Raw genomic sequence first — 72,089 nt, forward strand, 5'->3', positions numbered from 1 at the left:
GGTTGACGGGAGCTCGAGCTGGTACGCAAGGTCGCCTCTCTGGCCAACCACTCTGAACGGACCAACAAAACGAGGCACAAGCTTGCCTTTGATGCCAAAGCGCTGCATACCCTTCATAGGCGATACCTTGAGATAGACAAAGTCGTCAAGCTCATAAGACATGTCACGGTGCTTGCTACCATAATAGCTCTTCTGACAGGACTGAGCTGCTCTGAGGTTGTCGCGAATGATCCGACACATCTCCTCAGCTTCTTCTATCATATCATTCCCAAGGACCTGACGCTCTCCGGTCTCGGACCAGTTGAGCGGGGTACGACACTTCCTACCATAGAGAATTTCAAACGGAGCCTTGCCAGAACTAGCTTGATAACTGTTGTTATACGAGAACTCCGCGAAAGGCAGACAATCTTCCCATTTCATGCCGAAAGAGATAACACAGGCTCTCAGCATATCCTCAAGAACTTGATTCACTCTCTCCACTTGACCACTAGTCTGAGGATGGAACGCTGTGCTTAAGCGGATCTTCGTACCCATAGCAGAGTGAAAGGAGTCCCAGAACTTGGAAGTGATCTCAAGATATCATCATAGGCACGCCGTGCAAAGAGACAATCCTGGAGGTGTACAACTCTGCGAGCTGAGCTGCTGAAATTGACTCCTTGACTGGAAGAAAATGAGCCACTTTACTCAACTTGTCGATGACGACGAAGATAGCATCATTGCCCTTCTTGGACTTCGGAAACCCGGTGACGAAATCCATCTCAATGTGATCAAACTTCCACTCGGGAATCGGCAAAGGCTGCAAGAGGCCTGTTGGGCGTTGATGTTCTGCTTTCACTCTTCGACATACATCACACTCATTTACGAACTGAGCAATCTCACGTTTCATACGAGTCCACCAGAATGTCTGCCTCAAGTCATTGTACATTTTGGAGCTTCCAGGATGAATAGAGAGCAGAGAGTTATGAGCTTCTTCCATGATCACCTTCGTGAGATCACCTTTCGAGACGACAAGGCGATCCTCAAAAAACAACGTGTCCCTGGCATCAACAGTGAACCACTTATACTTGGGGAGACTCTTCCCCACACCAATCTTGACCTTCTTCACCATAGCGTCAAGAAGCTGAGCTGCTCTGACCTGATCTTCCAAGGTAGGAGAGATCTGAAGGTTCGCAAGAAATCCCTGAGGTACTAGCTGAAGGTTGAGCTTCCTGAAAGACTCACAAAGACCCGGCTGGAGAGGTTGCAGAATCAGACTGTTGCAATATGCCTTCCTGCTCAATGCATCCGCCACAACATTTGCCTTGCCTGGCGTGTACTCAACACTCGGATTAAAATCCTGGAGCATTTCCACCCAACGTGTTTGCCGAAGATTCAAGTTAGGCTGAGTGAAGATGTACTTGAGACTCTTGTGATCGGTGAAAACTTCAACCTTATGTTCCAACAAGAGATGTCTCCAAGTCATCAAGGCGTGTACAACAGCTGCTAGCTCGAGATCGTGCACAGGATAGTTCTTCTCCGTTGGCTTCAACTGCCTGGAGGTATAAGCAACCACCGTCTAATCTTGCATCAAGACTGGACCAAGACCCTGGAGAGAAGCGTCGCAAAAGACCTGGTACGGCTTGGAATCATCCGGAGGGGCCAAAACCGGAGTGGAGATAAGTTTCTCTTTGAGTGTATCGAAGGCCAGTTGACACTCTAGAGACCAAACATACTTAACACCCTTCTGAAGAAGACTAGAGAGCGGCTTGGCGATCTTAGAGAAGTTCTCAACGAACCTTCTGCAATATCCAGCAAGCCCGAGAAAGCTTCGAAGCTGCTTCACATTCTGCGGAGGCTCCCATTCAACAATGGCTTGAATCTTGGACGGATCAACCTTAATACCCTCGGCAGAGATAATATGCCCAAGATAAACCACTTCTTTCAGCCAGAACTCGCACTTGGAAAAGTTAGCATACAACTTGTACTCTCTCAGCTTATCAAGCACCAATCTGACATGTTTTTCACGTTCTTCCTCAGTCTCAGAAAAGACCAGGATGTCATCGAGATAAAGCAAGACAAATTCATTCTTGTATGGGGAGAAAATATAGTTCATCCATCGACAAAATGTCGGAGGAGCATTTGCCAGACCAAAAGACATGACCGTATACTCATACGAGCCAAAACTAGTCCTGAATGCCGTTTTTGGAATGTCTTCCTCTCGAATGCGAATTTGATGATAGCCCCTTCTGAGATCAAGCTTGGAGAATACCTTAGCACCTTTCAACTGTTCGAACAACTCAGATATGTTCAGAAGTGGATATTTGTTCTTGATTGTCTTCTTGTTCAATGGACGGTAATCGACACACAGCCGGTCCGAGCCATCCTTCTTCTTGACAAACAGAACACCACAGCCCCACGGAGACGAGCTCGGTCTGATCAAACCCAAACGCTCCTGCTCATCGAGTTGCCTCTTAAGTTCCTTCAATTCTTCTGGACCCAGCTTGTACGGCCGTTCGCACACTAGCTCTGTGCCTGGCTCAAGATCAATGACAAACTCAACTTCACGGTGCGGAGGAATGCCTGGCAGCTCTTCAGGAAACACATCTTGATATTCGCAGACCACTGGGACTTGCTCAATAGGATTGATCTCACCCTTTTCATTCAAGGAGAATAGACGGATTGTATCATTGCGTGCCGTGAATTTAATCACATCCTCCGAAGAGTGGGTAAGCTTCACTTCTTTAGCTTCACAATCAATTGATGCCTTGTTCATGGCCAACCAGTCCATACCAAGAATCAAGTCGATGTCGAAATTGCCCAAGACAATAGGAGATGCCAGAAAAGCATAAGCACCCATCTTGACAGAAACATCCGGAATGACCACATTAGAGCTCAACAACGCTCCCAGTGAAACCACACGAAAAGGTTTGTCCAAGGTCTTAGAAATGAAATCATGATTCCATGCAAATGGTCTAGACATGAATGAATGAGAAGCACCAGAATCAAATAACACTTTAGCAGGAATATCATTGGCGAGGAGGTTACCCATGATCACATCAGACGAGTTCTCTGCTTCAGCTGCTTTCACCATGTTGACTCGAGCTGATCTGGGGTTGAATTTGACAAGAGCGTTGCTTGGAGGTTTGCCTGGAGGAGGAGGCGGCAGACGGAGCTGAGAAGTACATTTGTTGGCATAGTGACTCTTGTGGCCACATTTGTGACAAGTGACATCTGCTGGCTGCCGGAACTAAATCTGAGGAGGCCCTTGCTTCTGATGCTGGTATCTCTGCTGAAAGCCAGGGTTGGGTGGGTGGGAAGAACCACGACCACCTGAGTTCTTCATCTACTGTGAGTGCCGAGGAGGAGGAGGAGAAACCCAAAACCTCTGTAGCTTCTGAACCCCCCTGAGTCGAGGAAGAGCTGGAATCTCTGAAGCGCTTTTTGGAATTGTCCACCCTGAGCAAGGCTGCCTCTGCTCTGAGAGCTAGGTTGTAGAACTTGTCAAACTCCTCAGGATCATGCAAGGCAAGAGCCAACTGGAAGTCTTCCTTCAAGCCACCCCTGAACTAGTAGATCTTGCTCTTCTGATCCGGGATATCCTGCAGCGCGTAACGGGCCAGCTCGTGGAACTCGACATTGTACATGTACACTGAATTGTCGCCCTGCTTCAAACGCCTGAACTTCTCACTCATCTCCTCTACAAAACTGGAAGGAATGTAGTGGGACCTGAAGTCACGACAAAACTCGTTCCAAGACATCACCCTGGCGCCTCTGGAGTCCTTGAGCTGCTGCCACCATATAGAAGCATGTCCCTTCAACTGAAACGTTGCAAACTTGACATAGTCCTCCGGACGCACATTGTTACACTCGAAATGTTTGTTCATATCACGGATCCAATCTTCTGCATCAAATGGCTGGTCGCAAGAAGTGAACGTCTTTGGTTGATTCGATAGGAACTGACTCTGATTGGCGAAGTGATTGCTACCCTGCTGGAAATTTCCCTGCTGTTGATTGGCTCTCTCCTGGATCAATTGCAACAGCATCTGAGTGTTTGCATTAGTAGCAGCCATGACCGCTTGCCAGGCCTCAGCAAGAGGAGGTGGCGGCGGCGGGTTCTCCGGAGGAGGAGGTGGCGGCGGCACATCCTCACGCCCTGGGTTCTGACGAGTTGGTGGAGCCATCCTGAAGACGGACAGCATATTAGTCCACAGAATAAATTGAAGATATTGCTGAATCAAAAGACAAGAATATCTGAACAGAATTTAGCATTCGGAGATACCTTCAGAGCACCTTTAGAGATACCTTTAGATCCATGCCAACCCAACAAACACCTTCGGAGATACCTTTAGAGCACCTTTATAGTCACCCAGTTATGTTGTGATGTTTGATACACAGAAGGTATTCCACTGGTGTCCGGGAGTTTCATGATCTCATGTTCATAGGAACAAATACATTGACATGTAGAAAAAAGTAGCAATAAACGGACACGATCATATCCTACGTTCATAGTTTGGGTCTTGTCCATCACATCATTCTCCTAATGATGTGATCGCATTATCAAGTGACAACACTTATCTATGGCCAAGAAACCTCGACCATGTTTGATCAACGAGCCAGTCAACTAGAGGCTCACTAGGGACAGTGTGTTGTCTAGGTATCCACACATGTATCTAAGTTTCCAATCAATACAATTCTAGCATGAATAATAAATGATTATCATGAACAAGGAAATATAATAAGAACGAATATATTATTGTCTCTAGGGTATATTTCCAACAGTCTCCCATTTGCACTAGAGTAAATAATCTAGTTCACATCACTATGTGATTGTAATGAATCTAACACCCATACAACTCTGGGGTTCGATCATGTCTTGCTTGTGAGAGAGGTTTTTACTCAACGGGTCCGAAACATTCAGATCCGTGTGTACTTCACAAATCTCTATGTCATAATATAGATCCTTCTACCATGCTTCACTTGGAACAATTCCAAATGACTGCTCCATTATACGAATCCGGTTTACTACTTAGAATTATCCTGATTAGTGCCAAAGCTTGCATCGACATAACCCTTTACACCGAACTCTTTTATCACCTCCATAGTCGAGAAAAAAATTCCTTAGTCCACTAGTTACTAAGGATAACTTTGACCGCTGTCTAGTGATCCATTCCTGGATCACTCTTGTACCCCTTGACAAACTCATGGCTAGGCACTCATCAGGTGTGGTACACAGCATGACATACTTTAGAGCCTATGACTAAGGATAGGGGATGACCTTCGTCCTTTCTCTTTCTTCTGTCGTGGTCGGGCTTTGACTCTTACTCAATATTCACACCTTACAACACAGCCAAGAACTCCTTTTTTAACTGATCTATTTTGAACTCCTTCAAAATCTTGTCACGGTATGTATTCATTTGAAAGTTCAATTAAACATTTTGATCTATCTCTATAGATCTTAATGCTCAATGTTCAAGTAGCTCAATCCAGGGTTTCCTTTGAAAAACACTTTTCAAACAACCCTATATGCTTTCCAAAAATTCTAGATAATTTCTGATCAAGAATATGTCAACCACATATACTCATGAGAAATTCTATAGTGCTCCCACTCACTTCCTTGGAAATACAATTTTCTCATAAACCTTGTATAAACCTAAAAGCTTTGATCATCTCATCAAAGCGTATATTCCAACTCCGAGATGCTTGCTCTAGTCCATAGAAGGATCGCTGTAGCTTCATACTTGTTAGCATCCTTAGGGTCGACAAAACCTTCTGGTTGTATCACATACAACCTTTCCTCAAGGAAACCGTCGAGGAAACAATGTTTTGACATCCATCTGCAAGATTTCATAATTGAAAAATGCAACAACTTCAAACATAATTCCAACAGACTTTTAGCATCGCTATGAGTGAGAAAGTCTCATCATAGTCAACTCTTGAACTTGTCGGAAACATCTTTGCGACAAGTCGAGCTTTCTTAATGATGACATTAACCATCATCATTTGTCTACCTTTTAAAGACACACTTCTACTCAATAGCCTTATGCTACCTCTTGAGCTTGTGTTGGTTTTTCCCTTGAAGAGGAAAGGGTGATGCAGCACAATAGCGATAAGTATTTCCCTCAGTTTGAGAACCAAGGTATCGATCCAGTAGGAGTATCAAGATGAGGCACCACTGTACCTGCGCAAAAACAAACGAACTTGCACCCAACGCTATAAAGGGGTTGTCAATCCCTTCACGATTATTTGCAAGGTGAGAACTGAAGGTGGAAAGTGCAACAAAGTAAAAGTGTAGATATGAAAATATGATGTGAAGTAGACCAGGGGGCCATAGTGTTCACTAGAGGATTCTCTCATGATAGCAAGTATTACTGTGGGTGAACGAATTACTGTCGAGCAATTGATAGAATCACGCAAGGTAATGATGATATCTAAGGCAATGATCATACATATAGGCATCACGTCTGAGACAAGTAGACCGATACTGTCTGCATCTACTACTATTACTCCACACATCAACCACTATCTAGCATGCATCTAGTGTATTGAGTTCATAACAAACAGAGTAACACTTTAAGCAAGATGACATGATGTAGAGGGATAAATTCATCCAATATGATATAAACCCCATCTTTTTACCCTTGATGGCAACAACACGATACGTGCCTCGCTACCCCTTCTGTCACTAGGTGAGGACACCGCACGGTATGAACCCAAAACCAAGCACTTCTTCCATTGCAAGAATTATAGATCAAGTTGGCCAAACAAAACACACAACTCAAAGAGAATTACAAGGATACGAAATCATGCATACAAGAGATTAGAGGAGACTCAAATAATACTCATAGATAATCTGATCATAAATCCACAATTCATCGGATCTCGACAAACACACCGCAAAAGAAAGTTACATCGGATAGATCTTCATGAAGATCATGGAGAACTTTGTATTGAAGATCCAAGAGATAGAAGAAGCCATCTAGCTACTAGCTATGGACCCGAAGGTCTGTGGTGAAGTACTCACGCATCATCGGAGAGGCAATGGTGTTGATGAAGAAGCCCTTCGTGTCCGAATCCCCCCTCCGGCAGGGCACCAGAACGGTCCCTAGATGGGATCTTGCAGAGACAGAAGCTTGCGGTGGCGGACAAGTATTTTCGTGGCTCTCTCTGGTGGTTTTGGATTTTTAGAGAATTTATAGGCGGAAGAGGTAGGGCAGAGGAGCCACGGGGGGGCCACAAGCCTGCTAGGCCTGCCCCCTCCCAGGCCGGGGCTAGGGGGCTTGTGACCTCCCCCGAGGTCCCCTGCCTTGGTTCTCAAGTCTCCTGCATATCTTCTGTTATGGAAAAAATCATTCCGCAGGTTTTATTCCATTTGGACTTCGTTTAATATTCTCCTCTGAAAAAGGTCAAAAACACGGAAAAACAGAAACTGGCACTTGGCACTGAGTTAATAGGTTAGTCCCAAAAAGATATAAAATAGTATATTCATGCATACAAAACATTCAAAGTTGACAAGATAATAGCATGGAACCATCAAAAATTATAGATACGTTGGAGACGTATCAAGCTTCCCCAAGCTTAATTCCTGCTCGTCCTCGAGTAGGGAAGTGATAAAGACTGAATTTTTGATGTGGAATGCTACCTAACATATTTTTCCTTTGTAACTTCTTTCTTGTAGCATGAATGTTCAGATCCGTAAGATTCAAAACAATAGTTTACTGTTGACATGAAAACAATAATACCTCAAGAAAACTAGCAAAGTAATCATGAACATTTGAAATAACAAGACCAAAGAAAGTTATCCCTAAAAATCATATAGTCTGGCTATGCTCCATCATCCCCACACAACGAATTTAAATCATGCACAACCCCGGTATTGACCAAGTAATTGTTTTCGCACTCTTACTTTCTCAAACTTTTTCAACTCTCATGCAATACATGAGCGTGAGCCATGGATATAGCACTATAGGTGAAATAGAGTGTGGTGGAGGTTGTGAGGCAAAAAGGAGGAGATGGTCACATTGGCTTGGCGTATTAATGGGCTATGGAGATGCCCATCAATAGATATCAATGTGAATGAGTAGGGATTGCCATACAATGGATGCACGAGAGCTATAAGTGTGTGAAAGCTCAAAAGGAAAACTAGTGGGTGTGCACCCAACTTGCTTGCTCACGAAGACCTAGGGCAATTTTGAGGAAGCCCGTCATTGGAATATACAAGCCAAGGTATATAATGAAAATTCCCGCTAGTATGTGGAAGTGTCAAAACAAGAGACTCTCTAACATGAAGAACATGGTGCTATTTTGAAGCACAAGTGTGGAAAAAAATAGTAGCATTGTCCCTTCTCTTTTTTTTTTCTCTCTCTTTTTTGTTTGGGCTCTTTGGCCTCGTTTCAAAATTTTTTGGTGGGCATCTTTGGCCTTTTTTTATTTCCTCACATGGGACAATGCTCTAATAATGATGATCATCACACTTGTAGCGACCCGACTCAAGACGAGTCAAGCCTCTGTGTTTCTGTGCCATCCCTGGATCAGTATGTTGGCACACACAGTACATCAATGTATATATCAAAGTGCAATCACATGTAAATAGCGTAAAACTGATATATACCTTAATTATTTCAGCGGAAGCAGTCAAGGGAGTGGAGTCCCAATAAACACCAACGGCAAGTTGAGTGTAGACCGTAACCTTGAACCGTACTCTTACTCGTCGAAGAAATATCTGCAACATAAGACGTTGCAGCCGTGTGGGTCAACATATTGAATATGCCGGCAAGTCACATAAGAGAGGGGTGAAAAGTAATCATCTATACTATATGCATATATGGCAGGTGGGGCTATAAGTTTTTAGCAAAAAGCAAGTTTTCTCCTACATCAAGAGTGGGCTAGAAGCAAAATGTTACTACATTGTTGGTTGTTAATGAGATGGTTCCGCCAACCATTTCTCGTACCCGAGTTGTCAATAATTACCCTCATCAAATATATTTAATGGTGTTGAGAAATCCAGATAACTTCAGTTCCTTTGGCTCAAGTTGTCCATGACCGTGGACACGGCTAATCGATTAGGTTTGAGTACTCTGCAGAGTTTTGCACACGTTCCCCACAAGATTTGATCGCCTCCGAGTAGGTCCTCGCACTTCAGGGTGTTTGAAGACCGGATGATCAAAAGATGGTCTTTCAACAGGTCCCTTTGAATCCCCGTCGGTGCCCATCCAATCCTACCGTTTTTCTTCATCTGCTAGCACCGCCTGTCCAGACTCGTCGCGTTGTCCAACCAAGCCAGAGCCCATAATGACTTGTGGCTGTGCAGGTAAGCCTTGGGTCTTGAAAATATCCATCCGTCTCTTCGAGCCTGGGTGAAGCTTTCCGTAGGATGACATGGCCTCTCCAGCATCCCGGGCATCCACTGGGTTCTCCAGGGAGCCGATCAACCGTCCTTCACCCAGAGTTGCATTTCGTCCGAGGTCTTGAAAATCTTGTCTTAGTCCGGTCTTGATTATTTAATCAACCTTGCATCACTCGTGATATACACTCAACCGATAACCCGTCTACTCAAGCATAGCATTAAGAAATTGTCGTCCCGGGGCCAAGTATCGGGGTTGTTGTGTTCCTACCACATGATACTACAGCTTACACTAAAGTTTCCAAGTACCTAGGCAGCATGCAAATTGGGCAAAGAAGGTGATCTACCATGCATCGAAAACATAGATAAAATAACATGATCAAAATGACTTGCCTGTGATGTTGACGAAGAAGAATTTCTCGAGAAAATAACTTGATAGACTACTCGTCACTCTCCAATGAAATCTATATAGCAAACATATCATTCACATAAGCACTCATACTAGCAATCATTGTAGCAATCAAAGTGATTGGACGTCGGGATCAAAAGTTGTGGCCAAAACAAAATAGAAACTTTCTATTTTTGCAATTTAGACAGAAAAAACTGAAGCTAACTATCTACATATAGTGGGTACACGTGGCATGTTGCTATAGGCTGTGGGGTACGTTTGTTGCAACGTTTTGACAAAATGGCCGGAGCTAACTAAAGCTTGCTGGCTAAACGTTAAGTGAAATAAAAACCGCTGGTTTTCTACTCTAAACCGAAGGGGTATTTCTAAGATGTAATCTAAGCCATCTACTAGAGATCTAAGGGCTACAAAACAATAAAAGAGAAATACAGAGAGATGAGAGGTTACCTTCGGCTGGGGCTGCTCCCGTGGCTGCCAATGGTGGCCGAGGGAGGCTGGGTCACCGGTGGGGAAGGGGGAGGGACCGGCGAGGGTGGGGAAGGGGGGGGGCTGTAGGGGGCGAGGTGGAGGGGTGGAAAACTGCTGGTTTTCTGCTGCTCGTGGTGATGGGGATGGGGTGCAGCAGTGGCGGGGTGGAGGAGGGTGGAGGAGGGGGCCGAGGTGGGGAGGTGGTGGCCGAAGTGGTGGAGGTGGTGGCCGAAGTGGTGGAGGTGGAGGAGGTGCAGGGATGGCCGAAGGGTGAAGTTCCTGGCAAGTTTTCCGGTGACAACTCCGGCGAGGGGTGCACGAGCTAGGGGCGAGGAGAGGCGGCGGTTTCAACGGGACTGGAACGAGGAGGACGTGGGGCTTCTTATAGAGGTGATGGGAGGCGCTGGCAAGGTATGTGCGTCGCGAATCCCGGAGGTGGGGATTCTCCTCTCCATGGAAGGAAAGGTTCTCTCACGTGGAGAAGAGATACAGGAAGAAGATGGTCTTCTTGGGCCAAATTTTGAATGTGCTTAATGGGCCACCTCCTATTTCCTAATAAAAGTGATTCTATTCCTATTTTCAAAACTAGGAAACTAAAACGTGAAAAAGGAAATCAAATCAATTCGGAATAAAGAGTTTTTATATACTAAAATTATCAGAAAAATAAAATATAGATGATGGGCATTTTTCCACGGCAAAAATAAAAACTTCAAAAAAAAATATTTTCACAAAATTGCCAAAAAGGTTTATTTTCTTTTGCAAATAACCTTCAAATGACCCTCTAAGTTGTAGGGTGCAAATAACATTCAAAATGCCCGGGTATTTGAGGGTCATGTTCCTCCGCTCTTTTTTTTCTGTTTGACGGAAAGTATTTCCCGGCATTTCTAGCATGAAGAAAACAAATAAAAATGCAAGAGAATTCAAATGCAAATATCTCCGTTCAAATTATTTATAGTTGAGGAAGTCATGTCATCTTCTCTCTTTGCTTTTAAAAGCTTGAATTTGAATTCATCGGAGAAGGGGAAAGTCATTTTATTCCCTCCCTTTCAAAAGTTTCGAAAAGTTTCAAATTTCACACAAGTTTCAATCACTCAGGCAAACTAACAAACAATCAATCTAATAATTATATTAACATTCCAAAATTTATAATTTTGGGATGTTACAAACTACCACACTTAAAATGAATCTCGTCCTTGAGATTCGAAGAGGCTAGAAAGAAAAGGTTATGGTTTGGGGGGGTCTTCCAACAAATATAGTCTCCTGCAAAGTGGGGTGCTACCACACTTAAAACGAGAGTTACTGGTCGCTCAAATTTTTAACAATCCTCTAGGGTCTTGGCATCTCGCTCGTCACATTCTTCATGGTAACTTCTTTGGTGAAGTTCTTCCATTATATTCATAACGTTTCCATCAAAATCGAGGGTTCCTCTGTTGATATAAGCTTCTTCCGTTACTGGGTCTTCTTAACTGACAGTCTCGTGGTCAATTCTAAATAACCTATCAACGATTCTCATGGTGGTCTACCATTTGTGGTTATCCTGCAGAGAGAGGGGTCTTGGTTTCATCCTCACCGTAAAATTTCTTACGCGTGACAACAGGTGCCATGTACATCGGGCTTTCAGTATACCATTCTAAGGCTTAAACAAAAGCTTCAAAGAACGTTGTCTCTCACTATGGGTAAGTCTCTCATATTTACCATTCCGAATAGCAAGAGAATGATAATAGTAAGTCGTCATGGTGGCCAAGCCATGTCGCACTGAAATCATTACCTTGTATAAGGCTTAGTGAATCTCGTATTCTAACACTTGGGCATCCTCACAAGCATTGCAGAATATCTCTTGTCCACGAACGAAGTTCGGATAATCCATTGGTTCTGCAGGCTCAACAAAACATCTATCGTATCTTCACAACTCTCGGGTTTTCGTATGCTCCTAAGAAAACGTTTGCTGATACAAGTTTCCTTCTCCAAAAGATAGTACTTGATCGTTGTTAGTCCCGGGGTCTGTAGGTTTCAGGCATACTTGGGGTAAATGTGACACGCCGCTGGGTAGTGGGTGGTTCCTTCACACAAGAAACAAGTCACCTGACTAGTTGGGCATTCCTCCGCTGGGTGATTTTCTTCACAATGAGTGCATCCATCCTTGTGTTCCTCCTGGGTGTGTCCTATTTCTCCATAGATCTTGCATGCCCAAGTATTCTCCTTCGGATTATCATAGCACTTCCGAATGAGACGGGATCTTAACAGAGTCTTCTTGAATTCGTCCCAAGTTTCTGCTCCACTAAATCCTTGTATGGCATGGTGCATTTTCCACCAGATAGCAGCACTTTGGGTAAAGTACTGAAGAGCGTTTGCAACTTCATACTTCCTAGAAATCAAATTGCTCTCGAAGTGGTTCTCCATGTTCTGAATCCATATTTCAGCCTCTAGCTGGGTCATTGGTCCAGAGACTACAAGTCCAGCTTCATAATCCATCTGGTAGGGTTGACGTTTTGGGGACGAGACGGGTAAGAGAGGGAGGAAGATACACACAATACAAACAATATTTTTGAGAATAGGTTTTATTTGTGGCCGTCGGAAAACACACACCAATGACGACTCACAAATCATCGTATCTAACGTGAGTATATAAAAGGGGTTTGGACTTCTAATGGCCATATAAATATTCGAACACTTCAGGTTCTTCGAATTCTTCGGGTCTTGAGAGTCTTCGATTGGTGCAGCTTCAACTCTTCAAATGCATGTTGAAATCCTCTTTACTTTGAAGTGGGACTCAGTTGATCCTTCATGTTATCAAAGGGGTAAGGGCATTGTCTAATTATGTTAGGTGAGAGAGAACGTTTGATGAAATCAGAAGAGATGAGAAGTAAAAGGTGTTCTTGAAAAATAGAAATTTTGAGAGATCCTTTCCTAAGTAATTTCCAGTTTCTAGGGTCACTTCCTACAGTCAACATGTGCTCTGATACCATTTCTGTAGCGACCCGATTCAAGACGAGTCAAGCCTCTATGTTTCTGTGCCATCCCTGGATCAGTATGCTGGCACACACAGTACATCAATGTATATATCAAAGTGCAATCACATGTAAATAGCGTAAAACTGATATATACCTTAATTATTTCAGCGGAAGCAGTCAAGGGAGTGGAGTCCCAATAAACACCAACGGCAAGTTGAGTGTAGACCGTAACCCTGAATCGTACTCTTACTCGTCGAAGAAATATCTGCAACATAATACGTTGCAGCCGTGTAGGTCAGCATATTGAATATGCCGGCAAGTCACATAAGAGAGGGGTGAAAAGTAATCATCTATACTATATGCATATATGGCAGGTGGGGCTATAAGTTTTTAGCAAAAAGAAAGTTTTCTCCTACATCAAGAGGGGGCTAAAAGCAAAATGTTACTACATTGTTGGTTGTTAACGAGATGGTTCTGCCAACCATTTCTCGTACCCGAGTTGTCAATAGTTACCCTCATCAAATATATTTAATGGTGTTGAGAAATCCAGATAACTCCAGTTCCTTTGGCTCAAGTTGTCCATGACCGTGGACACGGCTAATTGATTAGGTTTGAGTACTCTCCAGAGTTTTGCACACGTTCCCCACAAGATTTGATCGCCTCCGAGTATGTCCTCACACTTCGGGGTGTTTGAAGACCGGATGATCAAAACATGGTCTTTCAACGGGTCCCTCTGAATCCCTGTCGGTGCCCATCCAATCCTACCGTTCTTCTACATCTGCTAGCACCGCCTGTCCAGAGTCGCCACGTTGTCCAACCAAGCCAGAGCCCATAATGACTTGTGGCTGTGCAGGTAAGCCTTGGGTCTTGAAAATATCCGTCCGTCTCTTCGAGCCTGGGTGAAGCTTTCCGCAGGATGACATGGCCTTTCCAGCATCTCGGGCATCCACTAGTTCTCCAGGGAGCCGATCAACCGTCCTTCACCCAGAGTTGCATTTCGTCCGAGGTCTTGAAAATCTTGTCTTAGTCCGGTCTTGATTATTTAATCAACCTCGCATCACTCGTGATATACACTCAACCGATAACCCGTCTACTCAAGCATAGCATTAAGAAATTGTCGTCCCGGGGCCAAGTATCGGGGTTGTTGTGTTCCTACCACATGATACTACAACTTACACTATAGTTTCCAAGTACCTAGGCAGCATGCAAATTGGGCAAAGAAGGTGATCTACCATGCATCGAAAACATAGGTAAAATAACATGATCAAAATGACTTGCCTGTGATGTTGACGAAGAAGAATTTCTCGAGAAAATAACTTGATAGACTACTCGTCACTCTCCGATGAAATCTATATAGAAAACATATCATTCACATAAGCACTCATACTAGCAATCTTTCTAGCAATCAAAACAAAAGAGAGAGCGGATAGGAATCCGAAGGAAACTTCAAATATGACTAGAGAGTCTTCTACTACGTCAAACACTAAATAGTTTTTGTCTAACAGAAAATAATAACAAGGAACTAAGATATAAGTTTAACTAAGATAAAATAAAGTATTTTTCACAAAACTACTTGAAAGTATTCCCAAACGGGATTTGAAACACGGGGAAACCAATTGCAAGTTACCAATGAACTAGAATTGATTTCATGAAAACAAATTAATATAAAATAAAAACTTGTTGCAAAACTACTGTTTAACTAACAGAAACAAAACATAATATTTCTGAAATAATAAAGAAAATATTTTAAAACAAAGCTAGAAAAGGAATTAGCCGAAATCCTAAAAGAGGTGAAACAGAAATTGTTTCACATGAAACAATGAGCTAAAACACTCAAACAAATCTGAAATTTTTACCACTGATATATAAGATCACTAGTTATGAGCAACAAAAGGAATCAAATTAAAAGCTATTTTTAAACTCCTGGAATAGGCAAAACAAAGTTTAAACTAAATCTGATCTAACTTATATGTACAAATTTCAAACATAGACAAATTATATGTTTTTAAAAACTACAGGAAATTTGTGAGCTACTGGAAAAAGAATAAAAGTCATTGGTCTTCGGGATCAAAAGTTGTGGCCAAAACAAAACAGAAATTTTCTGTTTTTGCAATTTAGACAGAAAAAACTGAAGCTAACTATCTACATATAGGGGGTACACGTGGCATGTTGCTATAGGTTGCGGGGTACGTTTGTTGCAAAGTTTTGAGCAAACGGCCGGAGCTAACTAAAACCTGCTGGCTAAACGTTAAGTGAAATAAAAACTGCTTGTTTTCTACTCTAAACTGAAGGGGTATTTCTAAGATCTAATGTAAGCCATCTACTAGAGATCTAAGGGCTACAAAACAATAAAAGAGAAATACAGAGAGATGAGAGGTTACCTTTGGCTGGGGCTGCTCCCGTGGCTGCCAATGGTGGCCGAGGGAGGCTGGGTCGCCGGTGGGGAAGGGGGAGGGGCCGGCGAGGGCGGGGAAGGGGGGGCTGTAGGGGCGAGGTGGAGGGGTGCAAAACTGCTGGTTTTCTGCTGCTCGTGGTGATGGGGATGGGGTGCAGCAGTGGCGGGGTGGAGGGTGGTGGAGGAGGGGGCCGAGGTGGGGAGGTGGTGGCCTAAGTGGTGGAGGTGGTGGCCGAAGTGGTGGAGGTGGAGGAGGTGCGGGGATGGCCGAAGGGTGAAGTTCCTGGCAAGTTTTCCGGTGACAACTCCGGCGAGGGGTGCACGAGCTAGGGGGGAGGAGAGGCGGCGGTTTCAACGGGAATGGAACGAGCAGGACGTGGGGCTTCTTATAGAGGTGACGGGAGGCGCTGGGAAGGTATGTGCGTCGCGAATCCCGGAGGTGGGGATTCTCCTCTCCATGGAAGGAAAGGTTCTGTCACGTGGAGAAGAGATAGAGGAAGAAGATGATCTTCTTGGGCCAAATTTGGAAAGTGCTTAATGGGCCACCTCCTATTTCCTAATAAAAGTGATTCTATTCCTATTTTAAAAACTAGGAAACTAAAATGTTAAAAAGGAAATCAAATCAATTCGGAATAAGGAGTTTTTATATACTAAAATTATCAGAAAAATGAAATATAGATGATGGGCATTTTTCCATGGCAAAAATAAAAACTTCAAAAAAAAAATATTTTCACAAAATTGCCAAAAAGGTTTATTTTCTTTTGCAAATAACCTTCAAATGACCCTCTAAGTTTTAGGGTGCAAATAACATTCAAAATGCCCGGGTATTTGAGGGTCATGTTCCTCCGCTCTTTTTTTGTTTGACGGAAAGTATTTGCCGGCATTTCTAGCACGAAGAAAACAAATAAAAATGCAAGAGAATTCAAATGCAAATATCTCCGTTCAAATTATTTATAGTTGAAGAAGTCATGTCATCCTCTATCTTTGCTTTTAAAAGCTTGAATTTGAATTCACCGGAGAAGGGGAAAGTCATTTTATTCCCTCTCTTTCAAAAGTTTCGAAAAGTTTCAAATTTCACACAAGTTTCAATCACTCAGGCAAACAAACAAACAATCGATCTAATAATTATATTAACAGTCCAAAATTTATAATTTTGGGATGTTACAACACTTCTATTTACTCACAACTCAATACTTAGAACAACGATGACTCTATAGGAAATGCCTCTGGCAGTGTACCGAGATGTGCAAAGATCTAGCTTAGCGTATGATGTTCAAACATCTCGCTAGCTATCTTACGATCATGCAAAGGGAATATGAAAGTGACATCACAAGTCATGAGACGAAACGGTGGGAGTTGCATGGCAATATATCTCGGAATGGCTATGAAAATGACATAATAGGTAGGTATGGTGGCTGTTTTGAGGAAGGTATATGGTGGGTTTGTGCACCAGCGAAAGTTGCACGACACTAGAGAGGCTAGCAATGGTGGAAGGTGAAAGTGCATCTATACCATGGACTCACATTAGTCATGAAGAACTCATATACATATTGCGAAAGTTTTATCAGTAATCGAAACAAAGTGCTAAACGCATACTCCTAGGGGAAGGGTTGGTAGGTGTTAACCATCCCGCGACCCCGACCACCACACAAAGGATGACAATCAATAAATCAATTATGCTCCGACTTCCTAACATAGCGGTTCACCATATGTGCATGCTACGGGAATCACTAACTTCAACACAAGTATTTATAGATTCACAACACCCTACTAACGTAACTCTAATATTACCAAATCCATATCTCAAAACTTAATTGTTAGGACTACTTTCATAGCACACGCCAATTACCAAGGTACTGAGAGAGATCACTCTCAAAAACATATAAGTGAAGATCGAGAGTTCTTATTTCTACAAAATATGACACCGCCGTCCTCTACAAAGATTTAAGTGAAGCACTAGACAAAAATTATCTAGCTCAAAAGATATAAGTGAAGCACATGCAAGCTAAATTGCCTAACTCAAAAGATATAAGTGAAGCTCAATGAGTATTCCAGCAAATTCACGATGAGTGCATGTCCCTCTCAAAAAGGTGTGCAGCAAGAATGATTGTGACAAAACAAAAAGAAAATACTCCTATAATACATGATGCTCCAAGCAAAACACAAAACATGTGGTGAATAAAAATATAGCTCCAAGTAACGTTACCGATGGATTGAAGACGAAATAGGGGATGCCTTCCCGGGGCATCCTCAAGCTTAGGCTTTTTGGTGTCCTTGAATTTGGCTTGGTATGCCTTGGGCATCCCCAATCTTAAGATCTTTCCACTCTTTATCCCATTGTCCATGAGAACATCACCCAAAACTTGAAAACTTCTCAACACAAAACCTAAACAGAAACTCGTGATATCATTAGCATAAGAAAATAAACTACCAACTCTTTAGGTACTGTAGTAAACTTAATTTCAATTTAGATTGATGTTATATTACTGTATTCTCACTTCTCAATGGCTAGTATCCCCCGATACTAACCATAGCTTCATCAAAATAAGCAATCAACACAACAAAAAACAGAATCTGTCAAAAATAGTCCAGTCTGTAGCAATCTGAATACTTCGTATACCTCTAGTATCAAAAAAATTCTGAAACTTATGACAATTAGGGAAATTTGCATATCAACGAGTAGCAAAAAGAATCAACTCAAAAGCTCTTTCTCGATAGTAATTAAAAATAATTACGTGAGCAGAAAGTTTCTGTCCTTTCCAGCAAGATCAAACAACCATCTCCAAAACTGATCATAAAGGTTTTACTTGGCACAAACGCAAAAAGAAACATAAAAAACACAATCATAACAGAATTATGATGGTGTGGACACAGCAAAACAGAAAGTTAAAAGAAAAAATAAATTTATTCATTGGGTTGCCTCCCAACAAGCGCTTCTCTTTAAAGCCTTTTAGCTAGGCATTGATAATTCAATGATGCTCACATAAAAGATAGCAATCGGACACGAAGAGAGCATCATGAAACATGTGACAAACATATCTAAGTCTAACATACTTCCTATGCATAGGCATTTTATAGGAAAACAAATTGTCAAGACAACCAATAGATACCATATGAAAGGAAGAAGAAAGAGACAATAGCAATCTCAACATAAGGAGAGGTGATTTAGTGATATGAAAATTTCTACAACCATATTTTCCTCTCTCATAATAATTACGTGTGGGATCATATTCAAATTCAATAATATTGCTATCACATAGGATATTATTTTCATGATCCACATGCATGCCAAGTTGACGCTCTTCAAAAATAGTGGGATTATCATCAACTAAAGTCACGACTTCTCCAAACCCACTTTCAATACTATTGCAAATATCATATTCATCATGAGGCTTAAACAAATTTTCAAGATCATAAGAAAAATCATTATCCCAATCATGATCATTGCAACAAGTAGTGGACATAGAAAAACTAGCATCTCCAAGCTTAGGGTTTTGCATATTTTTAGCATGATTGACATTAATAGAACTCATAGTGAAACCATTGCAATCATGCTTTTCATTCAAGGAGCCCTCGTGAATCACTTCATAAATTTCTTCATCACAATTTCCAGATTCGCGCATCTCAAGCAAAACTTCATAAAGATAGTCAAGTGCACTCAACTCACTAGCAATTGGTTAAACATAATTGGATCTCTTAAGGAGATTAGCAAGTGGATGAGGATCCATATCATTAGATTTTCAGCAAGCGAAGATGCAAGCATATTGAAGACACATAGCACACAAGAAAAGGAAAGGCAAACGAAAGAGGCAAATATTTTTATAATTTTTTTTCACAAGTGGGGGAAAGGAAAATGAGAGGAAAATAATGTAAATGCAAGAGATGAGTTTGCGATAGTTACTTGGATATGCTTCACTTTGAATACTCCCCGGCAAAGGCGCTAGAAATTGGCACATTGATGGGAGACTAGTCTTGACTTGATCCTCCTCCCCGGCAACAGCGCCAGAAATTCTTCTTGCTACCTCTTGAGCTTGCGTTGGTTTTTCCCTTGAAGAGGAAAGGGCGATGCGGCACAGTAGCGATAAGTATTTCCCTCAGTTTCAGAACCAAGGTATCGATCCGGTAGGAGTATCAAGATGAGGCACCAATGTACCTGCGCAAAAACAAACAAACTTGCACCCAACGCTATAAAGGGGTTGTCAATCCCTTCACGATTATTTGCAAGGTGAGAACTGAAGGTGGAAAGTGCAACAAAGTAAAAGTGTAGATCTAAAAATATGATGTGAAGTAAACCCAGGGGCCATAGTGTTCACTAGAGGCTTCTCTCATGATAGCAAGTATTACGGTGGGTGAACGAATTACTGTCGAGCAATTGATAGAATCGCGCAAAGTCATGATGATATCTAAGGCAATGATCATACATATAGGCATCACGTCCGAGACAAGTAGACCGATACTGTCTGGATCTACTACCATTACTCCAAGCACCGACCACTATCCAGCATGCATCTAGTGTATTGAGTTCATAACAAACAGAGTAACGCCTTAAGCAAGATGACATGATGTAGAGGGATAAATTCATGCAATATGATATAAACCCCATCTTTTTACCCTTGATGGCAACAACATGATGCGTGCCTAACTACCCCTTCTGTCACTAGGTGAGGACACCGCACGGTATGAACGCAAAACGAAGCACTTCTCCCATTGCAAGAATTATAGATCAAGTTGGCCAAACGAAACCCACAACTCGAAGAGAATTACAAGGATACTAAATCATGCATATAAGAGATCAGAGGAGACTCAAATAATATTCATAGATAATATGATCATAAATCCACAATTCATCGGATCTCGACAAACACACCGCAAAAGAAAGTTACATCGGATAGATCTCCATGAAGATCATGGAGAACTTTGTATTGAAGATCCAAGAGAGAGAATAAGCCATCTAGCTACTAGCTATGGACCCGAAGGTCTGTGGTGAACTACTCACGCATCATCGGAGAGGCAATGGTGTTGATGAAGAAGCCCTCTGTGTCCGAATCCCTCCTCCGTCAGGGCACCAGAACGGTCCCCAGATGGGATCTTGTGGAGACAGAAGCTTGCGGCGGCGGAAAAGTATTTTCGTGGCTCTCTCTGGTGGTTTTGGATTTTTAGAGAATTTATAGGCGGAAGAGGTAGGACACAGGAGCCACGGGGGGGGGGGGCACAAGTTTGCTAGGCCAGCCCCCCAGGCTGGGGCTAGGGGGCGTGTGACCTCCCCCTAGGTCCCCTGCCTTGGTTCTCATGTCTCCTGCGTATCTTCTGTTGTGGAAAAAATCATTCCACATGTTTTAATCCGTTTGGACTCCGTTTAATATTTTCCTCTGAAAAATGTCAAAAACATGGAAAAACAGAAACTGGCACTTGGCACTGAGTTAATAGGTTAGTCCCAAAAAAGATATAAAATAGCATATTCATGCATACAAAACATCCAATGTTGACAAGATAATAGCATGGAACTATCAATAATTATAGATAAGTTGTTCTTCCAAAGTCTACACTTTGTTTTCATACATGAATCCTGTCTCGGATTTCATGGCCTTCATCCATTCGTCGAAATCCGGGCCCACCACCGCTTCTCCATAGTTCGTAGGTTCATTGTTGACTAGCAACATGACCTCCAAGACATGATTACCATACTACTTTGGAGCAGTACGTTTCCTTGTCGATCTACGAGGTTTGGTAGTAACTTTATCCGGAGCTTCATGATCACCACCATCAGCTATCCACTTCAACTAGTGTAGGCGCCATAGAAACATCTTCATGTGTCGTGCTACTCATTGGTTGAAGTGACGGTTCAGTAACCTCATCAAGTTTCCACAATCCTCCTAGTCAATTCTTTCAAGAGAAACATTTTCTCGAGAAAGGACCCGTTCCCAGAAACAAACACTTTGCTTCCTGATCTGAGATAGGACGTATAACCAACTGTGTTGGGTGTTCTATGAAGATGCATTTATTCGCTTCGGGTCCGAGCTTATCTGGTTGAAACTTTTTCACATAAGTGTCGCAACCCCAAATTTTGAAGAAATGACAACTTAGACTTCTCCAAACCATAGTTCATACGGTGTCATCCAATGGAATTACGTGGTTCCCTATTTAAAGTGAATGCAGTTGTCTCTAATGCCTAACCCAAAAACGATAGTGGTAATTCGATAAGAGACATCATAGTATGCACCATACCCAATAGGGCGCGTCTATGACGTTCGGACACACTATCACACTATGGTGTTCCTAGTGGCATGAGTTGTGAAACAATTTTCACATTGTCTTAAATGTTTACCAAACTCACAACTCAGATGTATATTTACCTCCATGATCACATCGTAGACATATTATCCTCTTGTCACGATGATCTTCAACTCCACTCTGAAATTGTTTGAACATTTCAATATTTCAGACTTTGTGATTCATCAAGCAAACACATATGTATCTACTCAAATCATCAATGAAGTAAGAACATAAGGATATCCACTACGTGCCTTAGCACTCATTGGAATGCATACATCAAAAGGTATTATTTCCAACAAGTCACTTGCTCGTTCCATTTCACTAAAAATGAGGGCTTCAGTCATCTTGCCCATGTGGCATGATTTGCATGTCTCAAGTGATTCAAAATCAAGTGAGTCTAAACAATCCATTTGCATGGAGTTTCTTCATGCGTTTACACCAATAGGCATGGTTCGCATATCTCAAACGATTCAAAAATGAGTGAGTCCAAAGATCCATCAACATGGAGCTTCTTCATGTGTTTTATACCAATATGACTCAAGCGGCAGTGCCATAAGTAAGTGGTACTATCATTACTACTTTGTACCTTTTGTCATCAATATTATGAACATGTGTATCACTATGATCAAGATTCAATAAACCATTCATATTAGGTGCAAGACCATTGAAGGTATTATTCAAGTAGACATAGTAACTATTATTCTCTTTAAATGAATAACCATATTGCAATAAACACAATCTAATCATGTCTATGCTCAATGCAAACACCAAATAACAATTATTTAGGTTCAATACTAATCCCGATGGTAGAGGAAGCTTGAGATGTTTGATCACATCAACCTTGGAATTACTTCCAACACACATTGTTACCTCACCCTTGCTAGTATCCGTATTCCATAGCGATAATTTCGAGTTACTAACACTTAGCAACTGAACCGGTATCTAATACCCTGGTGCTACTAGGAGTACTAGTAAGGTACACATCAATATCATGTATATCCAATATACTTGCGGCGACTTTGCCAGCCTTCTCATCTACCAAGTATCAAGGGTAGTGTTGCTTCAGTGACTGTTCCCCTCATACTAGAAGCACTTAGTCTCGGGTTTAGGTTCAACCTTGGGTTTCTTCACTAGAGCAGCAACTGGTTTGCCATTCATGAAGTATCCCTTCTTGCCCTTGCCCTTCTCGAAACTAGTGGTTTCACTAACCATCAACAATTGATGCTCCTACTTGATTTCTAGTTTTGCGGTGTCAAACATCGCGGATAACTCAGGGATCATCGTCTCTATCCCTGACATGTTATAGTTCATCATGAAGCTCAGTAGCTTGGTGGCAGTGACTTTGAATAACTATGTCAATCACTATCTTATCTGAAAGATCAACTCCCACTCGATTCAAGCGATTGTAGTACTCACACAATCTGAGCACATGCTCAACGATTGAGCTTTTCTCCCTTACTTCGCAGGCCAAGAATCTTGTCAGAGGTCTCATACCTCTCAATGCGCGCATGAGCCTAAAGTCCCAGTCTCACCTCTTGGAACATCTCATATGTCCCGTGACGTTCAAAACGTCTTCGGCACCTGAATTCTAAGCTGTTAAGCATTACACATTGAACTATCACGTAGTCATCAAAAATGTGTATGTCAGATGTTCGAAACATCCACACACGATGCTCGGGGTTCAGGACACCGAGCGGTGCATTAAAGACATAAGCCTTTTGCGCAACAATGAGGACAATACTCATTTTACGGACCTAGTCTGCACAATTGCTACTATCATCTTTCAACTAAGTTTTCTCTAGGAACATATCAAAAACAGTAGAGCTACAACGCAAGCTACAACATAATTTGCGAAGACATTTTTGACTATGTTCATGATAGTAAGTTCAACTAATCATATTACTTAAGAACTGAACTCCCACTCAAATAGACATCCCTCTAGTCACTCGAGTGACACATGATCCAAATTCACCAACTCAAGTCCGATCATCACATGAGTTAAGTTGGCTTCAATGGTGAACATCTCTATGTTGATCATATATATTATATGACTCATGTTCAGCCTTTCAAACTCTTGTCTTCCGAGGCCATGTCTGTACATGCGAGGCTCGTCAAGTTTAACCCGAGTGTTCTGCGTGTGGAACTCTTTTGCACTAATTGTATGTGAACGCAGAGTCTATCATACCCGATCATCACGTGGTGTCTCGGAACGACGAACTATCGCAACGGTGCACACTCGCGGAGAACACAACTTTATCTTGAAATTTTAGTGAGGTATCACCTTATAATGCTACCATCGCCCTAAGCAAAATAAGGTGCATAAAAGGATTAACATCACATGCAAATAATAAGTGACATGATATGGACATGAACTTGTGCTTCTTAATCTCCATCACCAAAGCACCGACATCATCTCCATCATCACCGGCGCCACACCATGATCTCCATAATTGTGCTGCCATCAAGGTTGCTACGCCACCTATGCTGTTACTACTAAAGCTACTGAACTAGCGATAAAGTAAAGCATCACTAGGTGCAAAAATAATGAAAGACAACCCTATGGCTCCTGCCAGTTGCCGTAGCATCGACATGCAAGTCAATATTTAACTATTACAACATGATCATCTCATACATCAAATATATAATATCATGTCTTTGGACATATCACATCACATGCATACCCTGCAAAAACAAGTTAGACGTCCTCTAATTTGTTGTTGCATGTTTTACGTGGCTGCTATGGGTATCTAGTATGATCGCATCTTACTTACGCAAAACCAAAAGAGTGATATGCAAGTTGCTATTTAACCTTATCCAAGGACCTCCTTGGTCAAATCCGGTTCAACTGAAGTTTGAGAAACAGACACCCGCCAATCATCTTTATACAACAAGTTGCATGTTAGTCGATGAAACTGGTCTCTCGTACGCGTACGAGTAATGTTTGTCCGGGCCGCTTCATCCAACAATTCCTCCGAATCAAGAAAATACTAAGGAGGGCAAAAATATGAATATCAACGTCCATAAACTCCTTCGTGTTCTACTCGAGATGTCATCTGCGCATAGACCTAGCTCATGATGCCACTGATGAGGAACATCACATGGGAAACAAAAGTTTTCTTACGCACACACAAGATGTTGGGGAATGTCGGATGGGAAACAAAAAAATTCCTACACACACGCAAGACCTATCGATGGTGATGATCATCTACGAGAGGAGAGAGTGCATCTAAATACCCTTGTAGATCGCTAAGCGGAAGTGTATATAACACGATTGACATAGTGGAACATCTTCCTGATCCAAATCGCATCCCATCCCGCGATCTCATCACGATTCATCCCGCGATCCCATCGCGATCCATCCCAATCTAGTGGCGAACGGATTGCACCTCCGTGTTCAACACACGTACAACTCGATGACGATCACCGCCTTCTTGATCCAGCAAGAGGGGCGGAGTGGTAGATGAGTTCTCCAGAACGACGGCGTGGTGGTGGTGGTTGTGAACTAATCCACAGGGCTTCACCAAGCTATGCCGAACTAATCTAGACGAAGGAGACGATCTATGGAGGAGAGGGAAGCACGTGGCTCTTTCCTGGTGAAGTTTTCCTCAAAACCGCCACTATATATAGGAGGAAAGGGAGGGCTGCCTTGCCTCCTCCTCCAAGTGGAGAGGTTTGGCCGAGCCAAGGGAGGAGAGTCCTCCTCCAATACGGTTTTGTGGAGGACTTCGTTCCTACTGGGTTTGCTCCTTCCACTTTTCCTTTTCTTTCCCTTTTGCACCTTTGCCTGAAATAGACTTATTGGGCTCGCTGGCCGCACCAGCCCACTAAGGGTTGGTGCACCACCTTTAGTCCTATTAGGTTCTCTCCCACTAAGGGCTGGTGCACCACCTTTAGGCCTATTAGGTTCTCTCCTGGTAAAACCCCGGAACCCATTCGTTACTCTCGGTACTTTACCGGTAATGCCCAAAAACTTTCCGGAAGCCAAATGCAACTTTCCTATACATCAATCTTTACCTCCGGACCATTGTGGAGCTCCTCGTGATGTCCAGGATCAAATCCGGGAATCCGAAAAACTTTCAGTCACCAACATACATAACTCAATAAGACTAAAACGTCACTAAACCTTAAGTGTGCATACCGTGCGGGTTCGAGAACTAGGCTGACATGACCTGAGACACTCACCGGTCAATCAAAAATAGCGGGACCTAGATGCCCATATTTGCTCCTACATATTCTATGAAGATCTGTATCGGTTGAACCTCTGTGTCAAGGATTCAGTTAATCCGGTATGCTGTTCCCTTTGTCCATCGGTATGTTACTTGCCCGAGATTCGATCGTCGGTATCTCTATACCTAGTTCAATCTCGTTACCGGCAAGTCTCTTTACTCATTCCTTAATGCAATATCAGGTGACTAACTCCTTAGTCATATTCCTTGCAAGGCTTGTCGTGATGTTGTATTACCGAGTGGGCCCCGAGATACCTCTCCGTCACACGGAGTGACAAATCCCAGTCTTGATTTACGCCAACCCAACAGACACCTTCAGAGATACTTGTAGAGCACCTTTATAGTCACCCAGTTATGTTGCAATGTTTGATACACACAAGGTATTCCTCAGGTGTCCGGGAGTTGCATGATCTCATGGTCATAGGAACATATACATTGACATGCAGAAAGAGTAGCAATAAACTGACACGATCATATGCTACGTTCATAGTTTTGGTGTTGCGCGTCACATCATTCTCCTAATGATGTGATCCCGTTATCAAGTGACAACACTTGACTATGGCCAGGAAACCTTGACCATCTTGGATCAAGGAGCTAGTCAACTAGAGGCTCACTAGGGGCAGTGTGTTGTCTATGTATCCACACATGTATTTGAGTTTCCAATCAATACAATTCTAGCGTGGATAATAAAAGATTATCATGAACAAGGAAATATAATAATAACCAATTTATTATCCCCTCTAGGGCATATTTTCAACACAATATCTTTCCATGGGGATGACCATCTATGAGAGGGGTTAGAGTGCATCTACATACCCTTGTAGACCGCTAAGCGGAAGCGTATATAACGCGGTTGATGTAGTCGTACGTCTTCACGTACCAATCATGATCCTTCCCGCGATATCGTTACGATCTGTCCCGCAATCTCATCACGATCCTTCGAGATCTAGTGTCGAACGGACGGTACCTCCGCGTTTAGCACGCGTACATCTCAATGATGATCTCCACTTTCTTGATCCAGCAAGAGGGGCGGAGAGGTAGATGAGTTCTCCAACACGGTGGCATGGTGGTGGTGGTGGTGGACAATCCCGCAGGGCTTCGCCAAGCGCTGCGGAACTAATCTAGAGGATAAAACGACCTAGAGAGAGAGAGTGCAGCACCTGGCTAATCACGGTTAGGGCTGCCCTCAAATCCTCTAGTATATATAGGAGGGAGGGAGGGGAGGAGGGAGCCAAAAAAAACCTCTAGGGGTCTGGCTGAACTAGGAGAAGGTGGAAGAGTCCACCTCCAATCCTACTCCAAGTAGGATTCCTCTCCTACTGGGAATCCTTCCCCTCCTTTGGGTTTTTTCCTTTCTCCACCTCTTGACCACATGGGCCCCTTGGGGCTGGCTCGGCCAGCCCACTAAGGGCTGGTGTGCCACCCCTAAGGCCCATGTGTCCTCCTGGCGTGGATGACTCCTCCCAATGGCTCTCCTAGCATTCCTGATAAACTACCGAAAATACCCTAAACTTTTCCGGTGACCAAACCGGGACTTCCTATATATCAACCTTTACCTTCGGTCCATTCTGGAGCTCCTCTTGACGTCCAGGTTCTCATCCGGGACTCGGAACAACTTTCGGTTACCAACATACATAACTCAACCATACCGAAACGTCACCAAACCTTAAGTGTGCAGACCCCGTGTGTTCGAGAACTATGTAGACATGATGTGAGACATTTTCCGGTCAATAACAAATAACGGGACCTGGATGCCTATATTGGCTCCTACATATCCTATGAATATCTTTATCGGTCAAACCTCTATGTCAACGATTCAGTTAACCCCTTATACTATTCCCTTTGTCCATCGGTATGTTACTTGTGCGAGATTCGATCATCGGAATATCTATACCTAGTTCAATATCGTTACTGGGAAGTCTCTTTACTCGTTCCATAATACAAGATCCGGTGACTAACACCTTAGTCACATTGCTTGCAAGGCTTATTGTGATGTTGCATTACCGACTCGGCCCCGAGATACCTCTCCGTCACACGGAGTGACGAATCCAGTCTTGATCCATGCCAACCCAGCAGACACCTTCGGAGATACTTGTAGAGCACCTTTATAGTCACCCAGTTACGTTGTGACGTTTGATACACACAAGGGATTCCTCCGGTGTTCGGGAGTTGCATGATCTCATGGTCATAGGAACACATACATTAACATGCATAAAACAGTAGCAATAAACTGACACGATCATATGCTACGTTCATATTTTGGGTCTTGTCCATCACATCATTCTCCTAATGATGTGATCCCGTTATCAAGCGAAAACACTTGTCTATGTCCAGGAAACCTCGACCATCTTTGATCAACTAGCTAGTTAACTAGAGGCTCACTAGGGACAGTGTGTTGTCTATGTATCCACACATGTATTTGAGTTTCCAATCAATACAATTCTAGCATGGATAATAAAATATTATCTTGAACAAGGAAATATAATAATAACCAATTGATAATTTCCTCTAGGGCATATTTCCAATAGCATGTACGTGATGTACCGCGAAGATTACGGGCCCTTGGTCGTCTCCTAGGCATAGCGAGGTAGACCATTGCAATTTGTTGTTTATCTTGTCCGTAGTCGGACCCTGTCTTTTGGGATAATTTGAAATAAATTGTTGAGTGAATTGTAACTTAACTTGTGGCGAGTGTAAGCCATTCCATATACTCATATCTTCATGTATGTATCGCAATGATTCATGTGCTTGCGAAATGCTATGATACATCTCTTTCCTTATTGAGGCCTCGTCCCCAAATGTGGAAAGTGTCGCATATTGGACGCTACACATATCGATGCAGTCCAGTCAATCCAGCCACCATGCGCGTGGATCTAGCCGATCCGACACTGCCAAGGCCCTGCCGGCCCTCGATTCCCTCCGTCTTCGCCATCCCCAACCAGTTCCCGTCCACTACCGGTCTATTTCTATCGCTTCCGCCGCGTATGCCTTCATGCGTTCATGCATGAAGAGAACTATAATTTTGTTAGTATTTGTGGCGCTGCTCTGCTACTAGTTCACAACCAACAAGCTAGACGAGGTGGCTAGCATCACTCAATCCCAACCAAGGGTTCTCGGGTTCGAATCCTAGGAGCCCCGATTTTCCTTTTGTTATGTTGTTGTTGGGTTAGGTTCACACGTCATCAAGTTTCATTTAGCATAGAAAACCATTGTTCAACAAAATTCTAAATGCAGCCCAGCTCGTTGGATTGCTCTGTTGCTTCAGTGATGTCCTTGGTTCGAGTCCCAGGCCAGCCTTTATGTTTTCCATGTTTTTGTTTTGCATACGCACAAACATTTTGGTCAAGATCTCTCACTAGGCTTGCCTAGTGCAGTACTCTCGGTCCATGTAGTTTATTTTTGTCCTAGCGAATTTAGAAGTTATTCAAATCATGCATAAGTGCACAATGCCTTCATAAAGAAATGTCATAAATAATTAACCATGAATCTAAATTAAACATGCAATATATGTAAAATATTTATAATTTTGTGTAGTTTCACAATATCCAACTCTCACATGTGTTTAGAAATGTGTAACCTGTTGTTTGTATTTAATTTGCATAGATGCCATGTTAAAGTAACTTAATTCATGACTAATTAACCATAGCTCCATTTAAAAACGTTTTATATATGTAACTTGACCAGAAAAATGTGTAGAATAAGGTGGTGACATTTATTTTGCTGTTTAACAACTCTAAATTGTGTTTTAGGCACATCTGTAGCACATTCAAAATTACATATGGGGACTTTTGAGAATTGTTGTTTGTTGTTCTGGCCTCATTTAAACTTGCCTAAAATTTCATGTAGTTCCACAATATCTTGTGCATCCATGTTTTTAACATGTTGTGGCTGTCATTTGCATACATTTTGCATTCATAACATATTATCTTGTGTTGGTCATATCTTTTAGACCATAACTCCATTTTAAATGGTTTATATATGTAGATCGACTAGAATGACGTGTAGAATCACATGGTACACTGTAATTTTTTGTTTAATAAGTATAAAATGCGTTTAGTATAGATTTGGACCAATTTCAAAATTAACACATGGGGTCATTCTAATGCAACTCGTTGCATATTGAGCTTCACTTAATGTGTAGTAATTGATTGTTGTGACTGCCGTACCTTGCATAATTAAATCGAACATGCATCATTTGTGTTTGTGCATCATGTCATGCATATGTTGTGGTGTTTTTTGTGTGTTCATTGTTGTTTCTGGATTGTTTCTTCTCGATAGAGTTCTGCGAGCATGTCAGAGTGTGAGGATTCGTTCAACTATGGATTCTTTCTTCTTCCAAGCAGGATCACACGCAAGATGATCATTTTCCTAGATACCATTACTATCTTTGCCATGCTAATTGTATTGTTTCTTTCGCTATGTCTCACGGCCTACCACTTAAATGCCAGCCTCCCAACATTGCCATGAAAAGCCTCTAACCCTTCCACAACCCAGGAAACCCTTGATTGGCTATGTTACCGCTTGCTCAGCCTTCTTATAGTGCTGCTAGTTGCAGGTGGAGTTGCTTCCATGTGAAAACATGGGTTCCTTGTTATATCACCATATTATTTCTATTTAAATGCACCTATATACCTGGTAAAAGTGGGAAGGCTTGGCCTTTTTGGCTCTGTGTTTTGTTCGGATTTTGCTGCCTTAGTTTCGGCTATCGGTGTTAAGTTCCATACTAAGCGCAGCTAATATGCTTGGGGTTGTTATGGGGACCCACTTGAATTTTGTTTTGAGATAAAAATCGTTTGGCAAGGCCCAACATTGGTACTACATCTTCCTAATAACTAATAAGAAGCATAGGGACCCGTCGGCACCCGCGGACAATTAATCAACCCCCCCCCCCCCCGGGCTAGTGCTCCTCATGACTGTTCGTCCAAACTAGAGCACTGTGTGGGGCCAACCAGGGGCAACTCGGGAGATGTTTATCTGGCCACCATATGCTTTGCTTATCTGTCATGTCCTAAGAATGAGACACACAACTCCTATCAGGATCGTCGACACATCGAGTGGCCTTGCTGGATTTGTTTTACCTTTCTCGAACGTCTTGTGTGAGGGATTCCGAGGATACTTTGGGCTATCTTGAGGTTGAGGTTTTCCACCAGGAATCTGAGGAGATCAAGGGTTTTCCGTAGTCGAGGTTTCCGATGCAGCTTGTGGTAGTTTGTGATGGACTAGATGGAGCACCCCTGTAGGGTTAAATCTTTCTGAGAGCCATGCCCGCGGTTACGTGGCAACTTGTAAACTTTGTTTAACATCCGGTTCTAGATAAATTGAAGTAAATTTAATTAAAATAAGCCAACTGTGTGCGTAATCGTGATTATCTCTTCTCCTGAGTTCTGCATCCAGAAGAGAACATGGTGGGGTTATGTGTGACGTAAGTAGGTGTTCAAGTTCTCTTTGAGATCATTATTGGTTCACGTCCGTTATGCGTAGAACACCCCCTCTTTTTCTTGTACTCGTAAGTTAGCCACCCAAACAAATGCTTAGTTGCTTGCTGCAGCCTCACCACTTAACCATACCTCACCCATTAAGCTTTGCCAGTCTTGATACCTTTGGAAATGAGATTGCTGAGTCCTTGTGGCTCATAGATTACTACAACAACAACTGCAGGTACAGGTAAAGCGATACTTTGACGTGAGTGCAATGATTGTGTTATTTGGAGTTTCCTCTTCTTCTTCATCATCGATTTAGGATGGGTTCTAGGCCGGCAGCCTAGGATAGCAAGGATGAACGTCGTTCTTTTATCGTTTGTTTTCATCCGTAGTCGGACCCTACTCTTCTACATGGTGATGGAACATGTCATTGTATTGATGTGATCTTGATGTAGCTTGTGGCGAGTGTAAGCCAATTCCATAAACTCATCTCTTCTATACATGTACTTGTAACGATATCCATTCTTGAGAAATGACGAGATGCGCTTCTATCCCTGTCGAGGCCCTCGGGCCAAAATAAGGATAGGATCGCATCTTGAGTGTTACACAAACTACCACAACATAGAAGCTCAAGTATGAAAAGTAGGCAAATTGTACACAGTGAGGAAACACAACTATGATGCCTAACTACGAAGAAAACCTGACACGACAATGAAGTACAAGTACGATATATATGAAGCATGTAAATTTCGAAAACACCATATCAACACAATATCAACATATTTTCTGTAATCCAGCACACGCACTACTGTCAAGTCTAAAAACAAAACTATGAACGTGTAATCCATGTTTTTGTGGCATTTGAAAGGAGAATATAAAGTCTCAAAGCATACATATATATCAAAAAAATGTGGGTGACTTATATATATATATATCAATTAAGATGGTACATTGATATAGAACTAAGAAGCACAAATATAGTTGTGGGGGACAAATCTAAACATGGATAGAAGCATGAAAATTTGAAATCATGTCGAAATTCGTAGATGAAATAGTGAAGCATTACACACCGGTCACAATATAGATACACTCAAGAGAATCCATTGAAGAAAATATTGCGTCCAATGTAACCCAAATCAAATCCAGCGATTAAAAAGAAAGAAAATATGAGATGAAACAAACCCTAGTTCGTGTGAGTACATACGAGAGGACCGCGTCGAGGGTCTGTGTGCAGCTTCTTTGACACCCCAAAATAGCACACCGGTGCAGCAGAAGGTATGCATGCAGATTAGGATCTGGCGTGGGCTCAGGGCAGTGATGGGGATTATGTTATCTGATGACCCACAAGTATAAGGGATCAATCATAGTCCTTTCGATAAGTAAGAGTGTCGAACCCAACGAGGAGCAGAAGGAAATGGAAAGTGGTTTTCATCAAGGTAATTTCTGCAAGCAGTGTAATAGCGGTAAGAAGTTGTTTCATAGCAAGATAATTATAACAAGTAACAGGTAGCAATTGTAACAATAGGTGCATCAAGGAAGCTCAATCCTTTTGTGGCAAAGGATAGGCTATAATAGCTTCTTATAATAGGAGAAGCTTTCTTAAGGGCAGACGGGAATTTCATATATTCACTTTCTTCATGTCGGGTTAATTCATGTTCGTTACTTTGATAATTTGATATGTGGGTGCACCGGTGCTTGGGTGTTGTTCTTACATGAACATGCCTCCCATTTATAATTATCTCTCCCGCAAGCATGTGCAACTACGAGAAAAGTATTAAGAATAAATTCTAACCATAGCATTAAACATAGGGATCCAAGTCAGCCCCTTACGGAATAGAGCATAAACTGGGGTTTAAGTTTGTGTCACTCTCACAACCCACCATCTAATTACTACTCCACAATGCATTCCCTTATGCCCAAAGATGGTGAACTATTATGTAGTCAACGTTCACATAACACCACTAAGGGAATCACAACATTCATATCACCAAAATATCGACCAAATGTCATATTCACATAACTACTTACAACATGACTTTTTCGGTGGCTTCAAGAACAAAAGTAATGTCTCACAAGTGATAAACATGCTCATGATGAGAGAGGTATTAAATAGCATATTGGATCTGAACATATGATCTTCCACCAAATAAACCATAAAGCATCAACTACAAGATGTAATCAACACTACTAGTCACACCCGAGGTACCAATCCAAGGTTCCCGTACAAGATAGAGAACAAGAGATGAACTAGGGTTTTGAGAGGATATGGTCTTGATGAAGATGTTGATGAAGATTGGCCTCCCGAAGAAGAGAGGGTTGGTGGTGAGGACGATGGCCTTGATTTCCCCCTCCGCGAGGGAAGTTCCTCTGACGGAATTCTTCCACTTGAGGGAAAAAGTGCTCCTGCTTAGGTTCCGCCTCGAGACGGCGGTGCTTCATCCCGAAAGTCCTCTCCTGATTTTTCTAGGTCAAAAGAGAGTATATACGAGAAGATGGTCGCCAGAGGTGGGCTGGCTGGCACACTAGCCACCATGCCGTGCCAGGGGGGCTAGCACGCCCTGGTACCTAGTGGGCACTTGGCAGCCCCCCTCCGGTACTTATTTCCTTCAATATTTCTCATATATTCCATAAAAATCCCCGTGAAGTTTCATCCCATTTGGAGATGTGCAGAATAGGTATATCTGACGTATCTTTTTCAGGTAGAGAATTCCATTTGTCGGGATTCTCCCTCTTGGTGTAAACCTTGCATATTATGAGACAAAAGGCATTAGAATTACTCCATAAAGTCGTGTAAAGCATAAAACAATATAAATAATAGTAACAAAACATGATGCAAAATGGACGTATCAACTCCCCCAAGCTTAGACCTTACTTGTCCTCAAGTGAAGACCGATAACGAAAATCATGACCACATGCTTTGAGAGAGAGGTGTCAATAAAAACAAAATATGGACATAGTAGCATCATGCTCATTATTTTAACAACCAATAAAACTTCGTAAAATATTCCATCACAACATTTTCATCATATAACTTTCATCATAAAGGCTTCTTATAAACAAGTAACAATTCACCACAACATCGAAGTACGAAGCATAAACTCTATTGAAAACCAACAAACTAAGTTTTTAGTCAACTTTGCAATGCAACTCATCACATTTTTAGGAAGGGTCACATCGGAGCTTTTAAACAAGTCTACATACTCAACCACCATTTAGTCTTCTATGATTACTAACACTCACTACATACATATGATGAAAAGGTTTCAACCAGACACATAGAAATATAGGGGCTTAAAGTGTCACCTCCTAGTGTATTCACCTGAAGGATGATGTCAACAATAATAACACATGACCACCCACACTCAACTGGATATGTGCAAAACTCGATCAAGGTTGCTTAAGCAATCATCAAAATAAGTTCCATAAACGAAAGAACATAGATGAAAACCTCAACAATCATTCACAAAAATCAGAGAATATAGCAATCATACATCTTTGTAAGTTAGCAGATGAATTGCATAATCCAAAAGGCATACATCTATAAGCATAGGTTCCAAAAGGGCAAGTAAAAGTGGGTTTCTGTTGATCAGGTTGTGACACATGTACTTGAGAAAAACCAGAATAGCCATCTAGAAAGCGAAAATGTGTGTGCTTTGATAATCGTTATAGCATTAGGTCTATGAAAGGTAAATGGTAATGATATTTTCTAGTAGCTTTGTTTATTTTTCTAAAATTTATTACCATTATATAGCTAGTCACAATTCTTTGTGGAATGACTTAATTTGTATCATTAGGGACAACAGTAAAACCTCCTTTCTTAGGAACACAATGAATATGACTTACCCATCTACTATCAGCTACGGGATAAATTATATGTGCTTCCAGAAGCTTTAATATTTCATTTCTTACAAGTTATTTTATTTTGGGATTCAGTCTCCATTGGTGATCAATAAGGGGTTTAGCATCTGGTTCAATATTAATCTTGTGTTGACAGAGAGTGGGACTAATGCCCCTAAGATCATCAAGAGTATACCTAGTAGCAGCTCAGTGCTTCCTTAATGTTTTTAACAATCTTTCTTCTTCATGCTCTATAAGGTTAGCACTGATAGTAACATGATATATCTTCTTTTCACCAAGATAAATGTATTTCAAAGTGCCAGGTAATTGCTTTAATTCAAACACAGGATCACCGTTGGGTGGAGGAGGACCTCCTAGAGTTTCAACATGCAAGTTCTGTTTATGGATATGCTTTTGCTCAAAGAACATATTATGTAGTTCATTTCTTTCACGCATAAGCATATCATTTTCATGGTCTAGAAAATATTGTTCTAATGGATCAGTAGGAGGAATAGTAATATAAGAAAGACCAATTACTTCATCTTTACTAGCCAATTATTTATCATGGCGTTGCTTACAGAACTTGGAGAAATGAAACTCATGAGACATATAACCAAAATTAACACTGACAATTTACCGTTTGTTATCTATTTAAGCATTTACAGTGTTCAAGAAGGGTCTATAAAATATATTTTTTGACCGGCTACTGTAGGGAAAAACCCCCACAGCCATTTTCTGTATTGCAACTAAGGAAACTGTATGTACAAGAGGTGGTATGGAATGTACAGAGAGAGGGGGGAACAGGGATTTACACACCTCAAGGAGGCAAAAAGGAAATCCACTTAAGGAGATCACCCCTGAAACTAGCCTTAATTCTATGAGCTAATAAAGAAATATCATGGATAAATCCAGCTCTCCATTTCCTGAACTTCGGCTGTGCCTGGTTGAAAACTTTTGCATTTCTGGTGGTCCAGATATTCCAACAGGCAGTGAAAATCACCTCAGCAAAGAACGGGTGGGGGAAGTTCTTTCGAGCTGCAGCAGTAGCCGTCCACATAGAAGACCCCTGCCAACTGATCTGTAAGTAGTTCCAAACCCTGATACTGAACAGACATGTGAAAAATAAATGATCTCTGTCTTCCTTGACTCGGGCATGACATAACACACAAAGATTAGTATCACAAACTTTCCAGTGACGCCGTTCCAGCATGTCCTGTGTGTTCAGCCTGTCCATAATGAGCATCGAGGCAAACATCTTAACTTTCATGGTACAGCAACTTTTCCATATCCAGTTAAGCAGAGGGTTAGGCACAATACTGCTATGAACATGAGCATAGTAAGCCTTGGGTGTATAACCCTTAGCATCCTTGCGCCATACCCATCTGTCAAAGGCATGGTGATCCAGATCTAGACCCAGAATTAAAGATTGGATAGCAGTCAGCTCCTGATAAGCTTGAGCGGATAGTGGGAGGTGAAACAGAGAGAGCAGACGATATTCAGAAAGAGCAGCAAAAACTTCTTGAGCTGTGCAAAAAGGATCAGCTACAAAGGAGAACAATCGCTGGAATCGAACTGCCAAAGGCTTAGTGGAGTTGCCAAGTAGCCAGGAATCAGACCAGAACAAGAATGAATCACCCTTACTAGGCAAGACATAAGTAACAACTCTGAATTGGTCAAGACGCTTGCATATGTCCTTCCACCAAAAGGAGCCACAAAGTGCAGTGCCCTGAGGTACAGTGTGGTGGTAGTAAGTGTTCCAAATCAGATGAACCCATGGGATATCAGCATGGTTAAGGAATTTATCAGCATGTTTGAGCAAAAGAGCTTCATTCTGAACGGCTAGATTCAAAATCCCTAACCCCCCTTTATACTTAGGCCTGCATACCAGTGGCCAACCAACAAGAGAAGGGGCATGATCATTCCCATTTCGTCGCCATAGGCATTGACGTTGAATCCGCTCCAATTGCTTCAGAATCCCTGGTGGCAGAGCCAGACTGCATAAGAAGAATAGGGGAACAGCAGACAATGCTGAGTTGACATATTGCAATCTGCCCCCCTGAGCAAGAAAAGAGGAACTAGCACTGAGCCTTCGTTCCATTTTATCCACCAAAGGCATGAGATCGATAATTCAGGGTTTAGTGATTCCAACAGGCAGACCCAGATATGTGAAGGGCAGAGTTCCCACTTTACAGCCAATGGAGTCCGCCAGATCCTGCAGATGCTGAGAAGGAATGTTGACAGGTAAAAGGGCAGATTTGTGATAATTGACTTGTAACCCACTGGACTGAGAGAAAAGCAAAAGCATTTCCTTAAGCTGCAATAATTGTGATTTGTCAGCTGGTAAGATGATGAGAGTATCATCAGCATATTGCACAATAGGGCAATCTGTATCATGGGTAGGAATGGGCAGCTGGATCAGTCCATCCACCCGCAGTTTGTTGACTAGAGTTTGTAGAAAATCAGCAGCAATAGCAAACAGCAAAGGGGACAAAGGATCTCCCTCTCTGACACCTTTTTTGCACATGAACTTCTTCCCAGGCACACCATTGATTAGAACCGAGGAAGATCCAGAGGCAAGAAGCTGCTTGACCCAAAGGATCCATCGATCATTAAAGCCCTTGGCTCGAAGAATCTGGAAGATGAATGCATGCTCCACAGAATCAAATGCCTTTTCAAAATCCAACTTAAGGATAACAATAGGTTTCCTGGATTGATGACATTGATGTAGGTACTCGAGAGTCCAGCCCACACAATCCTGAATAGTTCTGGATTTGATAAAACCATATTGATTCTTATGCAGACATTTAACAATCTGCAGTTGTAGCCGATTGGCAAGCATTTTGGACAAAAATTTAAGACCCATGCCCGTAAGAGATATTGGTCTATAATCTCCCACCTGTTCAGGTGACCTGATTTTGGGAATGAGAGTAATATAGGAAGAATTCATGTTTACTAATTGAGCCTGACCAGCATGAAATTCAGCAACAAGTTGATAAAACTCAGGGGAAATAATATGCCAGCATTTTTTGAAAAAAAGTCCATTGAAACCATCAGGTCCAGGGGCTTTGTCAGTAGGCATATGATGCACAGTTTTATCCATCTCAGTTTTGGAAAAGGGCTCGGTGAGGATGTCAAGACCCGGAACTTCCTCCAGTAGGGAGTCAAGATCAAAAGCCATATTAATCCCAAGAGAAGTTCCCATGCGATCCTTGAAAGACGCCCAGAAACATGCAGCAATTTGCTCATGATCAGAGATAATTGACCCATCAGTTAACTTGAGAGAGGCAATAGAGTTCTTCCTGTACCTTTCAGTGGCCATAGCATGAAATAATTTGGTATTTTCCTCACCAACCTTGATGAATCGAATAGTGGCCCTCTTCTTCCAGTATAAACATTGAAGATGTAGTAGATGTTCCAAATGCAGTTTAACTAGATTCCTGAAGTTAGCTTCCGGCCTGAATAAGTATCTTAGCTCTTCCAGCTCATCCAAGCATAGCACCACTTGGTTACATCTAGAAATAAGAAGCTTTAGGTGAGATAGGGACGTCTGCCATTTCTTCAGGGCCTGGCGAAGATACTTCATCTTATCCATGATAATAGCAGATATGTGAGTCTTTCGTGAAGGAATGAGCCACGATTGCTGCACACACTCCATGAAACCCTCCATTTGAACCCAGTAGTTCTCAAATCTAAATAAATTGCATTTGGGGATGGAGGTGTTGACAGAGACTACACAGGGCACATGATTAGACGCAGTCTTTGCCAGAGGGAGCACTTGGGTGAGAGGATAAAAAGAGATCCAATTAGTAGATGTAAGGAACCAATCCAACTGCTCCAGGAGAGGATTGTCTTGCATATTAGACCAAGTGTAGGATCTACCTTTGATGGGAAGCTCCAATAGTCCCAAATGCCCAATAATTTCATTGAAAATGAACATGTCATTTACATCAGCCCCCGGGAGGTTTCTGTTGTCAGGGGATCTAATGAAATTAAAATCCCCAAGGAGTAGCCAGTTAGCCCCAGTGGGTATATGAAGATTGTAAAGCCAACTCACAAAAAGATCCCGAGCCTCCCCATGACATGGTCCGTAGACATTAACCAAGGTCCATGATTCACTGGTGTGCTTAGAGGTAAAGGAGATGACTAAGCCATATGGGGTGCACTGCACTAAGTGACCCGTGAGAATAGAGGAGTTCCACAAGGTAATGAGTCCTCCTGATGCACCCCTGGAGGGAGAATAAGCAAATTGATCAAAACGTTTGGGGCAGAAACCTTTAACTGCTCGAAAATCAATAATCTGCATCTTTGTTTCCTGGAGGCACACGACCGTAGCAAGGCTCTCATCGATTTTGTTACGGACCGCCCGTTGTCTATGATCTGAATTGAGGCCACGCACATTCCAGCAAAATACACGCCAACTCCTTGTGGAACGACTATCCATTGCAGATTAGAGATATAGCAAAAGCAAGGCTATGTAATAGCCACTGCAACCGAAGTTTCAAGCACCAAACTACAGCAGAAGTTCAACAATACATGAAAACATGATAGTAGCAGATTAACATGGCGGATTAGACATCAGAAGATTGGGGTGCAGAGACATCAGGATCTTCCATAAGACGATCCGCCGTGAGCTTCTCCGGGGCAATGCCCAATGACTGCCCTACTTCTTGGAGTACTGGGATAGGAGTGGCCGGAGGTACTTCATCAGATTCCTGGGACGTTGAGGGCATAGGCTTGGCCTTCGGCTTCCTCTTCTTGGGGATGTGTGCAGGCAGCTCATGCAAAGTTGGCTTGAAGCCATCGCGTTTGATTGAGCCACGAGTACAGCGCCTCACCGAGGAGTCCACCACTGGGGTGGCCTTCTTGCGGGACCCCTTCTTGGACGGGGTAGGAGAGCGGAAAGATAAATCCTCAGAAGAAGAAGCTGGGCTGATAGGGGAAACCTCCTGTAAAGAGAGAGAGGCGGAAGCAGGGTCCGACAGTGAGGGTCCTGGAGTATCAGCATCAAAAGCCACGTCCCAGGATCGCTTGGGGATCAGGATGGGCTGAAGGAGTGGCATCTGGAACTGGCGTGGTATATGCAGAGCAGCAGCAGGGCCCATCAGATTCTCAAAAGTGCGTGTCCAGGACATCAGTGGAGGCAAGGGTGGCCCAAATAGAACCCTAGGCACCTCAACATTGATATTAGACTGATTAAGAGGAGGGGCAGTATAAAGAACCATGGCCAGAGGGTTTGTTTCCTCCTCCTCCTGTCTAGGCTCTTCCATCTCCAGCTCGGCCCCATTGGCCCGACCAGGAATAGGACCATCAACACGAGCCTCTAGCCCAGCATTTTCCGGGGCATCAGCGAGAATAGCAACATCAACAATTTCAACATCAATATTGGCGGCATCAGGAAGATGTAGGGGCAGCTCAGGAATGACCGGTTCCTCCACCATCAGACCCTGCTGTGGATCAAGGTCAACCAGTTCATGAACCGAGTCCGAGGAGGAGGGACTTGGCTGATCAATCACCATTGATTCCTGGTCTTGAACTGGATCGACAGCAGGTGCATCAGCGGGCGCAGCAGGTGCAGCGGCATGTTCCCAGCCTCCTCCGTCTGCAGGTGGCTGACCCCAGTCACCAGCCTCAGGGTCGACGGGTGGCTGACCCCATCCACCGACATCAGCATCCGCAGCAGCAGGCCCAGGAACTCCTGGGGCTAATGGAGCCGCGTTCCATCCGAGAGCAGGATATGGGGGCAAAGCAAACTGCAGATTGTGATGAACAAGTTGCCGAGGGAGTGGATGAGGGTTGGCATTGAGAGGCATCGGATCCTCATCATTGGGGCGAATCTCAGCAGCCGCCGTACCCAAAATGTACACAGGAGCAGACCAGGACACTCGTGCGCCACCCCAGGCCGAATATTCTGAGAAACTGATGCTGCGGGGTACTAGCCGGTCTTCAGGAAAGGCAGCAAAAACAATAGAGCGAACCAAATATGGGTCGTCCTGGACCCAATCATGAAACTCCCCGAAAGTGTTGACGGCCGCCCTAAGATCTTCGGTGTTACGGTAATCCAAAGGCACCCCCAGAAGCATGAGGCAGCCCTGGTGAAAACCCTCTTGGCCACGGAAGCCAAGACCGTGATCATGATGGATGAAACGCACCTCCGAGTTTGCAAGAGGCTGTGGTACCATGTGGACTGTAGCATAACTCTCCGCTGCATCCCGGAGCTCAAACAAACCTACCCCCTCAATCCAGGGCTGAGCAGACCGGACATGGAAGCCTTGATGTAGGAGAAGCGCAGCGACTTCCTGTCGTACCTGAATCACCTCATCAGCAGGTGGCGCTGGATGAACCATGGCGATGACGAAGCACTCATGGCGCCGGGTGATGGGTACTGCCGGCGTGGTGAAAGTCCGTGGCAGCCGATCGACCCCTCCATCAATGATGTTGTGACCAGGCGGGAGGAAGAACTCTGGATCAAGCTCAAAGTTTGCCACTGCAGGAGGTGGTGGCGGAGTGACGGGTGGTGTCGCCGAGGGAGTTCGAGGAGACGACGGCGATGGGACAGGACGGAACGGCTTGGCAGGGGTTGCTGTTTCGCCAAGGGTATCAGCAGTTCCCGAGATATCGGCGACAGGGGAGGTGGTGGGTCTCTTGCAGTTCCAAGTAAGACAATTATTACGCATAAAAGAGACACCGTTAGATCATGCGCGGCCCACCATACTGTCAGAGAAGCCAGGCAAAGCTGTACAGTTCGCGGCGAGATGGCCCCGTGCGTGGCAAATAGAGCAAGAAAAGATATCCTCAACCATGCCATTAATAAGCTCGGCCAAGGCCATGTGGGCCTCTTGAGAAGAGGGAATATCCATCATGGATTGAGTATCAGGCCGTGCGGATGAAATAACCTCAGCAGGCTCATTAATAATAGTGGAGATTTTTCCAGAATCTAGACTTGCCCCCGACAACGGAATCCCACAATTTTCGGCTGGATTATCTGTATCCTTATGCTGCGCCTGGGAGGTTCCGAAAATTTTGCCGGATGAACCGGAAGAGGAAACTTGGCAAGGAACAGTGCCAAACGAAATGTGCGGCGAGGCTACCGTCCACCGGAGTTCAGCCGGCGGTGGTGCAGAGATGATCACACGTTCAGGGGTAGGCACCGAATAACCAGCATGCTCAAGAGTGACTAGCTCATCATGGGAAACAGGATATCTATAACCCTTGCAAACCTCATATTGTTGTAGGGATGCAAAAGATAACTTCTTACGAACAGAAGATCCAGATTTGAGAGAGGACTTAAGAGGTCTGGAATGCATGGCCATCAGACCTAGAGAAGCCCTCCGTTTGGAGGGGCTCACAATAATCCACTCAACATCACATTGCTTCTTCCAGAGAGCAAATTCCTGACGCCAATTAGGACCTCCATGTCCCCAGAGATGGAAGAAGCACTTAAAATTTGAACATGTGAAAGAGCGTAAGTCCAAAATATGAAAGCCAACTTGCATGCATGAGACCTTGAAAGAGAAAACTGAATCCGTGATTTGAGAAACCCGAAATTCAATAGCCGACCCACCAATCACCGATTCCAGAGTGGCAGCCACAGTGTCAGGCGATAGCCGGAAAACATGACGTCCAAAAGAGATCACCATAATGAAAGGGCGACGATGCTTCATAGGATGCACCGTAAAACCCGAGTGGCGATAAACCCCATGAGAGAAAGCCAATCCATGCGAGAAATCCAGATCCAACGTGGAACCTCTCATGCAGGCCATGACCGGCCACGAGAGAAGTGTAGCGACGGTTTACCTGAGCAGATGGGCGGGAGGGGGGACGAGATTCCGGCTAGAAGTCCAGATCGCCATTGAGTCGCTGCTCGGGGGGGTGGGAGGGAGACGCCATCTATCTGTTCATTATTTTCATTGGAATTGGTATGTGTGAGCCTTTTTTGTTGTACGTTCCTTTTTTTGCAAGGAGGAGCATACTGTTTTTCTCGTGGGTCTATAAAATATTATGGGACAAAAATCATCTTGTGGTGAGCCAAGTACTAGGAAATTACTAGGATACTTTACTCTCCCAGAGAAGACTTCAACATCTCTAACAATTCCAAGTGGTGTGATGGTGTCTCTATTAGCAAGTTTAATAGTAATGTCTATGTCTTCTATTTCACAGGGTGCTATCTCATGCATAATTTCTTGATATAGGGTAAAAGGAATAGCACTAAAACTAGCACCCATATCACATAAACCATGATAACAATGATCTCCTATTTTGTCTAAGACGACACGCATGCCAACAACAGGTCTATTCTTATCTTTAAAATAATATTTGGCAATTCTAGGAGCTTCATCATAGAAACAAATAACATGCCCATCAATATTATCGTCCAAGAGATCCTTAACCATAGCAGTACTAGGTTCTACCTTGATTTGCTCATAGGGTTTGGTTGTTCTAACATAACTTTTGTTAACCAGGATGAAGCTTTAGCATGTTCCTTTATCCTAACAGGGAAAGTGGTTTCTCAATATAAGCAGTAGGCACAACTGGGAAAACATTGTAAATGATAGTTTCATCCTCAACTTTAATTGGTTCATCAACTTTTTATTTAATAGGTGGATGCTAATTAAACCATTTCTCTTTAGGGAGATCAACATGAGCAGACAAGGTTTCACAGAATGAGGCTACTATCTCAGAGTCAAGTCCATATTTAGTGCTAAAATCATTGAAAGCATTGGTATTCATAAAATATTTAACACTATCAAACTTAAGTTTTATACCAAACTCTTTACCTTCGCCGAGTTCCCAATCTTCAGAGTTGCGTTTAATTCTTTCCAAAAGATCCCACATGAATTCAATAGTCTTCTTCATAAAAGAACCAGAACAAGAAGTATCGAGCATGATTTGATCATTACGAGAAAGCCTCGTGAGCTCATGATTGGGGCATGAATATAACATTGACTTCAGCCTTCCCGAAGCTAGAGCGATACTTTATCCTTCGCGAGGACAAAAATTATAGATAAAATTCCAATCATGATGAACAAGATGGATAGGATATTTTTTTTGGTGAAGCTCCAATTGCAATAGATTCCAATTCCAAGATCCTGTATCATGACATAACCTATAGCATATCAATGCTTCCTCCCCAAAGATAAAGGGAAAACCTTCTTCTTGACTTCATCTTCGGATAAACCCGAGAGCTTAAATAATCCACAAACTTCATCCACATAGATTAGGTGCATATCGGGATGTTTTGTTCCATCTCCTGCATAAGGATTAGCTAGCAGTTTCTCTATCATACCCTAAGAAATCTAATAATAAACATTTTCACTAAGTTCATCAGATTGAGGGACAACTCTTGGTATTTCCGGTCGAGGTGAGGATACCCCAAACAAACCCCTAAAAGGATTACTTTCCATAATGACCAGTGACAGTAAATTTCCGCACGTAATATAAAATTTCCCTTTCCAAATTCCGCTTACCAAAGGCGCTTCACTCCCTGGCAACAATGCCATACAAAAGTCCTGATGACCCACTAGTATAGGGGATTAATATTAGTCCTTTCGATAATTAAGAGTGTCGAACCCAACGAGGAGTAGAATGAAATGACAAGCATTTTTTAGGAAGGTAATTTCCGCAAGCACTGAAATAGCGGTAATAAGTAGTTTGATAGCAAGATAAATGTAACAAGTAACAAGTAGCAATAGTAAAAGTAGGTTCATCAAGGTAGCCCAATCCTTTTGTGGCAAAGGAAACGCCTGATTAGTTTCTTATAATAGGCAAAGCGTTCTTGAGGGCACACGAGAATTTCAGCTAGTGACTTTCGTCATGTTGGGTTAATTCGTGTTCAGTACTTTGATAATTTGATATGTGGGTGGACCGGTGCTTGGGTGTTGTTCATACTTGAACTAGGCTCCCACTTTTTATTAACCCTCCCGCAAGCATCCGCAACTACGAGAAAATTATTAAGAATAAATTCTAACCATAGCATTAAACATAGGGATCCAAATCAACCCCTTATGGAATAGCGCATAAACTGGGTTTAAGTTTCTGTAACTCTCGCAACCCACCATCTAACTACTACTCCACAATGCATTCCCTTAGGCCCAAAGATGGTGAAGTGTTATGTAGTCCATGTTCACATAACACCACTAAGGGAATCACGACATTAATATCATCAAAATATCGAACGAATATCAACTTTAGATGACTACTTGCAATATGAATTCTCCCGTGGCCTTAAGAACAGAAGTAACTACTCACAAGTGATAAACATGCTCATGATTAGAGAGGTATTAAATAACATATTTGATCTGAACATATAATCTTCCACCAAATAAATCATAAAGCATCAACTACAAGATGTAATCAACACTACTAGTCACACCCTAGGTACCGATCTAAGGTTCCGGTACAAGATTGAGCACAAGATATGAAATAGGGTTTTGAGAGAAGATGGTCCTGATGAAGATGTTGATGGAGATTAGCCTCCCTAAGATGAGAGGGTTGTTGGTGATGATGATGTCCTTGATTTCCCCCTCCGAGAGGGAAGTTCCTCTCGCGGAATCGCTCTACCGGAGGGCAAAAGTGCTCATGTCCAGGTTCCACCTCGAGATGGCGGCGTTTTGTCCCTAAAGTCATCTATTGATTTTCAGGTAAATAGAGAGTATGTACGAAAAAAAGGTGGTCGCCATAGGTGGGCTGGGTGGCCCAGTAGCCACCAGGCCACGCGAGGGGGCTGGCCCGCTCTGGTGCCTACTGGGCACCTGGCAACCCCCCTCCCGTACTTCTCTCCTCCAATATATTCCATAATAATCGCCATGGAGTTTTGGCCCATTTGAAGATGTGCATAATAGGTATCTCCGACGTAGCTATTTAGGGCCCAAATTGCATTTGCCGCGATTCTCCCTCTTGGTGTAAACCTTGCATATTATGAGAAAAAAGGCATTAGAATTACTCCATAAAATGGTATAAAGCATAAAACACTATAAATAACAATAACAAAACATGATGCAAAATGGACGTATCATGGTCAAGTGGAGTAGATGGGCTTGGGATGCTACACCTACAATGTGTAGAAGCTACATGCATGGCCGAGTTGTTGTGCGGAGCATGTTCATGGCACAGGTAGCCATCACGGCGAGCATGCTCATTGGGGATGGACTTGTTTGTGGGGTGCGAGATGGGGTGGATGGGTGGGTGGTTCAGTTAAGGAGGAGAGATTTACTAGGAAAGGATAAATTCTAGCTCTTAATTGTCAGGTCACATAGAATTGTAAGTTGTTAGACTAAGTAAGAATCAACGGAAGAAGACTAGCATGATGAAAGTGTTCTATCAGATTACTGATACAAAGTGACGCTAGGCATCAAACCACTAATCCTAGTGCTCTCGTCATACTAGTGGAATACCGTTAGATTAGGTTACTTCTATATGTTGGATTAATACTTAGGTGTGATTCTGTCTCCATGTGTTTGCTTCCTACGACCAATTAGAGCCTAAAATCATGTTGGGATAATATGGGTCCACTAATTTTTCACGTATTCTGCTCCTCACACTAACTGCATGTGATATCCTCGCTTATTAGGGATGATAAACTACTCATATCAATAAGGAATTCCTTATTTTCCGTGAGCCCATTCGGACATAACTCCCAGGTTAAGCGTGCTCGGATTGGAGTAGTTCTAGGATGGGTGACCGACCGGGAAGTTGTTCCCGGGTGCGCATGAATGAGGACAAAGTGCGAAGAAAAGACTAGTATTGATATATGGGGACAGTCTAGATCCCGCCAGGAGTAACGACCGCCGGCGGGTTTGTCCGGGGCGTTACAAGATTGGTATCAGAGCCGACCCTCGTGGTTACACGGATGTTTGCGGACAGGTGTGCAGTCATGTTGTTCATGACGTTTGTGACCCGTCGTGGCAGACGGCATGGTACATGTACTAGACTGGATGCACAGACGTTTGTACCAAGAGGAAACGCTCCTGTGGCCCGACGAGGACGTCGGTTCCTCTGAGTGGTGGTGTATGTGATAGCCTGGCTTATTAGGGATGATAGACTACTCATATCAATAAGGAATTCCTTCTTTTCCGGGAGCCCATTCGGACAGAACTCCCAGGTTAAGCGTGCTCGGATTGGAGTAGTTCTAGGATGGGTGACCGACCGGGAAGTTGTTCCTGGGTGCGCATGAGTGAGCACAAAGTGCGCAGAAAAGAGTAGTATTGATATATGGGGACAGTCTAGATCCTGCCAGGAGTAACGACCGCCGGCGGGTGTGTCCGGGGCGTTACACTGCACCACAAAATCACAGGAGGATCAAAATGTAATCATATTTATTTCATATAAATACTTTGTTTTTTCCATATTCTGATACTTCAGACTATGTGTGCTTCTATAAATACTAAATTTTGTTCATACCAGTACTAAAATGTGCTTCCACTAAAGGTTAAAGTTGCTTTGATCTAATGAAAAATTGTCTAGTGTAATAACTTTGTTTGCTTCTTACATTTTTCAACAACCATATTTTCTATTTGTAATTGAAATTTTCTTGGATCTATCAAAAAATAGAAAGAAAATTCTACTCCCTCCGTTCCTAAATATAAGTCTTTTTAGAGGTACCATTAGAAGATTACATATGGATGTACATAGACATACTTGAGAGTGTAGATTCGCTCATTTTGCTTCCTATATAGCCCACTAGTGAAATCTTTAAGAATACTTATATTTAGGAACGACGGGAGTAGCTCTTAATTCTCAGGTCGGTGGGGTGCGAGACGGGGTTGGTGGGTGGGTGGTTCAGTCAAGGAGGAGAGATTTACTAGGAAAGGATAAATTCTACCTCTTAATTGTTTGGTTAAATAAAACTATAGGTTGTTAGATTAAATACGAATCAACGGAGGAGGACCTGTCTGGTGAAAGTCTTCTTACAGACTACTGACTACTAATACAAAGTGTTTCTCTTTTTATAGAGTGAGTACATTTTATGTAAACTCCGTTGGAATTTGTTAGATATTAAACCTAACTTTTACAGTAAGCACCTCGACTTTCTCATATTCAATCGTTTTGTAGCTGGTAATGCATGCTTGAATTCCAATAAATCACCTTAGTATCATCTGAACAAATATGAGAAAAACTGGTAAGTACAAAACAACATATTTTCTTACATCGTTCATAATTTTCATGAGAGATAAAATATTTTTATTTCTATTTTGTAGCCATGATAGAGATAGTATCTCTACATACAAATAGCCCTAAAATCATATCTCGAAATTACTCGTTATAGAGACTGATAAAATCAAGAGCTCCACACAAGTCAGAAACTTGATTTGTTATAGAAATAATGGTTAATGCGCCCAACTTGAACTGTAAAAGGTCATTATGAAACACTTCTTAAGCGTGAATAGAAATACTCGTTACACCGAATATCCATCAATACATTTCTACACACAAAGGTGTGTTTATTTTTGCACACAAAACTTCCTTCAGTTCACCACTCTTAATAAGTCAAAGTGCTAGTGAAATGAACATGAATGTCGATCGCAAAAGCTATCCAATACATCATGTTTTTCTGATGATATGCCATTTGCTACTATTTAAGCCTGGGCATCCATTTGTAAAATCTACCTGCATCAAAATAAAAGCATGTGCTTGAGATAAGTTCAAAAACTAAAAAAGAGAGAACAAAATATAAAACATGGGTTTCTCCTAGGAATATTGGTGCTTTGGATCAATGTTCCCTATGACTTAGTATTTATGCCACAATAAAGCTATTTGATGAAAACATGACGGTGTTACGATTTAAGCTACTCCCTCTGTCACAGTTTAGAAGGCACGCTTGGAAAATCTCTGGGACCAAGATAGTCACTAATTGGTTGTGAGATGTAGCAGGTGTAGATGCTAATGCGCCTAATCAACTGAAAAAATACTAGTACTAATGCGTGAGCACAAAATTAGAGGACGTATGCATGAGTAGTACTAGTACTAATTAATAGAAGTAATTGTTTTTGCGCCTTAAACCTTGTCTATTTTGGAAATGCACGCAAGTTTAACTGTGCCTTCTAAACCATGACGAAGGGAGTAGTTTGAGGTTCCAGTAACTATTAGCTTGATGTATGGAAGATACAAATAGTTGGTTTCTTGCATAATTAGATAAATCTAAACATATGGTTATCATGGATGAGCCGACAACACAAAATTATTTTCCACAAAGGAAGCACATTCGTTTAAAGAAGCAATGACTTGTCAAAAGTAGATAGGTTAATTAGGACCACTTACAATTCCAAGCATGGACTTTCTTTTCTAAACACCAAACTTGGAACATCGAAAAGCAAATGGTTTAGTCAATGGACCAACCTACACGAGAGTGATGACCCACAAGTATGGAGATCAATCATAGTCCTTTCGATATGTAAGAGTGTCGAATCCAACGAGTAGCATAAGGAAATGACAAGCGGTTTTTAGCAAGGTAATCTCGGCAAGAACTAAAATAGCGGTAACAAGGTATTTGATAACAAGTTAACCGTAACATGTAAAGAGTAGCAATAGTAAAAATAGGTGCAGTAAGGTAGCCCAATCCTTTTGTGTCAAAGGACAGACCGAAACAACTTCTTATAATAGGCAAACCATTCTTGAGGGCACAAGGGAATTTCATCTAGTCACTTTCGTCATGTCGTGTTAATTCGTGAACGATACTTTGCTAATTTGATATGTGGGTGCACCGGTGGTTGGGTGTTGTTCTTACATGAACAAGCGTCCCACTTATGATTAACCCTCCCGCAAGCATCCGCAACTACGAGAGAAGTATTAAGAATAAATTCTAACCATAGCATTAAACAAAGGGATCCAAATCATCCCCTTATGGAATAACGCATAAACCGGGGCTTAAGTTTCTATCACTCTCGCAACCAACCATCTAATAACTACTCCACAATGCATTCCCTTAGGCCAAAAGATGGTGAAGTGTTATGTAGTCGGCGTTCACATAACACCACTAAGGGAATCACAACATCATATCATCAAAATTTCAAACGAATATCAACTTCGCATGACTACTTGCAACATGACTTCTCCCATAGCCTCAAGAACAAAAGTAACTACTCACGAGTGATAAACATGCTTATGATAACACAGGTATTAAATAGCATATTGGATGTGAACATATGATCTTCCACCAAATAAACCATAAAGCATCAACTACAAGATGTGATCAACACTACTAATCACCCCGAGGTACCAATCTGAGGTTCTGGTACAAGACTGAGCACAAAATATGAACTAGGGTTTTGAGAGGAGATGGTGATGTTGAAGATGTTGATGAATATTGGCCTCCCCAAGATGAGAGGGTTGTTGGTGATGACGATGCCCCAATTTCCCCCTCCGGGAGGGAAGTTCCTCCCGCGGAATCGCTTTGCCGCAGGGAAAAGTGCTTCTACCCAGGTTCCGCCTCTAGACAACGACGCTTCATCCCGAAAGTCCTCTCCTGTTTTTCCACGTCAAAAGAGAATATATATGATAAGATGGTCGCCACAAGTGCGCTGGGTGGCCCACTACCCACCAGGCCGTGCTAGGGGGCTGGCGTGCCCTGGTGCCTATTGGCCACCTCGTAGCCCCTCTACAATATTTCTTTCTTCTAATATTTCTTATTTACTCCATAGAAAATCCTTGTGAAGTTTCTGCCCATTTGCAGATGTGCAGAATAGATATCTCTAACATAGATTTTTCAGGTCTAGAATTGCATCTGTCGACATGCTCCCTTTTGGTGTAAACGTTGCATATTATGAGAGAAAAGGCATTAAAATTACTCCATCAAGTGGTATAATGCATAAAAGCACTATCAATAATAGAAAGAAAACATGATGCAAAATGGAAGTATCAACTCCCCCAAGTATAGACCTCGCCTGTCCTCAAGCGAAAGCCAATAACGAAAATCATGACCACATGCTTTAAGAGAGAGGCGTCGTTAAAAACAAAATACGAACATAGTAGCATCATGCTTATTATTATAACAACAAATAAACTTTGCAAAATGCTTCGCCACAGTGTTTTCATCATAAATACTTATTGTAAACAAGTAACAATTCATCACAACATCGAAGTATGAAGGATAAACTCCACTTAAAACTAACAAACTATGTGTTCAATCAACTTTGCAACACAATTCATCACATTTTCAGGAAGGGTCACATCGGAGCATTTAAGCAAGTCTACATACTCAACCATCATTTAGTGTTGTATGATTTCTAACACTCACCACATACATATGAACAAAAGGTTTCAACCGGACACATAGAAATATAGGGGCTTAAAGTGTCGCCTCCCAACGTATTCACCTCAAGGGTGATGTCAACAATAATAACTCTAGACCACCCACATTCAACTCGATATATATATGTGTAGATCTTTCCCCACCACATGATCCTTGCCAAAGAGAAAATAAAGAGGAGTAGATAAGAATACTTTGACTCTTGCATAAAAGTAAATACATAAAAGTAAAAGATACGCCCTTCGCAGAGGGAAGCAGAGGTTGTCGTGCACTTTTTGGTTGTATGCCTAATCCCTTAGTGCAAAGGAACGTTGGATTATATTTCCCCTTATGATGGCAGCCTTTATTATGCGGTTTATCGCTTTTATTATTGCCATTACAAGTTCGTACAATACGTGATTAACCTTACACTAAATGATTGAACTTGTTTAGAAGTAATTTTTATTACCTTGTACACCGATGACAACTTACTTGAAGATGTTGGAAATATTCCCTAGAAGCTATAGTAAATTAGTTATTATCATATTTCTTGTTCATGATAATCGTTTACTATCCGTTCTATAATTGTATTGATTGGAAACTCAAGCACATGTGTGGATACATAGACAACATTGTGTCCCTAGTGAGCCTCTACTGGACTAGCTCGTTGATCAAAGATGGCTAAGTTTTCCTAGCCATAGACATGAGTTGTCATCTGATAACGAGAATGCATCATTATGAGAATGATGTAGTGGACAAGACCCAAACCTTAAGCATAGCGTCTGATCGTATCCAGTTTACCGCTATTGCTTTTTGCATGTCAATGTATCTGTTCCTATGACCATGAGATCATGCAACTCACCGACACCAAAGGAATGCCTTGTGTGTATCAAACGTCACAACGTAATTGGGTGACCATAAATATGCTCTACAGGTATCTCCGAGGGTGTCTGTGGAGTTTGCATGGATCAAGACTGGGATTTGTCACTCTGTATGACGGAGAGGTATCTCGGGGCACAATCGGTAATACAACATCACAATAAGCTTGCAAGCAATATGACTAAAGAGTTAGTCACGGGATCTTGTATTACGGAACCAGTAAAGAGACTTGCCGGTAACGATATTGAACTAGGCATGGAGATAGCAGTGATTAAATCTCGGGTAAGTAACATACCGATGGACAAAGGGAATTGCATATGGGATTAGCTAAATCCTTGACATCATTAATTCGACCGATATAGATCTCCATAGAATATGGAGGAACTAATATGGGCATCTAGGTCCCGCTATTTGTTATTGACCATAGAGGTGTATCGGTCATGTCTACATAGTTCTCGAACCTGCAGGGTGTGCACACTTAACGTTCAGTGACGAGATAGTATTGTTGCTTTATGTATGTTCATGAAAGAATGTTGTTCGGAGTCCCGAATGAGATCCCGGACGTCACGAGGAGATCTAGAATGGTTAGGATGTAAATATTTATGTATGGGAAGTCATATTTTGGCTACCGGAAAAGTTTTGATTTTTTTGGCATTGTACCGGGAATCTTCTAGCAGGTTCCGGAATTTTTTAGAGGAATCTAGAAGTCCACCAAGGGTTCCACCATGTCGAAAGGATTTGCATGGGCTGACTGGAGAGACCCTGGCCTTATTGGGCCATCTCCCCAAGTCCCTAGAGGCCCATGCAGGTGGGAAGGTGGAAAGTCCACCTTTATATGGAAGGGAAGGAGGAGGACTAGGCCATCATCTTGAACAACCTGAGGGTTGTTGAGTTGAGTGGGAGTTCTTAAGTAATATGATTAATTGAACTCATTATCAAAAACATTGTCTAAGTTGAATTTGCAAAGTATGTTGTAGAACAATAGCTCGCGTTGTAGCTCCCCTGTATTTTTGATGCGTTCCTAGAGGAAACTAAGTTGAAAGATGATAGTAGCAATTATGTAGAATGGATCTGTAAACTAAGAATTGTCCTCATTCCTGCACATAAGGCTTATGTCCTTGATGCACCGCTTGCTGTGCCAGCCCCCTCAAGCGTCGTATGTGGGTGTTGTGAACATCTGACAGACACATTTTGATAACTAATTGATAGTTCAGTGTGTCATGCTTTAAGGCTAGAACCGAGGCTCCAACTACATTTTGAATGTCACAGCGCATATGAGATGATCCAAGAGCTGAAATTGGGGTTTCACGCGCATGCCCGTGTTGAGAGGAATGAGACCTCCAACGAGTTATTTGCCTACAAGGTGAACGAGAATAGCTCAATCAGTGAGCATGTGCTCACATTGTCTGCGTACTACAACCACTTGAATCAAGTGGGAGTTAGTCTTCTAGATAATGTAGTGATTGACATAGTTCTCGAAAGTCACTGCCACCAAGAAAATGGAGCTTGATGATGAACTATAGCATACCAGGGATGGAGAAGATGATCCCCGAGCTGTTGGTGATGTTTGACACCGTGAAGGTAGAAATCAACAAGGAGCATCAAGTGTTGATGGTTAGTAAAACCACTAGTTTCAAGAAGGGTAAGGGAAAGAAGGGAAACTTCAAGGATGACAAGCCAGTTGTCGCTCCAGTGAAGAAACCCAAGGTTGAACCCAAACCCGATACCGAGTGATTCTGTTATGAGGGGAGTGGTCACTCGAAGCGGAACTGCCCCAGATACTTGGCAGATAAGAAGGCTGGCAATGTCAACAAAAGTATATTTTATATACATGTTGCTGATGTGTGCCTTACTAGTGATCATTGTAGCCCCTGGGTATTTGATATCAGTTCAGTTGCTAATATTAAGTAAGTCGAAACAGGAGTGCGGAATAAACCAGAGATTAGCTAATGGTGAGGTGTAGATGTGTGTTGGAAGTGTTTCCAAGGTTGACGTAATCACCATCACACGCTCCATCTACCTTCGGGATTAGTGATGAACCTAAATAAATGTTATTTGGTGTCTGCGTTGAGCATGAGCATTATATTGATTTTGTTTAATTTGAGACTATTATTTATGTAATTTAGAGAATAATAGGTTATTTTGTTTAGATGTATAATATCTTATATGACCCTGCACCCAAGATGAATGGTTTATTGAATCACGATCGTAGTGATACACACTCATAGTATTATTGCCAAAAGATGCAAAGTTAGTCATGAAAGTACCACTTACTTGTGGCACTGCCACTTAGGTCATATTGGTGTAAAATGCATGAAGAAACTCCATGTTGATGTATCGTTGGACTCACTCAATTTTTTATCGCTTGAGACATGCGAACCATGCCTATTGCTGTAAACGCATGAAGGAACTCCATGCTGATGGATCTTTGGACTCACTCAATTTTGAATCGCTTGAGACATGCGAACCATGCCACATGGGCAAGATGAGCGAAGACCTCATTTTCGAGTGAGATGGAACGGACAAGTGATTTATTGGAAATAATACATTTTGATGTATGCAGTCCAATGAATGCTGAAGCACGTAGTGGATATTGTTATTTTCTTACTTCACACATGATTTGAGTAGATACGGGTGCCATGGTTTTATCACGGCAAATGTCCTCATGAAAGGACTTAGTGATGAGGCCATTGCAGCTCTGTAGCGAATCAAAGGGGTTAATCGGGAATAGGAAGCGAGTTTACCCAGGTTCGGCCCCTCCAATGGAGGTAAAAGCCTATGTCCTGCTTTGTGTGTATTGATGATCAAATCGATTACAAGGGTGCAGATTCGCCTGACCTAGCTTTGATCTATGGTTACTTGAATCTATCGTCACAAGAGACTCGCCTTTATATACAGGTCGAGACCTTAGGTTTAGAAGAATCCGAGTCACGTTATGCTTCGTGACCCGGTAGGTCTCTAACTTGCCTTACCTTCCAAGCGAGGTCTATGTTCTGCCTACCTTCTACCTTGTGGGCCTTGACCCACCATCTTCATAGAAAGAATTGCCAAGCGACTTACTAGAATAGGCCGCCTTGTTCATCTAAGCCCATCTTGAATACATCCATAAGCCGCCATAAGCATGACCCGACCCATAGGGCAGGTTATACGACAGGGTAAAATCCCCAACATTAGGCCCGAGATTGATTTTGTATTTGTTCATGTAAATATGCCGCACTTTAATCTTGGCCGCTTGTCTGCAATTTATATCTTAACTCCTGAGGTGGAAATGCCGGCTTTTTCTAAAGATCTTCATGATCTATTGCCCTGCTCACCAGTGATGTCACCCGCCCTACGACTCTAGGGACCTGATGATGTCATTGTAATGACTCTTTGCACTTATCCATTTATGCCAAAAATCAAGGCGGCCCTAGCTTCGAAATTTACGGCACGTCCTTGATTCCCGCACCTGCCGTTTGTACTTCGGCTCTTGGTCTTTAAATACCCACGGGTCCTTTCATTTTCACCTTGCTCCTCCGCTTCTTCTTCTTGCTCCAGCTTCGGATTTCGACCGCGCCACCGCTGTCGCAGTCCCATTGCTGGCCGATCAAATCCAGGACCATCACACCTCGCGGCTTCACCTCCGTCTTGCGGATCTCCTTTGCCATCGTCAGCATCGTCAGGTAAATTCCCTTCTGTCCCTTTGATCTATCTATGATCCATCGCCATTAACGGAGTTCATCAAAGTTCTTCCTGTTCTTATCACCATCACTGTCATGTTTAGCGCTTTACTAAACCTCTTCCACAAGTAGATTGCGATAGATATGGTGATTCGATTCGTGCATAATATCCTTTAGATTATTCGTTAAATCTGTGGGGACAACTGTCACCGCTTCCATATCTTTCCGTCTTCTAGGGTTACTGAATTTTTGCCCTTTCTAAATCATTTGTAGATTCACCTTTTTAGGCAATTAGATAGAAACATGTTTGTCGCATACTTGGTAGAAATCCGAAACTTCACCCATGTGCAAGCCGCCTTTACTTTATGCTCGCTTCTTACATAGGATTGTAACCCATCCACTTTTGTAAGTCATCTGACCTTTAAATGGCGACTTACATTAAGGTGGCTTGAACTTCATAGGTTGCTTCGTTAGTGTAAATTAGAATCGCCCAAAGTAGTTCCTTCTAGAATCCCTTGTTTGTCAGAAAACATGTTATTGTTTAAATAACCCGCCAAATACTCCTTTGCAGCACCTTTCCTCCCGACCCGCCACCATGTCAAAACCTATTTCATGCAACTCGCAACCTTCCGAGATTTCTAACGCCGCTCTTCAGCAGTATGTGACTTTAGGGGTTTTGTTACCCAAAGAGAAAATTGGTTGGCGAGCCGCCTTTGGGGAGGAACGTCCGCAACCGGGCAATGGAGAAGTACTAGTTTTCACAGACCACGTTGAGCGGGGCTTTACAACTCCCGGATCAAATTCTTTTGACATTCTCTACACTTCTACGATCTCCACCCAAGACCTGGGCCCTAACTCTGTCAGCAACTTATGCCAATTTCAAGTCCTCTATGAATTGTACTTAGGAATAGAGCCCACAATTACTTTGTTTAGGGAGTTCTTTTACCTCAACCAGGAAACAGAGTTTGCTGATGGGCCCAGTTTGGATCTTGGCGGAGGGACAATTCAGAGACGAAGATATCATGGTTTTCCTGTTGCTGCCTTGCCCAGTCACCCTAAAGGTTGGGGAAAGACTTGGTTTTACTACAAGAACACTGCAACTGCTGATGAGAAACCCGTGCCGGGTTTTGGAGCGGAACGTCTTCCAATGGATTTCGAACTCCCTGACTCACTATATTTGGAAGAACGTGCCACAATCGCCCCAATCTTTCCCAAACTCAGAGCCCTAAAAGCCAATTGTTTAACAGGGATTGATCTGATCTGGTGCTGGGTAGAGTGGCGGATCATGCCCTTGAGTCATCGTACCGCCTTGATGCGTGAATATGATGGCGACTTAAACAATGCACAACGCTTCAACAACATTATGCTTGATTCAGATGAAGTCAAAAAAACTGTAAAGAATCTATCGGGTGAACCAAAAGACATGTGCAATAAATTTGGATTGCAACCGTTCTATAGTCAGAACCCGGCTCTTGAGGTAAATATCATTTAAAATCTTTCTGCTTTGCTCATGTTTTCTTTTAGTACTTCACAACTCGTCTTTTATTTTTTCAATGCTCTTACATAAGAAATGATCCTTCTGGAAACGGAAACTACAAAACGTGATGGTCAAGAAAACCAAAGCCCGCTCAGAAAAGAAGAAGAGCAAGGTGGACGTTGAAGAGTCATCAGCCATGGGCGAGTAACAAATGTTGATGACAAGTCTGAAGTAGACTTTTATCTTTACTCTCTTTCTAACTTACACTTACTAACCACTTCCTTAGTCTTAGGATGATGATGCTGATAGCCCGGACGAACATGCTGAGGTAATTTCAATCTCCTCCGATTCATATATCTCCTTTCCAAGGCCACCAAGGCGGGTTGTTAGGAAAATTCCTTTGTCTCACATGGAAGCTCATTTGGATCCCGATTTACTTTTGAAGAAGACTTTATTTCCCCCAAGGCGCGAGACACGAAGCTCTTTAGGTGATCTTATTGCAGGTTTGCCTGACCAAGCATCCACCCGTAAACGTCGAACAGAGGTACCTGATAACCCATCTCTATTTTTTTTCTTTTTAAGATAATCTCCTTTCAACAACCTCTTGAATCTTTTTCCTGAATTTACCAGGAGTCGCCACCTTCATCCGGCAAGTCAACCGTGTCAAAACTGCCATCTCTTGTGTGCCTTTGAGGGTAACTATTGCTTTTTGTGTCTAACACTTGATTTAATACTCTTAATCCGTTGTACATGTCTTAACTTCGACTCTTCAGTGCTAAGGCTAAAGGCAAGAAGAGAAAAACTGGCGCGTCAGCACATAATACTGAAGCGTCTGAACAGGAAGAATTATATTTTTCTATTCCTTAGACTCATGTTGAGCAACGCTGACCAACCGGTCTTCACGGTATTGGCGTGTTGATTTTCGTTAAACTCCTCAAGGCGCCATTGATGATATTGCTGATGTTCGAGCTGACCTGGCAAGTGCTGATGATGCAACCATGGAGAAAAGTCCAAAGGGCAACCCTGACCCTCCCAGTCCTCTGAAAACAACCAACGACACTACATCTGACGATGAAATAATTGTTATCACTAGGACGGGTTACACAAACCGGTCTTCATTGTATTGGCTAAGCATACTACCAAAGGTGTAACACTCGATTTAGAGAAAGGGAAAGCTAAACTTGAGCTTCCCAATATTGAAAAACTTAGCTTTGAAGAACTGCACTCTGGATATCTAAGCCGCCTCAACACCAGCCGGGATATGGAAGCCATCCTGGTTGGTATGATGAAGAAAAGATTATGAGGGATGTTAAACTCAATCATGTACTCCGTTTAACCTTAAGTAGCCCCCAAGGGCCAAGTCATCTTCTTGAAGATGAGTCGGGTCTTGATGAATTTATAGAAAATCATCTTGTAGCCCCCAAGGGCCGAGCCATTTTCTTGAAGATGAGTCAGGTCTTGATGGGTTTGTGAAGAAGCAACGTGTAGCCCCCAAGGGCCATGTCATATTCTTGAAGATGAGTCGGGTTTTAATGAATTTGTGAAGAAGCGACCTGTAACCCCCAAGGGCCGAGTCATCTTCTTGAAGATGAATCGGGTCTTCATCATTGTCTATTTGTGAAATTTCGACCTGTAGCCCCCAAGGGCCGGGTCATCTTCTTGAAAATGAGTTGGGTCTTAATGAATTTGTGAAGAAGCAACCTGTAGCCCAGAAGGTCCGAGTCATCTTTTTTTAAAGATGAATCGGGTCTTTATGTAGTATATATGGCTGAAAGAACTGATATGCATTAGCCCCCAAGTATCAAGTATATGTCTTGCAATCTGCTTGAGGCTTGATAATATCCACCTTGGCAACTCAGAGCTTTGACCAATATCCACCTTGTTGTTTGATTGTATAGGAAACTTTGAACCAGACGATGCAGATTTAAGGGAGATGAAGAAAAGTTTGGTGCAGCAGCAAGACGCAAAAGCTCAATCTGAGGAGAAAATTTGAATTTCCTTGGAAGAAATTGAGAAGATCAAAACTCAGTTCACAACATATAAGGAAGCCGCAAAACTGAAAAAGCCGCCTTGGCTAAACACGTGGAAGACACTGAGGGTCAACTCAAGCTGGTGACTAAAGAGTTAGCTGGTCTAATACGTCATATTTCCAGGATGACCGCAACTGTTTTCGGTAAGCCTTTGTTTGCAAGACTTTCATTCTTAACCTTTGTAGAAAACGCGACGTGCTAGGCGACTCATACTTTTGAATTAATTTCAGGCCCTCGATCTGCCAACTCCAAGACAACCGTGTACTGAAGCTGAAGGCTTTGTACACCTTAACAGAGCAACTTTATGCTGGCATCTTGTTCACCATCAAGGCTGTTATGGGCGACAAACAACTGGCGAAGTTCATCAGTGACATGCTGAGGCGTCTCTCAACCATGCCTAAGAAAATTGAAGAGTTGAAGAAATTAGTTGCTCGTAAGGGGTAATCACTGCGTTGAGCGAGGCTCTGGCTTATGCACGAGAACTCAACCCGGAGGAGAAAGCTAGCGGGTTTCCTGAATATAAGGATGATGGATCAGAGTTCACCTAGGAAGACTGCGCCCGTTGCATGAGGGCAGCTCGTCTACCAGCGAGTTAGCTCGCTGAAGGTGCTGACCTAACAAAATATAAGGCGGCTTATGATGAGAACAACAAGTGTGTGCTGCCACCAACATTTGAACCAGTGGACCTTACTCCTCAGTGTCGTAAGCATCCTTTTGTCCCTGATGTTGACCCGTCAGCGATCTTGAATGAAGAAGCTGAATTCCAGCTTTAATCCATTGTAACTCTGATATGGGCGACCTCCAGATCCAGGATCTAGAAGGCTCGGCGCAGGATAATCCGGAGGCGTCTTGATCAAGGTGTCCACCGGAAGATTCTAACCCGGAGGAACTGTCCACCGTGTTGATATATTGAAAAACTAGGGCCTTATGTATCCATGTAATACCTTTAGATGTAAAGACTGCTATTTTGCATCATGCCTTCATGCATGCTGAAGCTTTTTTGCATCACCTTAATATAAGCCGCCTTTCAAAAATTTGTCGTCTTGCAATTTGACTTTTCCTTCATAAGGTAATGGCTTCATAGCCAAATTTATTTGCACAAGCCGGTAAGAATATTGAATCCGTCCTTGAAAATATAATACCATAATATGGCATGAAGTTGTTTTCAACAAGCCGACTCAATGAGTCGCGGGAGGCAGGCGATCTTGCAAGGCTCTAGTCATACCCTAAGATAGGTTTTTGCAATAACCTTTAGAATTTAGACTGGCAGATCAGGCTCAAGTCAGGCTTCAGTGAAGTGAGTTCTATGAACCCATGGTTTGTCTATTTTCCATATGCCGGCTCTCCATGACACCTCAATGTTTTAACCTTGGTATGTTCAGGGTCTACAATGGATTGACTCACAAAGAGTACACGGGGCCAATAAGTGGAGTCACACGAACATACAGTCAGTATAACCATTGTAATGCGTTAGTTTTTCGCAGACCAAGAGGGTGAGAAAGCTAAATTTAGTGGCTTGGAAGCCCCCAAATGACCTATGGTCAGGAAAAAACCGAGCATAGGACTCCAGAAGACAATGATATTACTACTAAACAATCTAGGGACTAGTAGCCCGAGATAAGCCGACTTGATACTCCTCACCACCATATGTGCCTCTGTTTGAACCATGCATCATGGCAACTGGTCCTCTTTGTCTTCTCAACATCCATGTTTGAACGATCGCAACGTGGTGACTCGTCCTCTTTGATACTAATAGCATCCATGTTAGGATGACCTCCTCACAGCGGTTCATCCTCTTGGGCGGCTTAGGAAAAATAATAAAGGCTCATGTTTATCATATAGGCTGAAACGGCAAAGACCCCGAGTTTTGTGGGCGCCAACTTTATAGTCATTAAATAAAAAGGTACAAATTTTTTGAACTATGTACGTAGATAAGGAGCCAGTGGCTCTAAGTATAATAAGGCCAAAGATGAGCAATGTTCCATGGCCGGGTTGTCTGCTCCTCCAAAGTTGGCTTGTCTCGACGAAGGTCTACCAGATAATATGAGCCATTGTGAAGACTTTTGCTGACGATGAAACGAACCCTCCCATGGTGGTCACAGCTTGTGCATGCGTGTATGATCTTGAATCAATCGAAGCACTAAGTCGCCCTCCTGAAAGACCCAGCTTTTAACCCTGTGACTGTGATAGCGGCGTAGGTCTTGCTGATATATAGTTGATCATGCTGCTACGAAATCAAGTTCTTCCTCTGAAGCATCCAAGGAATCCTGACGTGTCTCCTCGTTATCTGTTTCAATGTAAGCGGAGACTTGAGGAGAATCATGCCGTATATCACTTGGTAAAACTACCTCAGCTCCACAAACGATGAAAAAGGGGGTGTAACGAGTGGATCTGTTTGGCGTCGTCCTGATGCTCCAAAGTACTGCGGGGAGCTCCTCATCCCAGCAAACCGGAGTATGCTGTAAGGGAACCATGATCCGGGGCTTGATCCCACGCTAAATCTCCTGATTAGCTCGCTCGGTCTGTCCAGTGGACTGTGCATTCTCTACTGCGGACACATCAAGCAGGATATGCTTCTGCTCGCAGAACTGCTTCATGGCGCCTTGTGATAAATTGGTGCCATTATCCGTGATAATACTGTGAGGATTGCCAAATAAATAAAATTAGCTTCTTTAGAAACTTGACCGATGTCCCTGCTTCACAATTGCTAACAGGCTCTGCCTCAACCCACTTGGTAAACTTGTCAACTGCCACCAGTAGATGAGTCTTTTTGTCGGAAGACATCTTGCACGGGCTGACCATATCAAGCCCCCACACTGCAAAAGGCCAAGTGATTGGGATCATGCGTAATTCCTGATCCGACACATGAGCCTCACGGCCAAACTTTTGACACCCATCACACTTGCGCACGATGTCCTCTGCGTCTGCATGAGCCGTCAACCAATAAAAACCATCTCAAAATGCTTTGGAGACCAAACACCGTGAGCCGGCATGATGGCCAACGTCGCGAGCGTGAATTTTATTAAGGATCTCACGACCTCCCTCAGGGAAAACACAATGCTAAAAAATACCGCTGACACTCCTTTTATGTAACTCGCCCTGATGAATAAGCATGGATTTGTTGGAAATATGCCCTAGAGGCATTGATAAAATAGTTATTATTATTATATTTCCTATTTCAAGATAATCGTTTATTATCCATGCTATAATTGTATTGAGTGAAAGCATAGATACATGTGCGGATATATAGACAAAACAATATCCCTAGTAAGCCTCTAAGTGACTAGCCAGTTGATCAAGGATGGTTAAGGTTTTCTGACCATATGCAAGTGTTGTCACTTGATGACTGGATCACATCATTAGGAGAATGATGTGATGGACAAGACCCAAATTATAAACGTAGCACGTGATCGTGTCATTTTGTTGCTATTATTCTCTGTGTGTCAAGTATTCATTCCTATGTCCATGAGATCATGTAACTAACTGATATCGGAGGAATGCCTTGTGTGTATCAAACGTCACAACGTTAATGGGTGACTATAAAGGTACTCTACAGGTACTCCGAAGGTGTCCGTTGAGTTAGCATGGATCAAGACTGGGACTTGTCACTCCGTGCGACGGAGAGGTATCTCGGGGCCCACTCGATAAGACAACATCACATATAAGCATTGCAAGCAATGTGTCTAATGTATTAGTCACGGGATCTTGTATTACGGAATGAGTAAAGAGACTTGCCAGTAACGATATTGAAATAGGTATAGGGATACCGACGATCAAATCTCGGGCAAGTAACATACCGAAGGACAAAGGGAATGGTATACAGGATTATATGAATTCTTGGCACAGAGGTTCAACCGATAAAATCTTCCTAGAATATGTAGGATCCAATATGGACATCTAGGTCCCGCTGTTAGATATTGACCGGGGAGTGTCTCAGGTCATGTATGCATAGTTCTCGAACGCGTAGGGTCTGCACTCTTAAGGTTCGGTGACGTTTCGGTATAATTGAGTTATAGGTATTGGTGACTGAAGGTTGTTCGGAGTCCCGGATGAGATCACAGACATCATGAGGGTTTCCGGAATGGTCCAGAAACGAAGATTGGTATGTAGGATTGTTTCATTTGGCTTCCGGAAAGATTTCGGGCATTACCGATAGTGTACCAGGAGTGACGAATGGGTTCCGGGTCTTTACCGGGAGGGGTCCACCCACCCGAAAAAGAACCCAGTAGCCCAAGGGTGGCACACTAAACGTTAGTGAGCTGGTGAGGCCAGCCCAAGTGGGCTATGTCATCTAGAAAGAAAAAATCAAAAGGAAAAAAAAGAGGGAGGTGGGAAGGAAGGGGAGGACTCCTCCTTCCCCAAACCGAATTGGAGTTGGAGTCCTCCTCCTTCTCTCTTGGCCGACGCCCTTGTGGCTCTCTTGAGCCTCGAGGCTAGCCCCTCCCCTGCTCCTATATATACTAGATGATTTAGGGTTTTTGAGACACAACTTTGCCACCTACAACCCTAAACCTCTACTTCGTTGTTCTTCCTCTAGATCGGTTTTCTGCGGAGCTCGGGCGGAGCCCTGAAGTAATAGATCATCACCATCACCGGTGCAACGTCACCCTGCCGGAGAACTCATCTACTTCCCTGTCTCTCTTGCTGGATCAAGAAGGCAGATATCGTCAACGAGCTGTACGTGTGCTAAACGCGGAGGTGCCGTCCGTTCGGTGCTAGATCGGGACGGATCGTGGGATGACGGTGATTTGAATCACAAAGCTGTTCCACTACATCAACCGCGTCTATTAATGCTTCCCTCTTAGAGATCTACAAGGGTATGTGGATCCGATCTCCCTCTCATAGATGGACATCACCATGATAGGTCTTCGTGTGCGTAGGAATTTTTTTGTTTCCCATGCAACGTTCCCCAACAGTGGCATCATGAGATAGGTTCATGCGTAGATGTAATCTTGAGTAGAACACATAATTCTTTGTGGGCGTTGATGTTCGATTTGCTGCCCTCCTTAGTCTTTTTTCGATTCGACGGTATTGTTGGATTGAAGCAGCCCAGACCAACATTACTCGTACACTTACGAGAGACCGGTTTCATCGACTAACATGGAACTTGTTGCATAAAGATGACTGGCGGGTGCCTGTTTCTTCAACTTTAGTTGAATTGGATTTGACCGAGGCGGTCCTTGGAGAGAGGTTAAATAGCAATTTGCACATCTCCATTGTGGTTTTGCGTAAGTAAGATGCGACCATACTAGATATCCATAGAAGCCACGTAAAACAAGCAACAACAAATTAGAGGACATCTAACTTGTTTTTGCAGGGTATGCTTGTGATGTGATATGGCCAAATACATGATGTGATATATTGGATGTATGAGATGATCATGTTGTAATAGTTAAATATCGACTTGCACAACGATGCTACGGCAATCGGCAGGAGCCATAGGGTTGTCTTTAAACTAAAGTTTGTGTTTGCATAAGCGTTTACTATATGGCTAGGTTGTAGCTTTAGTAGTAATAGCATAGATAGCACGACAACCTCGATGGCGGCAAGATGATGGAGATCATGATGATGGAAATCATGGTGTGGCTCTAGTGACGATGAAGATCGTGCCAATGCTTTGGTAATGGAGATCAAGAAGCACAAGACCATGGCCATATCATGTCACTTATGAATTGCATGTGATGTAAATCCTTTTATGCACCTCATATTGCTTAGAACGACGGTAGAATTATAAGGTGATCCCTCTCTAAACTTCAAGATAAAATTGTGTTCTCCCCGACTATGCACCGTTGCGACAGTTCATCGTTTGGAGACCCCACATGATGATCGGGTGTGATAGACTCAACGTTCACATACAACAGGTACAAAACAGTTGCACACCCGGAACACTCGGGTTAAACTTGATGAGCCTAGCATGTGCAGACATGGCCTCGGAACACAAGAGACCAAAAGGTCGAGCATGAATCGTATAGTTGATATGATTAGCATAGAGATGTTTACCACTGAAACTACACTCAACTCACATGATGATCGGACTTGAGTTAGTGAATTTGGATCATGCCACACTCAAGTAACTGGAGGGATGTCTATTTGAGTGGGAGTTTATTAGTAATTTGATTAGTTAAATTCTAATTATGTTAAACATAGTCTAAGGCCACTTTGCAATATTTTATGTTGTAGATCAATGGCTCAGGCAGCAGCAACCCGGAATTTGAATACGTTCCTAGAGAAAGCTAAGCTGAAAGATGATAGTAGAAACTTTGTAGACTGGGCTCGTAATCAAAGGCTCATCCTACAAGCTGGGAAAAATAATTATGTCCTTGATGCAGCGCTAGGAGATGAACCACCCGCGACGTCTGATCAAGATGTTTGGAATGCTTGGCAAGCACGTAAGGAGGACTACTCAGTAGTTCAATGTGCAGTCTTGTATGGCTTAGAACCGGGACTTCAACGACGCTTTGAACGTCATGGAGCATTCACATGTTCCAGGAGTTGAAGTTTATCTTTTGGACGAATGCCCGGATCGAGAGGTATGAGACCTCCGATAAATTCTATGCTTGCAAAATGGAGGAGAATTCGTCTGTCAGTGAACATGTGCTCAAAATGCCTGGGTTCTCAAACCGTCTAGCTGAGCTGGGGATTGAACTCCCGCAAGAGGCTATCACTGACAGAATTCTTCAATCACTGCCACCTAGCTACGAGAGCTTTGTGTTCAACTATAACATGCAAGGGATGAACAAGTCACCCGACGAGTTATTCGCGATGCTGAAAGTCGCAGAGTCAGAACTCCGGAAAGAACATCAAGTATTGATGGTCAATAAGACCACTGATTTCAAGAGAAACAACAAAGGCAAGAAGGGTAACTCCAAGAAGAGCGGCAAAACTGTTGCCAATCCGACGAAGAAATCCAAGGCTAGACCTAAGCCGGAAATAGAGTGCTATTATTTCAAGGGGATGGGTCACTAGAAGTGCAACTGCCCCAAGTATTTGGTTGATAAGAAGGCGGCCAACGCCAAACCTGGTACATGTGATATACATGTTATTGATGTGTACTTAACCAGCTCTCATAGTAGTGCCTGGGTATTTGATACCGGTTCTGTTGCTCATATTTGCAACTCGAAGCAGGAACTGTGGAATAAACGAAGGCTGGCGAAGGATGAAGTGACAATGCGCGTGGGAAATGCTTCCAAGGTTGATGCAATCGCTGTCGGCACAGTTTCACTTCAGTTACCATCAGGATTAGTTATGAACTTAAACAATTGTTATTTAGTGCCTGCGTTAAGCATGAATATTATATCTGGATCTTGTTTATTGCGAGACAGTTACTTATTTAAGTCAGAGAATAATGTTTGTTATATTTTTATGAGTAATATCTTTTATGGTCATGCATACAATGTGAGGGGTTTGTTCCTACTGAATCTTGATTGTGATGACACACATATACATAACATTGAGACCAAAAGATGTAGAGTTAAAAATGATAGTGCCATCTTTTTGTGGCACGGCCGCTTAGGTCATATTGGTGTAAAGCACATGAAGAAACTCCATGTTGATGGGATTTTGGAGTCACTTGATTTCAAATCACTTGAGACGTGCGAACCATGCCTCATGGGCAAGATGACTAAGACTCCGTTCTCCAGAACAATGGAGCATGCGAGTGACTTGTTGGAAATCATACATACTGATGTGTGCGGTCTAATGAGCGTGGATGCGCGCGGCGGATATCGTTATTTTCTCACCTTCACTGATGATTTGAGTAGGTATGTATATTTCTACTTGATGAAGCTGAAGTCTGAAACGTTTGAAAAGTTCAAGCAATTTTAGAGTGAAGTTAAAAATCATCGTAACAAGAAGATCAAGTTCCTACGATCTGATCGAGGCCTCCACTACAGGAATTAGCTTCTTTGCCGTCTGCCATCACAGATGGCAAAGAGTAAATCCCGGACGGCAAAGATAATATAACAGACGACAAAGAATCTCACGACCGGCAAAATTTCTGCGTCAACCTACGACGGCATTCTAGCTTCTTTGCCGTTTGTCTCCCCAAAGCGGACGGCAAAGAGCTTTGCCCGTCATCTTTTCATAGTAGCAGTCGGCAAAGTGGTCGAGACAACAGCCGACAGGCGTTGCCTCCGTTAGGGGCTAACGGAGGCTTTGTCGTCTGCCTCCCCCCTCTTCTTTGCCATCTGCCTCCCCCCTCTCCTGTGTCGTCAGCCTCCCCTCTCCTCTTCTTTGCCTTCAGCCTCCACCTCCTCCACCCCTCCTCTGTTCCCTCTTCTTTGCCGTCTCCCCCTGGAAGCAGACATCAAATATACTATATGGCCAGCTGCTACTACCCAGGTTGCACAACTGGGCGCCACGTGGCACCTTTGCCATCAGCTGGCAGACGACAAAGAGCCTATATTGTCACATTTTTTTTCTATTTCTCAGCACATATACATATAACTCATATGATAAATAGGTCACAACACATATATGATATACATATAAAGCTCATCAATGCCATTTGTTCATCAACGTACATCCCATATATCAAAAGAACCAACACATACAAAGTTTCATCCATATATACATACATATAGTTGCACATATATTGTTCATCCATATATACATATACATATAGTTCCACATTGTTCATCAACTCAAATAAAAATGATAACTAAAGCACTCCAGTGCCAGCTTCCATGCATGTAGTACATCCAATCTGCAAAATAGGAATAAGAAAGTCAGAAGAAGAAGAAGAACAACATATATATGACAAATAAGCTAAATAGAAGAACAAAGAGAAGAAGGAGAAGAAAAACAAGAAGGAGGAGGAGGAGGAGGAGGAGGGGAAGGGGAAGGAGAAGGAGAAGGAGGAGGAGAAGAAGAAAAAAGAAGAGAAGAAGAAGGAGAAGAAGGAGGAGAAGAAGGAGGAGAGAACAAGAAGGAGAAGAAGGAGGGCTCCTTCTCCTTCTTCTCCTCCTTCCCCTTCTTCTTCTCTTCTTCTCCTCCTCCTCCTCCTTATCCTTCTCCTTCTCCTTCTCCTTCTCTTCTTCTTCTCTTCTTCTTCTTCTTCTTCCTTCTTTTCATTTCTCCTCTTCTCCTCTGCTTGGAGCTAAATTAGCTAACTATGTCTTTTTGGAACTAAATGGGCTAATTATGTCATTATAGAGGAAAATAAGCTAACTATATAATATTAATGAGCTAACCAAGGTTCTTATGCCATTTTGAGCTTATAATGTCTATTAGGAGCTAAATTGGCTAATTATGTCATTGTTGGGGAAATTAAGGCAAGGAGAATATGAAAGACGAGAAGAAAGAGGAGGAGGAGGATAAGAAGAAGAAATAAAGAAGAAGGAGGAGAAGGAGGAGGAGGCGGAGAAGGACTAGAAGGTCCTTGGCCTTCTCCTCCTTCTCCTCCTCCTCCTCCTACTTCTTCTCTTCTTCTTCTTATTCTTCTTTCTTTTCATTTTTCCTATTTCTTCTCCTCTTCTCCTCTTCTTGGAGCTAAATTAGCTAACTAGGTCTTTTTGGAGCTAAATGGGCTAATTATCCCATTTTAGAGGAAAACAAGCTAAGTATATAATATTAATGAGCTAACCAAGGTTCTTATGCCATTTTGAGGTTATTATGACATTTTGGAGCTAAATGGGCTAATTATGTCATTGTTGGGGAAATTAAGGCAAGGAGAATATGAAAGAGGAGAAGAAAGAGTAGGAGGAGTAGAAGAAGAAGAAATAAAGAAGAAGGATGAGAAGGAGGAGGAGGAGGAGAAGGACTAGAAGGTCCTTGGCCTTCTCCTCCTTCTCCTTCTCCTCCTCCTCCTCCACCTCCTTCTTCTCTTCTTCTTCTTCTTCTTCTTTCTTTTCATTTTTCCTATTTCTTATCCTCTTCACCTCTTCTTGGAGCTAAATTAGCTAACTATGTCCTTTTGGAGCTAAATGGGCTAATTATCCCATTTTAGAGGAAAACAAGCTAAGTATATAATATTAATGAGCTAACCAAGGTTATTATGCCATTTTGAGGTTATTATGGCATTTTGGAGCTAAATGGGCTAATTATGTCATTGTTGGGGAAATTAAGGCAAGTTGAATATGAAATAGGAGAAGAAAGACGAGGAGGAGGAGAAGAAGAAGAAATAAAGAAGAAGGAGGAGAAGGAGGAGGAGGAGGAGAAGGACTAGAAGGTCCTTGGCCTTCTCCTCCTTCTCGTCCTCCTCCTCCTCCTCCTTCTCCTTCTTCTCTTCTTCTTCTTCTTCTTCTTTATTTTCATTTTTCTTATTTCTTCTCCTCTTCTCCTCTTCTTGGAGCTAAATTAGCTAACTATGTCTTTTTGGAGCTAAATGGGCTAATTATCTCATTGCTGGGGAAATTAAGGCAAGGAGAATATGAAAGAGGAGAAGAGAAACTTACCGTAGTGGTCATCAAGGAGGAGAAACACCTGGAGAAGGGTCGTGCGATGCCACTCGGGAGTTATTCTGCAGAATAGATATTTTGCAATGTCTCAGTTAGCATGATGACACTCAATTCTTAATACTAGTTTATAATGAAACTCACCGTGCCAATCGAAGAGAAGACGGGCATCGGCGGAGGGACTTGACCGCTGTTGTCGCAGAGGCCCTGAAGAGTGGCTCGTATTAGTTAGTAATGAAAGAGACATTACACACATGATTCGGCTAATTTGAAAAAAAAACATACCACAAAAAGCTCGTACAGGGCCCGTTGACCCGCCTCATTCCGGGACCTCTCCTCCTCAATCAATCGTGCCGTGGTCTGGTCCCTCTCATCAAGAGCAGCGTGACTTGCCAATCTCTCTTTCTCAATAGAAGCCTCTAGAGCAGCCTCGCTTGCCAATCTCTCTTTCTCAAGAGCAGCCTAGTTTGCCAATCTCTCTTTCTCAAGAGCAGCCTGGTTTGCCAATTCCTCGTTACCACAGTAATGATCTATGGTCACACACATAATGAAATGGATGAAAGTGTTCTTAGTCCGTACAACTAACCTCGACGGCAAGATCGACTGGTCGTGGACGACGCATTATCTCAGGACAGCTGCTCGACTGGCGCGGCTTGATCTCCGGGAGAGTGAGTGGACAACGTATTATCCCATCTCCAATGGCTATCGAGCCATGGGGCCTCCCGCCACCAGATATCATCACCAGCTCTGGATCCAAAGGTTCCTCGCTAGGGTTAAAGTCATCCCCTTTCGTAGCCTTCCCCGCGTCCGTGTATGCCATGAGCTTCTGGTGGGAAGATATGTTGGTGAAGTTATTGGAATCATCCAAGTCGGACTCAGAGAATGCCTTCGCCTTCTTGTACGAGGCAGTATGGGCCATGCCATAAAGGTCGTACAAGTGTGGCATCTTCGTCTTATTGTGATGCGCCTAAAAGAGAGGAACAAAATATTAGCATGAAGAATGAATTTCATGAATCATGAAGCAAATCACATACCCAGTTTCGTCCGAACTGAAGTAAGTTGGCGCTGCCTTGATGGTGTGGCACACCAAACATTTGGCTACGCCGATCCTTCGCATTCTCATGGACGGCTCGCCAGCTGCCTGTGCACCACTCGTCAACCAACACCTCCCAACAATCCATCTTATCCGCACACCATCTCGGGGGCACCTGTAAGTTATTAGAAAGAATTTTGAGCGCTATGCCTATGAATGAAATCAAGAAAACTACGTAGAAGGACTTAAGAATAGGTAATTACCTTCATGTATTGCTCCTTTTTCAGAAACTTTCCGCGGCAATCCTTCTTCTGCTTCTTAATACCACGCGTGGCGTAGTAATCTCGAATAACCTACGGCCGAGCCTCGTGGCGTAAGTTCTGTAGTAACCGCCTACACTCGGCCTCGAGAACTCTGGCCGCCTCCTCCTCATATCCATCCTCACACCTATAGAAGGTCTGCAATCAAAGGTGAAAACACCGATTAGTACAATAATTAGCAATATTTTTAATTTTAGATTATGTAAAAGGATAATTTACCCAAAATCTCTTGATCACCATCTCGGCCCTCGTGTGGCACAAGACACAATCTATAATCTCCTCCGGCGGGGCCTGCGCAGCCTGGTAGTGCTCCCAGGAAAATCCTAGTGTAGGAACCAGACCCTCACCAGGCAACATGACAAACCCTAGGAAATTTGTCCGGCAAAGCACACCAAGGACGGAGTTCGGCCTGCGGACTCCAAGAGGGTGTACCCATCCCCTGCAGTATGATAAGGTCAACGCATTAGATATTTGAACAAACTTGAAGGCAAAAGCTAAAAGAAGAGTAAATGTACTTACCTATCTCCTTCAGGTTTAATCATCGTCATGCCGAAGGGATTAAAACCATCCGTGGCGGCGCAGACTCGAGGATTCCTTGGATCTGCCGCTTTATCCTGATGCAATCTATCGAAATGTTTCCACGCTTCCCCATCCGATGTGTGTACGACCATCTTATTCCCATCCGCATCTAGTTCGGTTCTTTTGCCCAATTTGTGCCATGTCATCTGTCTGGCTGTCTCTTCGACCATGAAAAGATGTTGAAGTCTTGGTGCCTCTTCT

The sequence above is a fragment of the Hordeum vulgare genome, chromosome 3H, assembly GCF_904849725.1.
Source record: "Hordeum vulgare subsp. vulgare chromosome 3H, MorexV3_pseudomolecules_assembly, whole genome shotgun sequence".
Classification (NCBI taxonomy): domain Eukaryota; kingdom Viridiplantae; phylum Streptophyta; class Magnoliopsida; order Poales; family Poaceae; genus Hordeum; species Hordeum vulgare.